Raw genomic sequence first — 59,739 nt, 5'->3', positions numbered from 1 at the left:
TGGATAGATAGATAGATAGATGGATGGATGGATGGATGGATGGATGGATGGATGGATGGATGGATGGGTGGATGGATGGATAAGTAAGTAGGTAACCAGGTAAGTAGATAGATAAATAGATAGATGATTAGATGGGTAGATGGATAGATAGAATAAAACAGTAAAAAAGAAAAGAAATGGTGCCTGCCCTGACCCCTGGAGAGAGGTCTATGCAATGTCTCTTACTTCTCATTATATCCTGTCAAACAGGTCTCAGTGACCCCACAGCCCAGATGAGAACAGACAGCTCCTGCCAGAGACCAAACCTCATAGAGACTAGACCTGCTCCTTAAAATGGAGAGGCAGCTCCTTCCTGACCTCCTTCAAGGAAGGGGTTGCTTTGCCTACAGACACACTCTCCAAGGGGGACACTGGCTCCAGTCACTTTGAGTGTGAGCATCCCTGTGTAGCAGCAGTTCTGGAAATAGGAGATGGGGATGTGAAGGCTGGTCCCAGCCTGAGTACAGGCAGATGGCACTGAGAAGGTGCTGCAAGGGAGGGCATCCAGGGCTGACGGGAGGGAAACGTGTGTGGCGACAAGTCATCCCCGGCAACATGGAGGGTGAGTGGCAGAATGGCTGGGGATCCAGGGGCGGGGCCACATTCTGGTTTGTCCAGGCCTGAGAGATTCCCTGGGGTGCAGGACACTCACTCCTGAAACCGAGGAAAATCCCAGGCCATCTGGTGTGAGTTGGTGGCCCCAAGCCCACATTCAAATCCTGGCTCTGCTCCATGCCTGCCATGGAGACTACCAGTAATCTATGTAGCAAGGGCGCATGCTTACAGTTTTTATTACATACAGTTACTCATGGGGAGGGGAGCATGCCACAACACGTGTGTGGAGATCAGAGGATGACTTTCAAAAGCCATCCTCCTTCTACCATGTAGGTGCCAGGGATTGAACTCAGAATGTCAGGCTTGGCCACAAGTACCTGCTAAGCCAGGCCACGGACCCGTGTCCTATGTTTTTAGAAGGGGTGTGATTATATTTCTTTCATCTGTACAGTGCCTATTCCTTTTACATTAACCATAGTGTGATAAACAGTAATTGAGCAGAACCTTTATTTGTCTGATCATTTACTTTGTTGTATTTGTGGCATCTGTGCCACGTGTTTATGTATGTGGAGGTACACATATATGTGTATACATGTATGTGTAGAAGCCAGAGATCAGCATACGCTCCTTCCTCATTTGCTCTCTGTCTCCATCTGTCTGCCCAGACCCCTATCACAGGTTTGTGCCACCCACCACACCTAGACTTTGGTTTTTATTGCTATACAGGGTCTCACTGTGTAGCTCTAGCTGGCCTGAAATTCACAGCATAGACCAGGTTGGTTTGGCACTCTCAGAGATTCCCCTGCCTCTGCTTCCCAAGTGCTAAGATTAAAGGTGTGCACCACCACACTCAGCCCACCCCCAAAATCCTAATAAGTATATGTGTGATTTATAACAAAATTTCCTCATCCTAAAAATGGAATAAAAATGAAGAAATAAAAAACCCAGGAGTTCTGAGGGTATAGCCCAGGATAGAGTGTCAGCGTAACATGCACAGGGCCTGGGTTCTGTACCAGCGCTAGAAGAGAAAATAAAGAAGGGATGATGTAAGACTTGTGAGGAAAAACAAGGGTGCTATTGGTCTTAGGGGAGGTTTCCTGAGAACAATGATTCCTGTAGGATCTTTACTAGGATTAAGGAGAGGCAGTCCCGGGCTGCAGAGATAGCTCAGAGCACTGACTGCTCTTCTAAAGGTCCTGAGTTCAATTTCCAGCAACCACATGGTCGCTCACAACCATCTGTAATGAGATCTGATGCTCTGTTCTGGTGTGTCTGAAGACAGTAATAGTGTACTCATATACATAAAATAAATAAATAGAAAAAAAAAAAAGGAGGGGCAGTCCCAGAAGAGATGGACCCAGAGCAGTGGTACTCACTGCCTGTGGGGAAGTTTTCTCCAAGAAGCTACTAGAGATGGGGAAGGGGCTTGTGCTGAGTGCCAGAGCTAGAGAGAAATGCAGGACGTGATGCTGAGGCTGGGCTTCCGAGGACCAATGCAGGGCTGGGAGGTGCTGCCCTGGCTGGGGAATTGGCAGTGTGTGATCGATGTAGGCAGCAGGCACAAGGATGGAGAACCAAGTTACGCTCAGATTACCAATTATCTATCTATCTATCTGAAGGCTGAAGGGGACTCAGGAGGCACGTGGAACATCTATCATCTATCTATCTATCTATCTATCTATCTATCTATCTATCTATCTATCTATCTATCTATCTCCTCTCTGTATGTTTGCATGTGTATCTGTCTCTTTTCTCTGTGTGTGTTTTCACTGTGTCTGTCTGTCTATCTGTCTCTCACTATCTGCCTGTCCTCCTTTCTCTCTGTCTCTCTGTCTTTCAACAGGGTCTCGTGAAGCCCAGGATGGCCTGGAACTCTTTCTTGATCCTCCTGTCTCTACCTCCCAAACGCTGTGATTACAGACATTACACTTCCTGGCTTTATGTGGTACCTGGGCTTCATGCCTGCTAGCCAAGAACTCTGCCAGCTGAGCACTCCCCAGCCCAGAGAGGAATGTTTTGTATACTCTCACTTTATATTTGTATACTCTCATATTCCTCATTTTATAGAGGGAGACACAGAAGGTGTCAAGAAAGGTCTGAGAGCCACTTTACCTGCAAACTGGCAAGTTAGGGCCAGGTGTAATTCTAGCTATCTGAAGCAGAGGTAGAGGGATCTCTGAGTTTGAGGACAACCTGGTCTCTTGAGGAACTTGAGACAGAGTTCAGAGCTTGCAAGGGCTACATAGAAAGACCTTGTCTCAAAAACAAACAAAAACAAACCAGCAAGTCATCAGGTTTCACAGATGCTGGAGAAAAGTCAAGATCCTTCCCTCCAGGGAGTGGGTGGGGGTGAGAGTTGGGGGGACAAGGGGGCAAGGGGTGAGGCAAAGAGAAAGTTCGTTCACATCAAAACAGGCAACATTTACTGCACGTAGGCGATAGGTCCCTGTGCCTTCATGGAGCAATGTTAGGAACTCTAGATAGACACACACAGTAAGTCTGCAGGACAGCTAATACACTGTGAGTTAAGACACCCCAGTCTTCTTTTGATGGTGTGTCAGCTGACCCCTTCTCCACTGTGGTCCCAGAGATGTGAATTGTACTCTGATCAGCAAGCAAACCTGTTCTCTGCTCAGAGGACAACACTCGATGTTACCCAGGTGCCGGTGGCAGGTGTTTAAGTAGAGGGGTGACTTATTAATACCATCGACTTAACAGTCATGTCATGCTAAGCAATGAATAGACTAGTTTACACAAGATGCACCTCCAGCCCCTGTACTTGTCTACTCAGCTGTCTCCAAACTCTCGGGGTGACTGATGCCACTGAAATCACAGTTGACTGTTCTGCTCCTAGGAGCGGCTTCCTCTTGGCCTCTCCTGGCATGCCTAGCTCTTGAAGGACATTCTCCCTGGGGATTTTGTCCGTGTGTCTGTCTTCATGGACATAGCCGATGTCTGTCATTGGCTCCAAAGATCTGAGGCTAGATCTCCAGTCGTGGATGCTTCCTCTGCTGCCCGGGCTGGGTTTCCAGGTTATGAATTATCATCAGCTTGGCTCTGGGCTCTCATGATAAGCATAGCTTGGATCTTCAGGCTTCCTGTGCTATTCACTAGCACATCAGGACAACAATCCCTGACTCTAGGAGGTGGGTGAGCAGAGGGGACATAATCCCCATACCTGGAAAGTGAAGGGTGTTGTAACCAATGTCCATGGACCGTCTATGGGGTATCAGTGGCTGGGTAAGGTCCCCTAGGATTCTGGGGGCTGCTGCCTCCTCAAGAACGTCCTGGTCCTCAGTCATGTCCACATTGGTAGCTGTGGGGGTCAGAGACTTTGAGATGGTAGAGGCTTGGCTCAGGTGGAGCAATTGCCATGAGCCCCGGGCAGCAGCACGGAAGCTTCGTGGCCTTCCAGGGTTCCTCCAGCTCAGAAATCCACCTCAGGCAGAGACAGCCTGCAGAAGAGTAAGGCTGAAGCTTGACGGGAAAGGGTGGGAAGATTTTTAAAGTTTTTCATTGCAAAGTTAGTTTTCAACAGAATATATATATATATATATATATATATATATACATTTTAGACACGATAAAGTAAAACCCACACACACATAGCCCACTCCTGCCTGGTCTTGGCGCCCACCAGCATGTGTCCCACCTGCCATTCTGACGGAGGCTGCAGCTAGCTAGGAGATTCTCCTCTGGGAACCTTAATGCTTGCAGGCCTAAGGACTCAGATGGGTGTGCTAGAAAGAGGAGGTAGCAGGTGACACTCAGGCGACCACAGCAGAAACAGATTAGGTCAAATTGCCTCCTCACTCCCCACCCCCCCTCCCACGCACTACAGTCTCTTTCCTCACTAGTTTCCACTGTAGTAGTCCTGTCCAGGCAGACATGGCTCACCTCAGATGCTGCTTCAAATACATTCTAGCTGTGTGACCTTGGGATGCCACTTGACCTCCAAGGGTCTCAGTTTCCAATTTGTTATCAGGAGCATGTTCACGCTGAGGTTTAACTACAACCCAGCCGGCATCATGCTGAGCCCAGAGGTCTCAGTTTCTTCATCTGTACTGTGGACACGCTCAGGCTGAGTGTTAACTGTAAGCGAGGCTGCAGCATGCTGAGGCCAGAGCCCCGCAGGGACGCAGCCGTGGGCATTCGGGGGACCAGAGGCCAGAACGCAGGGTCTCCTTAGAACCTACCCGCCATGTAGTCATCCAGTCACCTCCCTCCGCGTGAGATGAAGCCCTGGGCGTGGCGCACGCACCGGGGCTCCCGGCACGGAACGGGTGCGGGGCTGGGCTTCGGCCGCCCCGGGGGAGCGAATGGGGCGGGGCCGCCGCGCTCGCCTTCTCCTCCTCCCGCCGCGCGGGCTCAGAGCGGCGGCAGCAGTAGCCGCGGCGACAGCTCCGGCTCCCGTTCCCGCTCCGGCGCTCCCGGGCCCTGCGCCCCGACCCCGCCGCCGCGCCTGCCGGGGGCCTCGCGCGCCCCCTCCGCGCTTCACGCTGAAGTTCCTGGCCGTGCTGCTGGCCGCGGGCATGCTGGCGTTCCTCGGTGCCGTCATCTGCATCATCGCCAGCGTGCCCCTGGCGGCCAGCCCCGCGCGCGCGCTGCCCGGCAGCACCGACAACGCCTCGGCCGCCTCGGCCGCCGGTGCCTCGGGTCCGCAGCGCAGCCTGAGCGCCCTGCACGGCGCCGGCGGCTCGGCCGGGCCCTCGGTGTTGCCCGGGGAGCCGGCCGCCAGCGTCTTCCCGCCGCCGCCGGTGCCGCTGCTCAGTCGCTTCCTCTGCACGCCGCTGGCCGCCGCCTGCCCGTCGGGGTCCGAGCAGGGGGACGCGGCGGGCGAGCGCGCGGAGCTGTTGCTGCTGCAGAGCACCGCGGAGCAGCTGCGCCAGACGGCGCTGCAGCAGGAGGCGCGCATCCGCGCAGACCGGGACACCATCCGCGAGCTCACCGGCAAGCTGGGCCGCTGCGAGAGCGGCCTGCCGCGCGGCCTCCAGGACGCAGGGCCCCGCCGCGACACCATGGCCGACGGCGCCTGGGACTCACCCGCGTTGCTCCTGGAGCTGGAGGACGCGGTGCGCACGCTGCGAGACCGCATCGAGCGCATCGAGGTGAGTGGCGTGCCGTCGGGGGACACGGGTGGAGGGGCCCTGCTCTGCCTGCGGCGCGCGGGTCCCGGGTCCCTGGAGCTGCCGTCCGGTCACCCGAAGCATGTCCCTGGCAGGCACCATGGAAGCGTCCTGGTCCGAATCGCGGGTGGGAGCCTGACATAGTGATCTGGGCACTAGAATGGGAGACCGGCGTCCACTTGTAGTGGGAATTGATTGAGACGCAGGTGTGGCGATGTTTGGCACGTATGATGCTCTCCTTAGATGTCCTTCCTCTGAAACCTAGAGCAGCTCCCACCCCATACTCACTGGCGTTAGGTGTACCGCTAGCCATACTCCTCGCAAGCCCAAGAGTGCCTCATTAACACCACCCTGCACGCCTGCATCGCCTCTCATCCCCGGGCCACGCCCAGTTTTATATACCTGAGCTCCAGAGTCCTGGGGAAATCAGCGGATGATTCCTCAATAGGTGTCCACTTAGCTCCCTCTGACTCCTTTTCCAGGTCAGATATAAGGAGGCCGGGGAGCAGGGACTCTACACGGGTTTGTGTGTGATACCAAGGCATTGATTGATTATGCCTATGGTCCTTTTTCTTGCTGTTACAAATTCCCAGTCTGGGGAAGTATAGATGAGACAGATTGGACAGAACAAACAGCCAGGAAAGCCTTGGCCATTCCCAGGCATGGACTGATTTCCAGACACGGGATAGATCCTCGAAGGAGGGGAGAGATAGGGCAGGCACTGTGGGCCCTGCTCTCTCCCCGAGGCTGCAGCCGGGCAAGGCAAAGGCGAGGTGAAATCGTGAACAAACTAACTGGGCAGGAGGGCGTGTATATGGCTCCAAGTTCAATCTGGGGTGCAGGAGGCGATACCTGTGGGAAGGTTGGCCATCAGACCACCAGGAAGTCGGCTGCTCACACCCCTACCTTCAGAGTATCAGACCACAGCTTCCCCATACCATCTCGAGGGCTTCCACTCCCCTTATAGAGATAAGAAAATCCAGAAATTTGAACCTCCTGAGCTGAGTGTCAGAGAGGGAGGCCAGCACCTCCCTTCCCTGCTCAGAGGTGAAGTTCCTAAAGCCAGGAGCAAGAAAATGACCAGATAAAAGCTGCAAGGAAGAACAGCCTCAGTCTCCCCACCTGTACAATGGGCAGACACTCCAGTGGGAAAGATACAAATACATAAACGGGAGCAAATTCTCCCTTTAAGACTGTACTAATGTACTAATGTGAAAAGCATTTGAGTTTTCCATCAACTTTCCCTCACTGCCCTAGCCCTGGCACTACAGATGACACAGGGCACTACCCCTCCCACGTCTGTGACTGGCACAGCTATGCAGACCCTGGTCCTGCTCCCTGGCACCCGGCTCATGGCATGGTGGGCTTCCCTGTGGTGGGCCTGTTGAGGCTGAGGGATCCTGGCAGCTGGGACTTGGCAGTAGGTCGGCTTCCCAGGCTTGGGGAGCCCCGGCTTCTCCACGTTCCCTGTCTCCTGTTTGCTAAGTGAGACAGACGTGGAGCTACCAGGTCTGGTCTCTGAGCCTGGGGTGTTCTTAAAGCCTACCCTGGGGTCCTTCATGGGGGCACACAGAAAGAACATTCATCTTTTTTTTTTTTTTTTTTTTAAAGAAAAACTTACCCAAGTCAACAGGTTTGAGGAGACATTTCTCAATTAATTCCTCTAGTCTCTCCCCCTTTGCACCCCATGATACCAGTCCACTAGCGGGCACTGTAACAGGCCAGGGCAGAAGCATCATCCACCAACCCCCGTCCCCATCCATCCATCACTAGCCTGCTTGTCTTGGATGGGCACAGGTTGCCTCTGGTTCTTCTCTTCTGCATACGGTAGCAAAGCCATTTGTTTCCTCTTCAGTCTGTTGAATGGAGCCTTTAGCTGGAGTCCCGGGAGAGACATTCTCGGCTCAGGGGATGTTCATTTCCAAGTACCACTTTCTACGGGGGCCGGTCCACTTACGTGGCATCCGGCCATGCCCTTGTGTCCCAGAGTTCCATTTTTGTGTTAATGTATGTGTAGGGTAAAAAAAATCAGGATTAGTTTCTTTCCTTGACAAAACCCTGCCCTCCAACGCCCTGCCCCCCATTTCTGGAGCAGAGCCATGGTGAGGAGCATCCCAATGGGAACCCCAGAGGATACTGGGTTCAGGGAAGCAACACTTACTGATGCTCTAACCACGATCGCCGGTATTACGGAGCACTGACTGTGCATCGGGAACTTCACAACATCTCAGTTAATCCCGCCTTCACTCTATGGAGGAGAAACTCTTCTTCTCTTGCCAACAAACTGACCCAGAGAGATTAAAACACTGGCTCTCGGTCACCTAGCATCAGAGCCTCGATTTGACCTGTTAATACCTGGCTCCAGGGCCCTGTCTGGTTCTTCACGTTTACTCTACACTAGGTGGGGTCAGATATTTCCCACCTACAAGACAGTGAGGAATACAAGTGAGGGCCGTGCCCACCTCCATCTTTGGGTACTAAGAGTGAGCACGGTGCTGGCCAGTCTCAGAGGCTGGCCCTGCTGGTGTGGAGGCTCCCCTGGGGCTGCCAGGAGCTGCTGGCCCTTTTGAAGTATGTATTTATTATACATTAGCCCTTTGTCTCTGTCATGTGAACTAGGCCATGCAGATTTCTGTCTTGGGAGAGGACACCTGAAGTCTCAGAGTCTGAGGGATGCGATGCAGGCAGAGCTCTGCCCCCTGCTTCTGGCAGGGCTCCCCATTGTGAAGACTCCCCAGGGAGGGCCAGGGTGAAATTCCATTGGCAGAGTGTTTGCCAAACATGCACAAAACTCCAAGTCCAATCTCTAGCACAGAATAAGTGGGACATTGTGGTACACACCTGTAATCTTAACTTTAAGAAGGTAGAAGCAAGTAGATGGGACTTTCAAAGTCTTCCTCAGCTACATAGCAAGTTCAAGACCAGCCTAGGCTATATGAGAGTTCATCTCAAACCAACCCAAACCAAACCTTACAGCAGACCAGATACTTCCTAGACACCTTACAAACTCTAAATGGACTCAGAGGGCCCGGCTGCATGGGGCTCACTTATTGCTTGGAACATTCTCTTTCCAGATCTCAATTTTCATATCTGTAAAATGGGTATGCTGGGGTGTGAAAGGTCCTTAGCCTGAGTCTCTAAATAGTAGACCTTCATCCTAGCAAGAAGCCTAGCTTTGTAAAGCATGGGCCTGTCACTGTCATGCTGTGACCTCTGAAACCCTCCTGTGTCTGATCCTCAATTACCTGGTCTGTTGAATGAGACAGGACATCCCATTCCCCCCCCCAAAAAAAAAAAACCCTGTGTCCTCTTAAAAAGAGAGGCTCTTCCTGCTGTTTCAGCACAGTTACTTCTTATTTTTCTGGTCTACCACAAAAAAAAAATAAAAAAAAAATCCACCGGCTGTAAGGGTTCATATGTCTCACTTAAAAAGGACACAAATCCCCAGTGGACAGGTCTGGGTAGAGATATGTGGACACCCCTGGAAAAACACTCCCAGGGTAGCAGCTAGAACATTTGCAGGTCCTGAAGGCTCTATTGGGCCTCCCAAATCACTGAGGTCCCCCCAGTTCTGGCCATGGTCACCACTGATTTTGAACTTTGAACAGCGTTGTTCCTGGGCCATAAGTCAGGTGTCTGTTCACCCGCTTGTCCGAGGACAGACTGAGCTCTGTCTGATACTAGTGTGAAGCTCCTGTGTACACTGGTCTCTTTGAGTGGCCATCAGCCTCCTTTCTGCTGGCCCCATCCCCAGCAGTGGGATGCCTGGGTGCCAGCAGGGACATATATTTAGCATCGGTAGATACTGTGACACATTTTCCCAAAGTGGCTATAAGAGTTTCCACACCCACCCGAGAGCAAGTCTCGCCCACCAGGCCTGGTCATTTGCAAGCTTCCTGGAGCTGGTGGGTGTAAAGGGACTCAGGACTCTCATGGTTTAAGTATGTATGGTTTGCTAATTCATGATGTCAAGCACTGTTCCACTCTGGAGGTCTTTGTCTATAGTGGGGTAATGTCCAAACGATTAGGACTAGGCTGCTCGCAAAGGAATGAACTTAACAGGGTGTCCCCGGGATGGTTTGAGTGTCTTATCCCCACTGAACGCCAAGGACAACAGTTGAGCTTGTGTGTCCTCCGTGGCTCCACCCATTAAGAATAGCAACAGAGACACCAAGGGACTTGTCTAAGGCCACACAGCTCAGTGGGGGCTGAGCCAAGACTATTGCCAAGATTTCTGACTAAAATGAACTGGGATGGGGCTAGAGGTCCTATCTTTGCTGAGGACACCAGAGGAGGCTCAGTCTCAGTGGGAGCCTGCCCAAGTGGCTCAGCTGGCTTTCTGATGCGGCCCTTGTTTCATTACCACATTTCCCCTCAGTCAAGATAACAGTAATAGTAATAACTGTTTGAGGGCCACTTGTGACACGCCAGACTTAGGTCCTGCCTTGCATCTCATCCTTGCACCCCCTCTACCCCAAATTTAGGAAGTAATAAAACATGACCCGACTCTCACAGATGACCACCGTGAGGGTCAGAGCGGCCCAGCAGCTTGCTCAAGGCCACAGATCCCGTGAGAAATTCAACACCTCGCAGACCACTCGGCTGGGAGCCAGCCGGTGACTGGTAGGCACGATGTTGCCAGGGTGCACACGGCTGGTGGAGGGATGAGGGCTCAGAAGCCCCGGCAGAGCTTGGAACCCTGTTCTCTTGGAGCATCTTGGCTCGGGTGTCAGGGAAGCTGCCATCTGGGAGAGCAGGCGCTCTCTCGGGAGAGGATGGGCTGGGGCAGGAAGAGTATTCCTGGCAGGAGGAACAGTATGTGTTAAAGCCTCAGGGTGAGAAGGATTAGGGGTGTCGGGGGCATGGGCACCTCCCTCTGAATTAGCCATCTCACCCCTACCTTCTCCCTGCACCACCCCCTCCCTCCGTCTGTCACCTGACACCCAGCAGTGTGGACCCCTGGTCTCCCTATGCCTAGCTTTTCTCTCAGTGTAATAACTTGACAAATGGTTTCTGGGCTGGACATAGAGAAGCATGTATCTTTTCAAAACATTGATTTATTTGTTTATCTATTTTTGAGATGGATCTCATGTAACCCAGGCTGGCCTTGAACTTGATATATAGCCAAGGATAACCTAAAATTTCTGACCCTCCTGACTTCACCTCCTGAGGGGGGTCACAGGATGTGCACCACCCCACACAGTTTGTGAGCTGGAGTCCTCTGCCAACTGAGCTGTATCTCCAGCCCCCTTAGGACATGGTGAGGTAGGGTTGGTGGCAGTGATGGCTGTTAGCACCCCACACTGCTCACAGGCCCCCAGAGGGCCCTGAGATTATATTGCTCTTGTGCCAATAGGGGAACTGAGGTACAGCATCTCTCCATAACGAGCCACTCAGCTGGTGGAGCCAAGGTGCAAGCTGGCAGGACTCACGGGATATGGGCACAGTTGGGGAGGGGAGGCCTACACTACTGTCCTCAGAACCTGGTCTGAGCAGGCAGGGACAGACAGTGCATGGGCCCTGAAGTCAGGCCCTTCCTCACCTCTGACACAAAAGAAGCATCTGCTTGCACGAAGTCATGCAGTCAGCTTTCCAGTTCTAACCGCACCTCAGCAGTGTCACACTTCTGGATCCTCCTATGGGGCCCTCTGTGAGGCTGTCCTACACAGTGGGGCACAGCCTACCTTTCCTGGTGTTCTCGTAGCCACTCAGATCATCCCTTTAGGCAGACAGGACAATACTGCATACCTACTTGGCAGAAGAACACACTGAGACTCAGGCTGTGAGGGCTGGTATGAGGAGTGGGCACAGGACTGCTGTGTGACTTTAAGTAGGCAGTCCACCCTCTCTGAGCCTCAACACTTAGTCCTCAGGAGATAAGAGCAGCTCCTTTCTTGGTGTCCCCTGTTGAGGTTAAGGAGCTTCCCACCCCCACTTCATCCCCATTAGCTCCTAGCCACTGAGCTGGGCCTAAAACCCTGGGCTTTGGCTCTAGGCCCAGATATAATAAACTCTTCCATGGTCTTTCAACAACCCACCTGGAGTCCAGACCTCCCTTCCTGCCCTATCAGGAGCTGAGTGGGGGATAGTGTGACATCATTCCTGCTGTCCCCCTACCGTCTCAGGCTGGGGCCCACTTGGCACAAGGCCCACGGAGCCCACGCCACACAGCCTGCGCCATGGCAGATGGAAGCGGGGTGGGGGCGTCGTGTTTCTCTGATTCACATGGTGGGGTGGGGGAAGACTGCCGCCCAGCCTCTGAACCTCCTCCTCCCTGGCCTACTGGTGCCACCAAACAGGAACTTTGACCAAGGACAGCTTGTACACTCTCCCCACCCCTGGCCACCTGTGTGTCCCCTTGAAGGAAGCAGCTAGACCCTACAGTGTAAATTGTTCTGTCCTGGTCACTCTGGAAAGAGAATGGAGGACACCCAGTCCCCAACTAGAGACAAGACAGGGTCTCTCAGCAGCCTTTCAGCACCCTGAGTCTCAAGGCACCGGCCCTGCCCCTAAGAACAAGTTAGGGACCCTTTCAGCCTCAGTGACCCAGCACTGGCCTTACTGGTCACTTGCTCGGTGACACTGGGCATGCCTCTTAACCTTTCCTATGATAAGGGGATAAGTATGTCCCTTGCATTAATGTGCTCTAGGGCACAGGAGCTGCCATGGTAGCCAATAATGTGACCTCAGGCAGAGGATGTGTAGGGTTCAAACTCAGCTTTGGTATTGTTTCTTGTGAGCAGGGTAGAGGGTGACTGCCTGGTACCACCATTCTGACTATAGGCGGCAGCTCTGCGACACCCCATATGAGGGCTATGGTCAGGGCTGTGGTGCACAGGGAGAGAGGCCCATAGCCTGGCTGGGATGTGTGTCAGCCACAGGGTTTCAGATGCATGGGTTGTGCTAAAAGATACCAGCAGAAGACAAGCCATAGCCACCCTCTGGATCTGTCATGGTAGGGAAGCTCAGTGGGAATCGCAGGGAGTCTACAGTCACGAGGAGCACCGGAAGGTTCAGACAGTTCTGTCCTGCTCACGAACACCAGCCACACACTCATGTCATGAAGCCCCCTAAGAAGCTCTGCACCTTCCGTGTCTCATCTGTTCCCAACTCTGCTCAGTGGCTCCTAGACAAAGTATGAGGTTGCCTCAAAGGATTGGAGGTCTGGGACAAGTTCAAACTTGGCCCTCACCTCTGCTCAGAGAATCTTCCCAGTTTGTTCATTGACCAAACACGAATGAGCACCTGCTGTGTGCCACAAGCGCCCACTGTGCGCCATGAACACCTACTGTGTGCCAGATGTTATCCTAAGCACTGAAGATACTATCGAGCATCTGTCTTGGGGCCTAAGCCAGGGTCTTAGGTATCACTTACTGCCTGGTCCCCTGAGGAGTGTGGGTGGAAACGTTGGGCCTTGCAGAAGTTGGGGGGACCGTGGAGGGCAAAGGAAGCCACATCCAATTTGGCTCCTCAAAGCTCTGCTGACTCTCCTGTGATGTATTCACCAGAGAATGTTCTTCCCAGTCTGAACCTGTGGCCTAGTCTGCCTGCCTCAATTCTGCCCAATTTAAGACAGGACAAAGAAGACTCTGCACACTGTTCTCATCCTGGGCTAGACACGGGGTGTCGGAGCCAGCCTTGGAACACCCTGAATGCCAAAAACGCTGGCAGCCAGCAGGCTCTGTTTATTGGTGTTTGCTACATAATTCTCCCCAGAACGATTCCAAGGTGACAGTGCAGTTGTCTCATGAGGAGACAAGTTCACAACAGCTCACATGGTTTCCTAGCACCATACAGCAGGTTGGTTCCCAAGCTGGTTTGAACCCTTGGCTGTCACTTGAGTCAGGGATTGTTTCTACAGTCCCAAGATAATGGAATACTAGAGTCCCATCCAGATGACCGGATCACAGGTATGTCCTTGGAGGCCCTGCCCTCAACCATGTCCCGGCCCTTATGTCATAGGGCCCAGCCTGAGGGCCCTAGAAGCTCTCAGTTTGGCCCTTGTCCACTATGAGGCTGTCCTTGTGAGGGTCCTCGCCTGTGGTGGCCGGCAGGGTGGTGGCACCGCTGTGTGACATCACCGTCCCTCCTCTCCCTCTGGAGCAGCAGGAGCTCCCAGCCCGTGGGAACCTCTCCTCGGCGCCAGCCCCAGCCGTGCCCACTGCCCTGCACTCCAAGATGGACGAGCTAGAAGGCCAGCTGCTGGCCAAGGTGCTGGCGCTGGAGAAGGAGCGTGCTGCCCTCAGTCATGGCAGCCACCGGCAGCGACAGGAAGTGGAGAAGGAGCTGGATGCCCTGAAGGGTCGTGTGGCGGAGCTGGAGCACGGTAGGTCCTGGGGTGCAGATGGCTGAGTTTCCCGTCTCTGGTCTCTGGCTGGAACTTCCAGAGGCTGTAGAACAGGGAGAGCCAGCTGGGGGATGGCTGTCACTTTCAAAGTCACAGTTGTCATTTCTAGCTCTGCTGGAACTGAAGGCAGGCTGTGTAATGACACTCTGGCTGATTTAATCTTCACTAACCTCAGGGTTTTCACAGGTAAAGACAGTGAGTTTGACAGAGGTCAAGTGACTTATCAAAGGCCACACCACAGGTAAGAGGATGGTCTAGACCTGTCACCAGATCCTTCAGACTCCACACCATGCCTTTAACCATCCACAGTTGCACCTTTGAGTAACCAATCAACCTCTGTCACTTGTTTAAAGTCTCAGGCCTGGCAACTGTCAGGGGTCAGAGATTCGTAATGTCAGTGTAGATGTCAGACTCCTCGGTTCTCAGTCTGTCACAGGTTTGCTCTGCGACCTTGAAAGGTCATTTACTTCTCTCAGGCCTCACTGTCTTCACCTGAGAGATGGAGGGAGGGTTAGGGACTTATGAGCTCTCACTGGTCCTTGTGAGAGAAAGTTAGAGAGACAGGGGAAGCAGGGAGTGGCTCAGGTGCACGGCAGTTCAGAAGAAACCTGGTTGTCTTCCTGGAGGAAGGGGTCTGAGCCAACTCTGAAGAGCAAAAGCAGAAAGTACCTGTAGGAGCCAAGGGGCCACGGTGGATTCAGCTGTGGGGGAGCATTAGGCCTGGGGTGCTGCAGGGAGACACCCAGTTGACTGCTTGGACTGTGGCAGCAGCCCCCATCCCCACTCAGTTCAGCTCCTGTCTTTCTATACCAACATCCCTGAGGCCAGGGGAAACGCATCTTCTCTTAACTGTCTGCAGGAGGGAGGAAGTCATGGATGGAAAATAACCCATGTGCCAAGGCATACCTGAAAAAAACGAGGATGACAGTGCCTGTCTCCTAGGCTTGTGAGGAAGTGGCACGAGGAGCACCACACAGTGCTTCTTAAGTAGGCGAACAGCTGTAGTCATGATTATAGCTAGCATCTGATGAGCCTATGGGCTTACCGACCCTCACAGTGTGGAATGGAGAACGGTTCATTAGCCCGTTCTACCGAAGAAATGGAGGCCCGAAGAAGTTGAATTGATCTCAGAGACTCACAGGTCAGAAAGTAGTGATGGCGAGATTTGAACTCAGGACATCTGAATTCAAGAGCCCCTCGGCCCAATTTAGTCACACCTCTCAGCCCAGAGGCAAAAGTAGACTGGGTGAAATCACGTGGCGCACCCCCCCCACCCCCATCCCGCGGGTGATTTGGAGCCACCAGCCCTCATTGCAGTGTCCTCTGACCCCGCCCTGTCCCTTACAGGGTCCTCAGCCTACAGTCCTCCAGATGCTTTCAAGGTCAGCATCCCCATCCGCAACAACTATATGTATGCCCGCGTGCGCAAGGCGCTGCCGGAACTCTACGCCTTCACTGCCTGCATGTGGCTGCGCTCCAGGTCGGATGGCTCCGGACAGGGCACCCCCTTCTCCTACTCGGTGCCTGGGCAGGCCAATGAGATCGTGCTGCTGGAGGCCGGCCTTGAGCCAATGGAGCTGCTGATCAACGACAAGGTGGGCGGGGTCTAGGACATTTGGCAGGGCTTAGGGCCTCTGGGCGGGAGACAGACGGGCTCAGCTTCCCACAGCCCAGTGCCCTGCACTACCTGGGAGCTGAATGAGTCTGGATTGACACTTTCACTCTCCTGTTCACTATACTCAGCACACATTTAACACCTACTATGTGCCAAGTTCAGTTCTGGGGATATAGACATTTCAGATGCAGGGCTAGCTAAAGAAGGGGGAACGGAAGTTGCCCCGCTAGAGACCAGCCTACAGCCATCTGCACCTGGAGTCCTGCTCATTCTAAACAAAGAGTGGGGGGAGAAAAGGAGGAGGGGAGAGGGAAAGGAAGGTAATTACCACGAAGGGCTGCTGGGGGCTGCTGGTGATCTCCAAAGTTTGCCCTTCTGCCCTCCCCGCCATGGAAGGAATGATGCCCATATCAGACTCCATTCTGAGGGTAATATTTAAGTCCTGGCTATTTAGCGTGCTCACTTAGGTGGTCTCATTCACCAGCCTGTGACTTAGTTTCCTCTTGTCATGGGCTCCGGAACTTCCTTTTTTAGTCCCACAGTCCTGCCCTTAGGTCATTCCCTGCCTGTCCAGGCCACCTGTCCCCATGACTAAGGCAGGCCTACGATCTGCCTGGCATCTGTGAAGTGAGGGAGGAAGAAAGAACATCTCTCCCCAAGCTGCCTGCTGCTTTCAGCCTAGGGGATGTCTGGTGTTATTTTGAGACACCCTGGAAATGCAGGTCACACTCATCTGGGACCAGCCCACAAGCTCTGCAGCAGGCAGCCCCACCGGATGTCCAGGAGGTAGTAGCCCAGGGGGTCAGTGCGGTGCCTTAAGGTTCAAAACATCGCGGGTGACCGGGCTCCGCGTGGAGAGGGCTGTCCTGCTCTGCTCATCGCGGCCGATCAGAGGGCGGCGCTAGGCCCTCGAGATGGAGATTTCAGCACCCTGGACAGGGCACCACTCCGCCGGCCTTGTTCCTGCCAACCACCCTTCTCACCGGCATCTGGGCCCTTGCTCTGGAGCCAGCACCATGTTTTTCCAATTCCATGTCCTTCCAGGGGGCCTTCATACATTCCCCTCCCAGTACCACCACCACCCCCCGACCTCCCCTGCAGCTCCAGGCTTTTTTTTTCTCTCTCTCTGAAGTCTGTATCACTGCTGTGGCAAAACACCAGACAAAAGTAGTTTAAGGATTTGCTGTGGCTCACAGTTTGAGGGAAGACCAAGTGGCAAGAGCAGCTATAGCTGTCGGGGTAGGGGTGTGAGGAGGCTGGTCACACTGTATCCACAGTCAGAAAGCAGAGCGGGATGAACTCAGACTGCCTTCCTATTTATTCTGTGTGGAACCCCAGCCCATCAGCCGCGTCTGGAGTAGGCCTTCCCTCAGTGACATCTCTCTAGAAACTCCCTCACAAGCAGTAGTGCACAGAGACATGTCTCCTGTGTGATTCCACGTCCAGTCAAGCCGACAGTAGACATGAATAGTTAGAGACAATGCTGTCTCTAAAGCCCTGCTGACCCATACAGGCACAGCTTGTTCAGGGCCACTCCCAGATCCACCCTCTGAGTCTGGAATGGGGCCTGGTACCCAGCAGGCATTAGAGAGTGCCTCGTGAAGTCACGATCTCAAAGCAGTTGTGAGGTACAGGAGCCATTTAACAACAAGTAGCTTTCACCTCACAGAACAGCACCAAGCCATCAACAAGGGCTTCTAGGACACCATGAGCAGTTGGAGTATAGGCTCATGATTGATTAGCCATGTCTGCCTTGGATACAGGAAGAGGCGGCAACTGGCTATTCTTTCTCCAACTTTACAGACGAGGCGCTGGAAGAAAAGAAGTCTCCCCAAGGTCAGATAGGGGGCTAGTGGCAGAGTCAAGGCTGGACCCTGGGACCCACCCATCTTTTGAGTCTAAGGCACATTCTGTCTATTCCAGTGAATGAGCCCCACTGTGTGCTGGGGTCTATTTTAGGTGTGCAAGGGAAAATGGATTTGTGGACACTGTCCCTGCCATGTGTGGCCTTGAAGCCCTGAAAATCAAAAAGGTAGTCCCTCTGAGCTGAGGAAAGCAGCTTGGTGGGGTCATGTGAGAAAAGGGAGAGTTGGGGTAAGAAAGACAACAATCAGGATGCAGGTCAGGCCTTGGGTTCATCTGTGGAGGGAAGCTTTGAGGCTGGCCGCCTCATCATCACACTTCTCCAGCCTTGGGCCTCTGACCTGGGGTTTGGGTCCTGTATCCAGGTGGCCCAGCTGCCTCTGAGCCTGCAAGACAGCAACTGGCACCATATCTGCATCGCCTGGACTACAAGAGATGGACTGTGGTCTGCATACCAGGACGGAGAACTGCGGGGTTCTGGCGAGAACCTGGCAGCCTGGCACCCCATCAAGCCACACGGCATCCTTATCCTGGGCCAAGAACAGGTAAGACTCAAGGAGAGTGCTTCCCCAGGTCATTACCCTGCCCACTCCAGTGAGCATCCTGTCTGACTGCCAATTTGCCAATGAGCAGCTGAGGGCTAAAGAAGCAGCCAGTGGAACTGGAACCTGGGATGAGGCCCGAACCTTGGAGCAGAGCTGGAGAGTGAGGCTAGAGCCCTGGGAGGTAGCAGCCTAGGGGGGGCGGGGCTAGAACCTTGGGAACCAGGCTTTGACAGGTTCAGGGCCCGGCTTGACTACTCTTCCCTTCCTCCCTCATTCTCCTTTCTTTGTTGATGTCTTGACCCAGGATACCTTGGGAGGCCGATTTGACGCCACGCAGGCCTTTGTCGGTGACATTGCACAGTTCAACCTGTGGGACCACGCTCTGACACCTGCGCAGGTGCTGGGCATGGCCAACTGCACCGGGCCACTGATGGGCAATGTCCTCCCCTGGGAAGATAAGCTGGTAGAGGCCTTTGGAGGTGCGAAGAAGGCCGCCTTTGATGTGTGCAAGGGGAGGGCTAAGGCATGAGGGGCCACCTCAGTCAGGGCCCCTCCCTTGCCTGTCAATTTGGGGACTTTGAAGGGGCACTTCCCTCCTCAGCTTGTCCACATGCTGGCCTTCCCTTCTACCCCACTCCTAGTCACACCTCCCACTTCTCCTCACGGGCCCCCACTGCTCCAGAATGTCCTGCCCTGGATGGATGTCCCCTCAGCCACCTGGATAGGGACCAGTATCTCACATCAATTGGTGCAGTGTAGGGGTTGAGGCAGTCCTGCCTCCTGGCAGCATATTGGCTTGGTCTCTCCCCTCTCATACACTGTCCTGCCAATCACATTGGATCCCACTAACTCCAAGGACATCCCCTGAGGAGTTGTGGGTAGAGGTGGCCTTTGACCCTTGTATCCCCTATGCTTCAGGCCTACATTGGGCTTTAGAAGGGGTGCCAGAGATGTATGAGATCAGATGCTCCTCTTCTATCTTCCTTAGTTGCCCACAGGGGCTGCAGGGTCATCATGCCCACTGCCCCTGACTCCCTCCCCCCTCACCAGTTTCTCTGTGTGTTGTGGTTTGAATGTTGGTTCGATGTTGGTTCAAGCCCCACCTCAGTTTCCAGAATGTTCCCTTCCCAGCCCCTACCCTAACAGCTAGGGACCAAAACCCCGGAGGCCAAAGGGCTGTAATCGTCCCCTGTACCCACTGTAAACTTTGCCCACCAACATGGTTGTCCACCCTCTCCATGCTGGAGACAGAACTGCTAGGTCACTCTAGCCTGTCCTGAGAGCATCCAACATAGGCACACTTTGACTGAGGAGACACTTCCCAGACAGAGCCTGGTGGCTTAGCCACCATATCACCTCTTTCTGCATGGCCCTAGAAAAGATGGAAGATGCTGAGATGGAAAGCAGAGCACTGAGTGAGTGAGAGGACCCCTTTGTTCCTATGACTTGCTGTGTGGCTTTCGATAAGAACTACCGTCTCTGGGCCTCACTTTCTCCTAGTCTCTACCAAGAGCACAGAAGAATGTCAGAGCTGAGAGAGGCCATCCATTGTAAGGCCATCTTGCTAATGGAAGATGGGAAAGAACACAGAGAGAACAATTAACTTATCCAGGATCAAACAGCACAAAATGGCAGGCCCAGGGCCTCTGAGTCCCCCCCAAAGTGCTCTTCCCTGTGAACCACACTGCCTGTCCTTGAGGACCTTTGAGCCCTGCAGGGAGGCACTTGAAAGGACACATGCTTTCCAACAGGACACCAGAAAATCTTTATGGGACACCCCAACACAGTGACAGCCTGAGGAAGTGAGGGAAAGAGCCCAGACAGACAGAGTTCCAACAGACAGCAGAGGATGTGGGGCCCTGTTGGTCCTCTCCCAAGTATTGGAGCAGTAACAGGTCAGCTGCACCAGTGGGCACTGGTGCCTCTTGTCCCACCCCCACTTTTGTCCCTGTCTGTGCTCTCCATGGCCACTCAGCCCAAGACATGACACAGAAGAGGCTGCAGCCCATGTCAGGGAAGGAATCGTGTCCAAGACTTGCCTCTGGCCTGCAGATCTGTTTCCATTTTGAGAGCAACTATACAGCTCAGCACCTCCATCCCCAACCCCCCGGAGATAGCTGCAGAGGCTTCACCCAGACCTGCTGAGATCCTGGTTGCCCAGTGACAACCAATGACATCAGCCCCAGTGCTGGGTCAAGTGTCTGAGAACACCGGTTGTTGCTGGGTGACAGCTGGATTCAGAACTTAGACCTGGGGGACTGTGAGCCGCACTGGGCTCTTGCTATTGTTCTAGAAGAGGCCTTTGCTATTGATTTAGAGGAGACCTTGGGAAGACAGAGTCTTAGGAAGGATGTAGCAGAAGCTGCCTGGTCATTTGAGCCCACCCTTCCCCATCTGTTCTGCTTTGTCTCAGTGCTGATGAGAAACACCTCAGTCACATTACCATGCCAGGTCACCCTGGTTAAACTTCAACCTCCCCAACCCCAGCCAGGAGGAAAAAATGGAGACACTGGATCGTGGCTTTGAGTATGGATTACTGGGAAAGGGGCTGGCTCTCTATTTCCAAGTCCCCACCCGCTCCCACATTGTGCTATGAACATTCTCTGATCATGTGGAGCCCCACTGTCTTCTGTTGTTTCCAAGCACATCCAATAAGACAGCTGTGGCCCTGAGCTACCCCTGGGCCGAAGATGGAACTAGGCTGGTTAGATAGTCTTAGGCACTGAGAATGCAGAGAGTGCTGTATCCGCACCATCTGGTTTATATCCTCACAGCACACTTACCAAGGCAAGACTGTTCTTAGCCCTGTGATGCAGATGAGGATGAAACTAGGAGGGGTAAAGGAATTTGCCTGGTGTCAATTGGCCAGCTGGGAACAGTGCGGTTTCCATTTGGAGGCAGATTATATGCCTAAAGGATTTTGCCACCTCCTTCAGAGTGCAGAAGAAGCAGAAGTGGGGTGTGGGGCTCGAGACTGGGGAGGGGGGGTCTCTTACCTATGCCCAGTCTCAAACTGAGCTGCAGTCTTCAGGGCAAGAAAGGAGTATTTCCAGCATAGTCGGAAAAGGTGAGGAGGAAGTGGTTCTTCCTCAGCCCCTGTTCTGGGCACGGCCTGTGTCAGGTTCTCTAAGCTCTTTTCTGCCAGATTCCCCACCTGTGAAGCATGGAGTGGCCTCTCCCATGTCCCAAGGGATCATTTTACCACAGTTACACATGAATAGGGACCACTGACTGAATCTGTGTGTGTGTGGGGGGGTGGGGGAGTAAGTAACTCAACCCTTGGCTTGTAGATGAGGAAGCTGAGGCCTGGCCAGAGAGTTCAAATGACCCTTGAAGCTCCCCTGACTTTCCTTCTCTTCTCCAGGACCCAGTGGCCACTCCCTTTCCCCCAAACTGAGTCCTACCTACTAGTCCCAGCACCTTTGACCTGAGAAAACTGGAGAAGGGTCTCCTCCTAGATAAGGGACTAGTGTCCTCCTTACCCCTTGACTCCAGCTGCCTGCCACCCCAAATCCCACATCCAACTGACCCTATTCCCTGCCCCTGCTGGGTGGAGAACAGGCTCCTTCCCAGGCTGAGCAGCCAGCAGCGAGCATGTGAAGTTGTCTCCTTGAACAGTAGGAAACGAGGACCCTCCACTGCCCTCCTTCCTCACCGTGCCCTATTTTGTATATAACTGACATGAGATGGCTTTGTGTGTGTGTGTGTGTGTGTGAGTGTGTGTGTGATCTGTGCCATGGCTTTTGTTACCATTTCTTGTTTTTGTAAATTTGAATGTTCAAATAAACACGTGGTTTACTCGGAGGAGAATCGTCTCTAATGTGGGAAGGAGGGGAGTGCCTGCCTCCAGAACATCATCTTCCCTAGCCTGGCCCAAAACCTCACCCATCCATATATGCCCCCACCTGCCCTGACCAGTTCTATTGAGCTCGGCTCAGACATATGAGTTCCCAGGATTCTCCAGGAAGGCTGCACAGAAACAAGTCCCACGTGGAAAGTGCCCCAGTTCTAACTCGGCTTTGGCCTCATTCCCAACACCCCTTCCCCAACTGTGCCCCAGTTCCAGGATCCGGGTCCCCGGTGTTGCTTAGGACCCAATCTTCCTGAGTCACATGACCAGACCTCCAGAGAGCTGTATCCCTTGAGGGCTTGGGAGGTGGTATAGGAAGAGAAAAACTATGACATCACGCATGGCCTTTCTGCTTCCGGCTTTTCCTTCCCTCCCCAAGTTTTGCCTAGGCTCCCCTCTCTAACCTCTAGATTGGACTCAAACAAGCACTAGGGTCTACACCACCTCAGAGGGTCCTTACCAACACTGTCACTGCTGGACTTGATCTCAAGTGGTGACCTCTGGAATATCAGGGTTGAGGGGCAGGGTTGGGGGTTGTGGCTAGCAGCAGGACAGAGCTTTCCAAACTCCCAAGAGTGACTTTAGCCCTGAAGAAGATGTGCGGACACACAGAAGAGCCACAGCCGAGTCTGCTGGGGCCCCAGAGAATCTGTGCACTCTCAGGTTTGTTTTAAAATACAACCCCAGGGAGCTGCAGACAGATACACCTGGAAAACGGAGCTGCTGGTCAACATGCCTTATTTATCACATCTTGTACCACTTTCCTTACAAACATCCTCTTCTGTTTTTGTCCCAACTGAGCTGGCCATGTCCCACCACCCAGGGAAATTGCCTTCCACCTTCGCCACACCTGCACAGGGGAACAGAACACAGCAGGCGAGCCTGGGGCTCCATAAGCATTGACAGACAAATCCACAGCTAGAAATAACCAAGGAGCAGGCATTCCCTCTGCCTCTGCTCAAGGTCTTGCTCTCCCAAACAGCAATGTCCTATCTTCTCAGGTCTCAGTCTCCAATCCTCTGCCCCGGCCCTACACGCCCGAGGGTGACCTTCCCTCTTATCTCATCTGAGCATTAGAAGGATGGGCCGGTCTTAGTATCTTCTCCAAGCACATCACGATGTGCCAGCCTTGTTCTCAGCTCCCTCCTGCCACTCCAAATGAACTATGTCTGCTTCTCTCAGAGGCTTTGTCCTTCCATTTGACCTTTTCAAGGACTTGCCTTCTGAAGCCCCACCTCCTCCTCGTCACTCTGTCATTCCTGTGGACCTGCAGGTGACCGTGTGTCATGGTCAGCTGGCTCCATTGTTTCTGGGTGGCAAAGCAGAGCAGTGTCATGGTAGAAGGGTGTGAGGGAACAAAGCTGCTCCCTCTTGGTGGCTAGGAAGGGGACAAGGGGGTGGGGAGAGGAAGGTGGGGGAGGTGGGGGGAGGCTGGGCCAATACATCATTCAAAAAAGCTTGTCCCAATGACTAATTCCTTCAAACAGGCCTCTCCTCTTAAGAGTCCACACTTCTCATAAGTGTAGTTAATGGTGGAGTCAGTGCCCTCTGAGCCAATCACCTCGCAACAGTGTCTCCCACCAGAGACCACCTATCAATCACCTTGAGCAGAGACTCTCTCTTGACCATCCCACATGTCTTCTTATTCTTTTTGTTAAAAAAAACTCGCTGGGAAAGTAAATATTCAGGCTGGTAGCTCACTTCCATGTGGGCTGCCTGCCCAGCACGTAAAAAGGCCTGGGTTCCTCTCCTGGAGTAAACCAAGGGTGGTAGCAGGCCTGAAGGCTCTGGAGGAGTTTGGAACTCACCTCAGTTCGATTTCTTCATCTGTGGGACCCAGGTACACAGCAGGTTTTGAATGAGCACTGGTCTTGGCTATCTGTGTCCAGGCAAAAGGGCTAGGTCAGCCAGTTCAGCAAATTCCAGGGCAGGGCCCACTGTCAACCCAGTACGGCACCAGGCTAGAGTTAGGGGAAAAAGGTCCCAGAGAGAAGAGTATTTCAGAGGGGTGAGCCTGACCTTGGGGCTACAGCTTTCCTCCAGGGGCACCTGGACATTTAAAAGAGATGCCTCAGGCAAGCAGCAGGTTTGTATGCACAAGAAAGGAGAGGACAAATAGGTGAGAGCTTCTGGTTAGAAGTGAAGGCTCAGCGACTGGAGAGATGGCTCAGTGGTTAAGAGCACTGATTGCACTTTCAATGGTCCTGAGTTCAATTCCCAGCAACCACATGGTGGCCCACAGCCATCTGTAATAAGATCTGCTGCCTTCTGCTGGTCTGCAGGTGTACAAGCAAAGCAGGCAGGACACTGTAGACGTAATAAATAAATCTTAAAAAAAAAAAAAAAAAAAAAAAAAAAGTGAAGGTTCATAGGAAATAGTCCCACAAAATCTCAGTCTTTTTTTGTTTTTTGGTTTTTTTTGTTTTTTTTTTTTGTTTTTTTTGTTTTTCTGAGACAGGGTTTCTCTGTGTAGCCCTGGTTGTCCTAGAACTCACTCTGTAGACCAGGCTGGCCTCAAACTCAGAAATCCGCCTGCCTCTGCCTCCCAAGTGTTGGAATTAATGGCGTGTGCCACCACCGCCCAGCTAAGTCTGAGTCTTTCATTCGTTAAATTAAAATACCAGCCACTTCAGAAACTCAAACAGGGAAGGCTTGCTCCGCCCCTTCCTTATAGAACCCAGGACCACCAGCCCAGGGATGGCCCCACCCACAGTGGGCTGGGCCCTCTCCCATCAATCACTAATTGGGAACATGCCTCACAGCTGGATCTCAGAGGCTGGATCTCATGGAGGTTTTTCCTCAACGGAAGCTCCTTCCTTTCTGATGATTCTAGCTTATGTCTGGTTGACACAAAACCATCTAGGACCCACAGATTCACACATCTGCACACACATACTCACAGGAACAAATAAAATAAGGGAAGCCACTACCTCCATACTGGTGACTCTGTCCTTTACACTTGCAGGATTTTGTTGTTGGGGGACACTGTTGAAGGACAATAAGGGATTCTTCATTTTTTTAAAGATTTTATTTATTTATTTATTTATTTATTTATTTATTTATTTATTTATTTATTTATTTATGGTGATTGGGGGTGTGGGCAGATGTACAGGATCCCCTGAAGCTGAAGTTGCAGGCAGTTGTGAGTCAGCACGTGGGTGCTGGGAACTGAATTTGGCTCCCCTGGAAGAGCAGCAAGTGCTCTTCATCTCTGAGCCATGCCTCTGGGGCCGTTCTGTTATTTATTTATTTATTTTATATATGTGACTACACTGTAGCTGTCTTCAGCTACACCAGAAGAGGGCGTCAGATCTCATTACAGATGGTTGTGAGCCACCATGTAGTTGCTGGGAATTGAACTCAGGACTTTGGTAAGAGCAGTCAGTGCTCTTAACCACTGAGCCATCTCTCCAGCCCCTTATATTATTTTTTACAACTGGTTGGAAGAGGAAAGGTCACAGGCTCCCCTGAGACCTGGAAGGAACACAGCCCTAGAGATGCCTTAATTTTTTCACCCAGTGAGACTCATTTCTGACCTCCAGAGCCAGCCAATGATCAGTCTGTGCTCTTAAGTCACTGAGCTGGGCATCGTTTGTTATGGAAACGGACAGTAGAAAAGTAATATATAACTCATCTTGTGCATGAACAAAAGCTAGTCTCGAAAATTCCAGAAAATCATACTGAGAATGAAAGTAGATGTTAATAACAAAAAGAGGAATTCATTACTAATGCTTGTGAATCACGTGATACACTTTATTTTATTTTATTGAATCAGGGTTTTACTTTGTAGCCACCTCTGCCTCCTAAGTACTAGAATCAATGGTATCCAGCAACCAGTAGCTTGATACAATACACTTTTAAGTAACACACAGATTTATTTGTGTTGTTGTTGATGAGACAAGGCCTCACTATGTAGCCAAGACTGACCTTGCACACTAGGTTCTTCTTCCTCAGCCTCCCAAATGCAGAGATTCCAGGTGTGGGCCACCACACCCAGTGGGCAACTTGTTTAGTTGAACTAAATGATAATGAAAACAGACAACACTAACACATGTGTCTTCGTTAACATTTCTATTACTGTGCTGAAACAATATATGAGGAAGAAAGGGTTTATTTTGCTTCTGTATCTTGGGTCACAGTCCACTGAGGGAAGGCAAAGCAGGAACTCAAACAGGACAGAAACCTAGAGGCAGGAGCTGATACAGAGGCCATAGAGGGGTGCTGCTTACTGGCTTGCTCCTGATGGCTTGCTCAGCCTGTTTTCTTATAGAACCCAGGACCACCAGCCCAGGGATGGCCCCACCCACAAGGGCTGAACCCTTCCCCATCAATCATCAATTAAGAACATGCCCTCCGTTATGTTTTTATAACGGAGGTTCCCTCTGTCTCAGATGTTGAGATGAATCTATTGTGTCAGATTGATGTGAAACCAACCTGCAGCTGAGGCCCTGGTAAAAGGGAAGCTTGTTTGTTAAACTCGAAGGTTGGGAAGGAGGAAGAACTGATAGTAAAATCTCCATCCCCAGGAGCTGGAAAAGGAAGAGCTCTCGGAAACCAGGAGCAGGGCAGCATAAAGATCAGACAGTAGAAAATACTAACGCAGAAGTGGAGCTGCAGCGGGGCTCAGTGGTTAAAATCACTGCCTGCTCTTGGGGCCTTGGTTTGCTTCCCACCATCTGTAACTCCAGCTCCAGGGGATTTGACTTCTGGAGTTTACAAGCACTGAACACTTGATGTGGTACACTAATATGTATGCAGGCAAAATACCTATACACATAAAAATTAACAAATTAATTGAAATAAATAAATCATTTTTGGAAGAAAAAAATTGTAGGAAGCCGCTGTTAGCGGTGGTATAATCCACCATTCCAAGATGGCACGGACATCGTGTCCTTCCCACTAGTAAACAATTAACTGCGCAGCTGCAAAGGCAGAAAGCCCACCAAAGTCACTGGCCAATCCCGAGGCGTAATATTGGGTGATGAGTGAACAGCCAATCAGAAGTGAACACGTCACTCTAGGGTGTATTTAAGCTGTGCCTCTTCCTGTCTTCAGCCCTTCCGCGTTTTCCACGTTTGCTGATACAGAGTAAAGCCTCGCTGTGGTGATACCCGAATTCTGCCTCTCGTGTTTCTCTTCCACGGGCGAAAAGGGGACACGGGAGGTGCTCAGAACAAAAAATAAAATGGAAAACAAACATATTACTAATAGACTCAATAAATTCAACAGTTGGTCTGAAGCAAGGTCTCGTGGCTAGGCCTGTTGGCACATGGCTGTCATCTTACCACTTGGGAGGCTGAGCAGAAGGAGCAGCAGTTAAGAACGTAGCTTGGGGTATATACAATGAGATTTGACTTTTATAAAAAATGAAATGCAGACTCAAAATGGTTAAATTTCAGTGTGGAGGGTATAAGAAAATAGAACTCCTTGTTTATCAGGGTTAGGGTTAGACTGGTTTAAAGCCAGCTCTGTTCTAGAAGAGGTAACAGGAGGGGGGGACCTGATTCTTTGTTCTCCCTCCTCCACAACTAAGCACACCTGTGTGTGATGTATTCCTCAATCCAGTGGCAGGCCTGAGAGCGGAGACATCTCCCTACCACTGTGCCCTCTGGGTCAAGCATCAAGGGACCTCAGAACACCTGCTCCCTGTTAGGATCTCGGCCTGGAGCTCACAGGGGAGGGAATCTAGCCATGGGAGGGACAGACAGGATGTTTCAGCAACACACACAGAGAGGTAAGAACTCAACGGACTTATGTTTGCCTAGGGTCTTCATCCCAAGAGTTTATAGGCTCATGTGACCAGAGCAAGAGAATAAAGAGCCAGAGGAGAACACGGGGCCCAGGAGCAGTGAGAAGCAGCCTTCACTGAGGGAGAGCCTGAAGGGTTGGGTTTCTCCTGCTTCGTACAGCTAGGGGCCTGAAGCAGGAGGAAGGTGAGCCCTGACCTCCAACCTGGAACAGTCACATGATCTCATGGTGCACTGTGGGCCAACAGGAAGGAGCTAGTGAACAAGGGCCTGATGTTGGTTTGGGAAGGAGCAAGCTGACTGGAATGGAGGACTAGAGAAGGGCAGGGCTACAGATGGAAGCCTGGGACGAAAGTAGTTTCTACAACAGTGGCTCCAGCCTTATTGCTGTGTTGGGAATGCTCTGTGAGGAGGCAGGACTGGGAATTAGCTGCCCAGTCACTGGCTGGAGTAGGCTAGGGTGGAGAAAGTATGAAGATGACAGCTTGGGGTCTGATAGAGGCAACTAAGTGGCGAGTATAGTCATTTATCCAGATGGGGAATATGGGAAGACCAAGCTGGAGACATGCTACAAGGAAAAGCATGTGGGCCACCCTGGTAGAGGCAGCCAGGATTCTGCTGGACATCTGGGCTGCCTGCGAGACAGAGGCCTAGCCTGGGGAATAAAAGATAAGAGCAATCAGGATCTAGCTCAGTGGTCTTCAACCTTCCTAATGTTGAGACACTTCAAGTTCCTCCTGCTGTTGAGATACCCCAAGTATAACATTGTTTTCATTGCTACTTCATAACTGTAATTTTGCTACTGTTACAAATTGTGTTTTCCGATGGACTTAGGTGATCCCTGTAAAAGGGTAGTACAAACTCCAAAGGAGTCACGACCTGCAGGTTGAGAACTGCTGATCTAAAAGGACAAGGATAAAGGGGGCTGTGGGCCTGAGAGCCCCCAGGGACAGTTGTAAAACAGCATTTCTCAACACAGCACACATCAAGAGCACCGCTTCCTGGAAGAAGGGATCATTTCCAGGCTACCCACCTCCTACCTCCAGTTCCAGTAAGTACTAGAACCCCACTGGATGAGAAAGCAAGCAAGCAGAGAGGAGGTATTATTGTTCTTGTCAGTCTGACAATGTATCTGGCAGAAGCAATTTAAGCAAAGGCAATGTAGCTGGGCATTGTGGCAGATCCTTTAATCCCAGAATTCAGGAGGCAGGTGGTTCTTTGAGCTCCAGACCAGCCTGGTCTAAGTTTCAGAACAGTCAGGGATACACAGAAAAGCTCTGTCAAAAAAAAAAAAAAAGTTTCTTTTGCTTCAAAATCCAGAAGTATTTTCCATTATAATAGGGAGGAAAGCATGTTGACCAGGACATGGCTCCTGTGTCTTGGTGGCTCCGGTAGCCAAGAGGAAGGCAGGAAGCAGGGCAGGACAAGGCATGGCTGTAACCTTCAAGGCCTGCTCCCCAGCTGCCTACCAGCTAGGTCTGATGTCCCAAAGGTTCTACAACCTGCCCCAACAGTGTTACCAGCTGGAGAGCAAATGTGCAAACCATAATCCCATGGGTGACATTTCATATCCAAATCCTAACCACTTGCCAGAAAAAGACTTTCACGTTAAGGAGCAAAGCAAGAGCCCAAGATGGGAGCCAAAGATGAATTAGAAATCTGGGGGACATAAGAGAGTGAGGTGCCCTGTGACCTAGTGGCTCGCTCCGCTAATGGGCACAAGGCAGCCTGTAAAAAGCCACATTTTTCCATTCCCTTGCAGGAGATCCTGGAATCTGTGCTGCAAAAAGATCTGTAGGTACTACTTCTGTGATAGAAAACTTTGTGAAGGTTTTTGCAGTTGGTGCTGCCAGCAGGGAAGCTGGATTCCTGTGAAATAAAGACTAAGAAGGTCTATCAATCGCTGCTGTTTCATAGAAGGTCACTGGTAACCATGAGAGAGGGAATTTCAGAAACATCGTGGGAGTGGAAGCCAGATTGCTGTGGGTGGAAGAATGAATGGGAGGCGAGAAAGAGAAGATGGCAAACAAGGACCCCTTTGGGGAGCCGTTTGTGTAAGCGACAGAAGCGACAGCATCATCCCCCTCAAAGGCTGCGCCCTCCGTCTCCTGGAGAAAGTTGGAAAAGAGAACTAGGAATTTGGAGGCTTTAAGACAGACAGTCCAGAACTTTCCAGGGAGGCAAGCTAGGAGCTGGCATGTGCTAAACTGAATTCATGCTGCCAAGTCTCAAACCAAGCCCAGGATGTGTGTTCTTGGTCTGCACAGGCTAGGATTAAGTCAGTGTCCCAGATCACACCGTGTTATCACGCTCCCTGAAGCTTTCCAGCAATGCCTGTGCTCTAGTCTCATTTCACACCAGGGGGCATTTGTGTCTCAAACCTCTGCATCTACTACCCTGCTTCCTTCTCTGCCTTCACCTCTACTTACACCACACTGGCTCTGCACCCAGGCCCCCTGGAGCTGCCTCTGCTCTGCTGTTCCCCAGGCAACTTGCTGTCCCACTTACATTAGCCTTCTGGTCATCTTGGGCTCTGTCCACCTCGGTGGACACTTAAAAGAGCCAGGACTCTGCCAGTCTCTGCTATAGAAGCATGTGGGATAGATGATTCTCTTTCCATTTCTTCTCGTGGCTCTCTACCTGCTGGGCTGTGTTTTCCTCAGAATTTCCAACTAGTGGAGCTTCATTAACGAGTAATGAGCATAGAGTAAATGGTTAAATTATGGGGTAGTCTACTGACCCTCTGATCCATTCTTTCTCTTCACCTTCCCCTCAGTAAGCTGCTCTAACATTCTTTGGTCATTTCTTTCCAAGAATCAGAAGCAGGTTCCAGACAGCTGCATCTGATGATACAGGTGTCTCCCAGCCCCTAGGGAAAGGCGACTCTGGAGGGTTTGTACCGAGGTTATTCCTTGATTCTTTCCTTCGGTCTCTCTAGTTTCATACATTGGTTCAGACGGGATCACTCACGGTTGCTGTTATCAGTTAAGTACTGTGGTGAGAATCAATGAGACAGTCATTGCAAAGCACTAAAACACTACATAAATTCTGGTTGTTATCAGGCTCTTGCGGTCCTTGTATACTAGCAGATCAGCGTCACGACACCAACAAACTGCATTTGTCATTTTCGATGTCGAAAACTCCCAGGGCATTAGAGCTTTACGAAGTTTACTTCAGACAAAGATTACTTCTGTCTGTGGGCTGCTCCTCCGGCAGGCTTAAGACGACTATGAGCGAAGCCCCACCTCCTCGATCTTTAAGCCACGCCCCTCGCGTAAGCTCCGGCCTCCCAGGCCCCTTCGGAATTAATTGGCACTTCTCTACACCAATAATAAGTGAAATTGCTGTCAACGTCCGGTGACGGGACAGGACTTCCGTGATGGTTGCTAAGACACTCTTGCTCGCTCCTTGACAACCCTGGCGGGGGAGCGCTGGCAGCGGCCTCGGGTCCGGCCCCCACGGGAGCAGGTGAGGCCGCAGAGTGCGGCGGGCAGCGCGGCGGGGAGGGATGGCCCTGAGGGAGGGCGGGAGGACGCGCGGGGCGGACAAGGCCTGGCCCAACGCGAGGCCCCACCTAGGTCCCCAGCCCGCGGTTCCCGGCCCAGTACCTCCCCTTGTCCCACATAGGGGACCGTGGAGCTCGGCAGGGACATTGGGTACCACCACCACTCTGCAGGCCGCTCCTCCTCACTTACCTTGGGTCCTGTTTAGCCCCATGCCCTCGCATCCTTCCTGTTCTGACTCCCGCAGCACTTTGTCCCCGCACCATCTTGCTGCTGGCTGGTGGTCTAAATCGCCTGATCCCAGACCACTTGGTTTGGAGATTTGGTGACACTCTGGGATTCTAAGCTGACTCTTATTGTCCGATGAGGTGTACTCGGTCTTCCCATCTATAAAGTCGAAATTGGGTTGAATGGTCTCAAAGGCCTTTTGGACTCTGACGTCCTAGGATAATGTTCTTGGACTCAACTGTAAGCGCCCCTTAGGATGTGTTCTCCTAACCTTTTATATAATGCACAGAACTTGGCAAACCTAAGTTGGATTCCCATTTGTAAGAATTACCTGAGATCTCTCTGGGCACCGGTCAGTGCACCTATAAAACCAATGGTCTGACGCTCATCTCCTTTGCAATTGAAGTAAAAAGTCCAGTGTAGATTTGGTACTTGCTAACTTGCTTTTTTCTGTGTGTATGTGCGTTCCTGTGTGTGCAGTTTCATGTGGAGGCCGGAAGTCAACATTTGGTGTTTTACTCAATCACTTTCCACCTTATTGAGACAGGATCTCTCTCATTGATGCCCGGAGCTCCTCATTGGGCTGCATGGCCAATGAGCTCCAAGGATGGATCCTTCCAGCTACCTCTCCAATGCTGGGGTCACAGGCGTAGCCGCCACACCCAGCTTTTTACATGGGTGCTGGGAAGAAAACTCAGGTCTTCATGCTTGTGTAGCAAGCACTTTATAAACTAATCCATTTCCTCCAATTTCTTCTTTTTATCTGTTACTACCCCAGGGTTTCCCTCCTGGGAGGAGCCCAGTGCTTTCCTGTGCGTCCCACTTAGTTTCCCGTCTGCAGATGAACCTCAGACCTGCTCTCTGGCTCTTCCCCTATACTTTGTAACTAGGGATTCTTGGGGTGGGGAGTGAGGAAACTGGAAGAGGTTGGTACGGGGATGTGAGGGTTGGACTCACAGCTTCCCTTTTCCAACCATCCATGACTCTGCCATCTTTTACTCCTGACTAAATGTCTCCATTTGTATTTTGCCAGCTGCTAGCATCAGGCTGGTCTGCCTCTCCCTGCCCATCTGTTCTACCTGGTTTCTTCCATGCTCTGCTAGGTTCATTCCACTGAGGAAGTTATCAGATTACCTTGATTGTGCCTCCATGGGACATCACACCCTTCCCATTTCTGAGACCATTCTGATCTCTTAGGTCTGTTATCTGGGCTGTTGCTGAAGCTTCCTAGCTGTTGTCCCTGTCAATCCAATTCCCCAGCCTCTGTGCTGCCAGCTACCCTGAAAGCTCCAAGAAGCCAGGCGAGGCTGTGTATGCTTACAACCCAAGTGCTTGGTCAGAGCAGCAGTATCAGGAGTTCGAGGCCACCCTGTGTTACGTGAGAGCAAAAAGAAAATCCATGCTTTTATTTTTATGCCTGGGTTTTAGGGCCCTCTACACTTCCACAACCCAACCCTGGCTTTTTTTCTCCCTTCTGTGTCCCAGTCCTGGGAAGCCTTGAACTTGCTCTTGCGACCACTGCATTGCTCCTCTTGTCTGGAGACTCCTCCCATGCCCACATGACAGGGAGCCTTTCTGCCATGGACCACAACTGCTAGGTCAGTTTTTGTGTATGCTGCCTCTTGCTCACTTAGAGTGGAGTTGTCAAAAGTGTGGTCTTGAAGTCATGTACACTTGGGGTGGGCTCTGGCCCTCCGTGTCTCAGCTGGATGGAAAGGGACTTTGCTTTGCTCAGGCTATATGCTCAACAGTAGTAGCACGGGGATAGTAAATAGTGCTTGTCTGACAGTTTTTGGGGGGTGATGAATTTTTTAGAGCCTGTGTGTAGAATCCCGCACCTGGACTCTAGCTGAAGATCAGTGTTAAGTAAATATATGTCTTTAAAAATTGTGTGTGTGTGTGTGTGTGTGTGTGTGTGTGTGTGTATGCATGGTCCACGTGTAGGAGTGTCTGCGCACGCGCTTGTACATCCATATGGAGGTCAAAGACGGATGCCTGGTATCTTTCTCAGTCACTTGCCACCTTTGGTTTTGTTAGACAGGATCTCTCTTCAAACCTATAACTCACTAATTGACTATACTGGCTGGCCAACAAGCCCCAGGAACCTCCTGTCCCTGTGTCCCCAGCTCTAGGATTACAGGCACATAGCACAGCACCCAAACACCTCTGGGTGTGTGCACTCATATGAGAGAAAGAGGGGGTGCGAGCATGCACATGCTTCCCCAGTGTGCACATAGAGTTCAAAGAACTTTCTGGAGCCGGGTCTCTCCTTTCACATGGGTTCTGGGTTGAAGTCAGGTGTCCGACTTACACAGCAAGCACTTTTACCATAGAGCCATCTTTCCAGCTCTGCACCCAGCTGTTCAAGTGGATGCTGGGAACCCAAACGCAAATCCTCATGGTTGTACAGCAAGCCAAGCTGAGCCATCCCAGCTGCAGCGCCTGCTTAGTATTATTGGATGGCTTTGAATGGCCCTCTCCCCTCCCAGAAGGCAGTCGAAATATACTCTAATTACATTTTGGATATCTTTTGGACTCCTGCCATGTGCCTGCCACTGGAATACTCATTCTGGGACAGTAAATGAGACCGCATCCTGAAGCTGCGGGGGTATTGTCTGGACTCGGGACACATGGTGAGATTGTGATCACTTCTAAGATGTGACTGCTGATTAGCAATTGTCAGCGGTTTCCTAGGAAATAAATCAGTGCTGCACGCAGTTCGAGCCTGTGATAACGTCACCTTTAATTCCTTGCGTTCAAATCTGTTCTGCTGTGTGTGGAAGAAATGGGGCGTGTGCCTGCGTAACCTGTGCCGTAAGCAGCTGCTCTCGTGCAGAGTCCATGGCTGCCCTGCCATGGTTATGACTTTCTGTTACATGTGTCTCCTACAAAAATGTTTGGGAACGAATCCAAATTTGGGTATGTCTGTGGGGGTGTACAGTGTGAGTCACTGTCGTTTAGCACGAAACGTTGAGTCGCCTAGCTAAACGAGTCAACAGATGTCTCTCCTAATCCCACCTCTCATCCGCTTCCCTTCTCTTCTTCCTCCCTCCCTCCCCATAATCAAAGCAGAACCAAGTTTTCCTTGGGCCTCAGTGTGATTGATAAAAAGTAAGGACCTTTTAAAAGCAAACGAGACAGCTTTTGTATGTGTAGAAAGTTAACTTATTTTAAGGACTGAAGTTACCCCCTCCTTTCTGTCAACCTGTCTCTGGTTTACAGCAGATGATGGCGGGCCGGCCTCCCTATGCCTGCCTGCCTGCCTATACCTGCCTGTCTATGGCTGCCTATGGTGGCCTGCCTGTGCCTGCCTGCCTATGGCTGCCTATGGCTGCCTCCCTGTGCCTGTCTGCCTGCCTATGGCTGCCTATGGCGGCCTGCCTGCCTGTCTGCCTGCCTACCTTCCTTCCATCTTTCCTTCTTTTTACTTTAAGAAAAGTTTTCTAAGACAAGGTCTCATGCCAGGTGTTGGTGGCGCATACCTTTAATCCCAGCACTTTGGAGGCAGAGGCAGGTGGATCTCCGTGAGTTTGAGGGCAGCCTAGTCTACAGAACAAGTACCAGAACAGTCATGGATACTCAGAGAAAGCCTGTCTTGGAAAAACCAAGCAGGGAAGGGTTTGGGGAAGGTAAGGTCTTGGTCTATCGTCATGTTTGGTCTGAAACCCACAATATAGGCCAGGCTGGCCTCTGAGTGCTGAGATTACAGGCCTGTGCCACCACACCCAGCTAGATGAGAGAAATCTGATGTTCTTACAGTCAGATTGGAGAGTGGCAGCCTGGCAGCCCTGGCTTTGCTCCTCACTCTGGCCTGACCTGGGTAACCCAGGCCTTTGGGGATCCGATCATCACCTGACCTGACTGTCGGTATCCCTGGACCCTTTTCCTCACCCTGTCAGCTTTGTTCTTGTTTATTTGTAGAGGCAGAAAGTGGACATGTCAGAAAAGGCAGTGATGTGATGACCAAGGTGCTGGGTGTATGTGCCCGGTGGATGTCCCCGCTGTGGGCGTGTGGGAGGCCTGGAGAAACCACAGTTTTACAGAGAGCTACTGTACAGTAGCTGTTGCTCAAGCATAACCTTAGTTACCATGATTTGCTTAAATCATGTATTGCTTTTATGTGCCAGATTTTCCTCATACTGCCAATGGTTAAATTAATGTTCTGCATAAAGAGGTAAACAACATCCCTGAAGTGATCTTTGAATGGCTGGCATGGTTGAAATGGCTTTTCCTTTTCCTTGGTTCTCCCTTAGCTAGTCTTATAATTAATTCTCTTATGCTTGCCTATGATGGACAAGCCATTCAGGCAAGGCATTCAACCTTGTGCAGCCAAATTCTCTCCTGAAAACATTAAAAAGGGGGAGATCCGTGAGCCACAAGGTCCTTGTGATTACACATAAGCACACAGGGAACCTGGAATATTAAACACACAGGTTACTTCTTCAAAGGAAGGAATGCATAACCTAGTATCCTGCCCAGAAGGCTGGAAGCAGACATGGCTAATAGCCTGGGGACTGTTGTCCTATCTGTGTAGCTGAGATCACACTGGCTCTTCCCCAAGACTCTAATCATGAGTTTGCCAATCTACAGAACCATCTTTATGGAAAATGTCATATGTACATTACAAAGAGTCCATGCAGTCATCCCTTAAGCTTTATTGTGTGTGGGGGATTGAGTTAATTACCACCAAGAAAATTTTCACCAACCTGTGCTGTTGTTAAATATGCCTAAGTACACTACTCTAGGTCGGACTCTAGAAGTTTGAACCAACAGCAGCTACTTAGTCATACTGAACCAAACTAGCTTCTTGCCTCCCATTTGTTACTCTGCTGACTGCGGTGGTCACAGAATCCACCCCCTATGGATGGAGGTGGGGGGTAGGCACAAAATGGGGGCTGACCTGGAAGATGCCAATATTGGAGTCATTTCACTAAGCTGAAGTCAAGAGGCTGATCTGGACTCGGATCCTGGCCCCACAAATGTTGGCTGTGCTCTCTCCAGCTAGCTACCAAAGCTCTGTGAGCTCTGGGTGCCTTATTCTCCCCTCCCTTAGGGGCCTGAAAGTCGGAAGCCGGTTCCCTGGGGAGCTCTGGTAGTGTTGAGGTGAAGCAGCAATGTGAAGGTGAAGTGGCATGTAGGCGTGCCACTGCCTCCACTGGTCCAGCCAGGCTTCACTGGTGGCCTCAGGACCCTTTTCCTCCAGTGCTAAAGCAGACACTGACCCACGTAGGAATAGGGCAAGTAACAGTGCGCTGGGCCAAATGCTTAATATCACTGGCTCCTGGGAAGAAAGATGGCAAAGGTCCCCTTCCTGCCACCCCAGCAACAGCTGCTGATCCTTCCTGTGAGGTAGAGCCTGCTCAGTCCCCACATCCAGATGAGCATCTGCAGAATCAGAACAGATGTGATTCAGACCCACCTGCTGAACCTGCCTTTTGAAACACTGTTTCCAAAACTACCAGACACACTCTAACAGCCTTCTATAGTGTTGGTTGTTTAGTTAGTGGGTTATAAGCCTAAAGACCAGAATGTTCCAAACATTAAGTGTTAGCACCTATGCACATGAACACACAACATGCACGCACACACAGTTGGCAGATACTTTTGGCTTTCCTTTCCAGAGACCATGTCCTCTTAAAGATCCTCAAATACTCAGAAACAGAGTAACAAATGGTGATTTAAGGTCAGTGTCACAGAGAACAGGACCTTCCAGACAGGTGCACTGGCTGTGACAAGGCCATGGGCAGCCCTGTGTCACCTGGGTGAGGTTGCATAGACTAAAGGAGTCCTGTGGGGAAGCACGTGCCACCACGGGCCAGATGGCATGCAGTTGAACTTTTGGTCCCCTGACTGGCACACTTACATTATTATAGTGTGGTCTGGTCTGATGCAGCCTCTCTCAGGCATGCGCTCATTCACATGGGAGATTGATAAGGTTATTAAAAACCCAAGCTGTACTATTTCGGTAACATCCGTTCAGCAGGGTGTGCTAATCGTGGCTGAACTGGAGCTGCATCAGAATGATACAGGGTCATAAGAAGCGCTCTTCCCTTTCTGTGTGGAAGCACGTCATCTCTAACAGACTATAAGTCTTCCCCGTTTGGATTGCCAGGAGTATTTGCAGTGATTAGGAAAAGCTGTGTGTGCTCCTGAGTCATGGTCCATAGCATATTTGGTTGAATAATGTTGCCTGAGTCCTGGCTGGAAGAAGGGTAGCCCTAGAGGGCAGAGAAGCCAGCCCTACAGACAGTGGGTGCTTCACACCATTCACAGGAGGCTTGTGTCAGCCTGCCAAAAAGGAGAAAGCCATCTCCAAGAAGAAACCTGGGCCTGGCTGCAGCCCCTTGTTCAGACCTCCAAAGCCAAGGAAGTAGGCAGAACTCCATTCTCTTCTAGAACCAGCATCTAGACCTCAATGCTCCACTGCTTTGTGGCTTATATATCTATTTTGCAGCGGGATCGAACTCAGGGCCTTTCACTTGCTAAGCAAGTGCTTTGCTAGACCCGCAGTCCCTAGACGTAAATGTTCTGACTTGGCATTCTCCATTCCATGCTGGTGCTCCTTAGAACTATCATGGGGACTTTCCTGAAGAGTGGGCTCTGGTGGCACCCCTGAAGTCCTGTGAGCCTCCATAGATTCTCTTTGAGGCTACAGACATGATGGTCTTTAAGGTTTAAGGTAGTGTTCACCATGGGTTCTGTGCCCCCCCCCCCCCCCCCCCCCCGTCCTCTGCCTGGCAGCCTTTCTTAGTTCTGAGGATGAATCAACTTGAGTTGAAACACATAAGTGGAAGGTGCTGAGCAGCTGCTCCCACACTTGAAGTCGTTCCCACTTGGGATTTTTCAGAGGTAAACAAAGTGGAGAGCCTGGCACCCCCTGCCGTGTGAGGGTGGCTCAGGAGCCAGGGAAGTGGCGTTACTAAAGCTGGGAGCACAAGATGGCAGGCAGGCTTTAACGCTGGTGAGCAGAGTGGTCCGCTGGGTTTTGTGGAACAAGAAACCTGACCAAAAAGTGCAGTGAGATTGTGCTTGGTAAACAGCCAGCTCGTATGTAGAGACAAACAAAACCTGCTAAAACCCAAGTTGTACAAATGCCCAGAGTTGGAAGATAAGGGGAGCCATCTGTCCCCTGGGAAGTCAGAAAACACCAGTGTTGTGGAATGGTGGAGTCCATGCCAAGCTTTGAGCCTTGCTCGAGGGTATCCACCAATGGGGGCAGTATCAGAGAGGTGTGAGTTAAGAGTATAGTGCAGCCTGGAGAGAGTTCCCAGGAATCAGTGCTCAACCAGGCCACATCAGTCACCCTAGAACCACAGACACTGAGAAGGAGGTGGAGCATTCAAATCACTTCCAGGTCATCTGAGCCACACTCATGGTCAAGTGTTCATCAAGGACCCATGTGTGCACATGAAGTGAGGGAGCTGATTCAGGGCAAGGCTGTAGCCAGTAGCTCCTCCTGAGCTGAGTGACCTCAGGCCAGAGGTGGCAGCTCTCCTGCCTCCACTCCAGGCTCTAGCTTCTGCAGCCGTCAGCATAGAGCACTGCACAGAAACCAAGTGCTGGGACTAGGCTGAAGGAAAAAGATCATTTGAGTCCAAAAGTTCCAAGCCAGCCTGGACAGCCACTGTCTTAAAATTTGTGTCTATACCTCTTAGTTACCTTGTTGGGCATCTTGGAGTTCACTGGCCTTGCAGTGAAATCTAATTTGAGATCTAGATTTCAGACATGCTGCTGTGGTGGGTGGCCTTGTTTGTCCTCCGTGAGCTGCTGAGAACATCATGGCAGTGGTTTGTATGTATGCATGTCAGTACCCGTGAGAGAGGAAGCCCTTTGATTGCATCCTAGGATGATGAAGCAGCATCCTGGCTTCTTCGGGCCATTAGATGCATGCCAGGTGTGCTGGGGAGGGGCTTGAGTCTAGAAAGAGTCTAGAAATCCTGTCTTGGGGGGAAGGGGAGGAAAGGTCTAGAACTACCCTTGAGTCCCCTGGAGGCCAAAGGAAGGGAACAGCTACTGACTGACACTCAGGTGCCTGTTTCACACGGCTTCTCATTGAGTTCCCTGTCATGGGTGTGGCCCCAGTCACTGATGAATGCCCTTGCTCCAGGCTGTGTTGCTGGTCATTGGCTGAACTGGTACCAGTACCTGGACCTTCCAACTCCTGGACCAGCTAAGACTAGACAGGACCTAACAGCTCTGAGGAGAGTAGGCAGGGACCATTAAGGCACCTGGTGAGCCAACAAGGCCACAACACAGCACTGTTCTATTCTGCAGAGCAGGGTCCTGGAGCCAGGACCCCTCACTTTGTGACAGGTCTCAATTGTCAGTGGTCACCTGTGCATTTGGCTTCCTTTGAACCAGACATGCTGTCATTGGTACTCAGAAACTGTCCTTGCTAATTGGTAGCACGCTCCATCCTGGGCCTGGCCCACAGTGAGTATCTGTCTTGACAATGACAGTGTGTTCTTGCAGCATCTCGGGTTGACTCACCCTCCGTCTGCAGACATGCTGGCCATTTGGGAAAGGAGGCAGAGGCGTTGAGATGGGGAGGTGTCAGATTGTCACTGAGACATTTCTAATTTGTGATGTATGGTTTTGAAGCCAACTCTTCCCTCCTGCTTTTCCTGTTTTCTGCAGCACCCCTTGGGGAAAGACATTTTCTGCTCCCGCCAAGTTGGCAAGGCCTGCTTCCCCAGCCTGTCGGGCATTGTGACTGCCGGGCCCAGCATCTCCTGAAAGCCCTCCTCTCCTCCTGAGGGCACACTGGGAGGATCATGGGAGAGACTGAAGGGAAGAAAGAGGAGGCTGACTATAAACGGCTGCAGACCTTCCCCCTGGTCAGGGTAAGCCTGAGAAGGGAGGGAAGTGACCACCAGGCCCCACTGCCTGCAGGTAGGTGGAGCCTGCAGTGAGGAGAACAGGTCTCTGCTGGCTCCACCCCAAACATTAACAGTCACAGTGATTCATTCTTTCATCCATTCATTCAATCACCAGTTACGTTCAGGCTCCCTGTTGTATGCCAGACGTGGTCTAGGCGCTGTGGAGATAGTAGCCAGCAAGGTAGATAATGGTCTGGACTGCACGATGGCAGGCCATAGGTGCTATAAAGAAAACTGAGCTGGTACAGAGGCCAGTGCCTGGAAGATGTCAGATCAGTGACCCTCATCAAGTTAGGTGGCAGGCCTGACAAGGACCTGAGGAAGCATCTGTCCCTCAAAGAAGCAGCCAGCATAGGGGGCTGTGTGGAACAAGTTTGTCGTTACCAACGCTGCTGACTTGAGGCCCTGAGGAGTGGCAGGTGTGAGGGTCAGAGCTATGGTGGGGTCAGCCTGTGCAGGCCTGGCTGGCAGCCACTTGAGAAACTTGATGAGGAATGTGGCTTCTGTCCTGAGGTCCAAGGAGCAGTGAGGGGACAGATGTAGGGTAACATGTCATTAGAAAATCACTCGCTGTTCTTAGGAGAGTGGATTCAGAAGAAAGTGCTAAGACCACCATTGCCCAGTGACAGGTGCAGTAGCCAAGCCTGTAGTGGAGGTGTGAGGCTGGCCCTGGCTGAGGTGCTCACTAAGAGTGGGACCTGGATGTCAGGGGAAGAAAGTCAAGAAATTGGCCAGAAATTTTAGACAACTGAGTGAAGTTCACCTGGGCAGTGGGGCATGGGAGACCAGAGCCCAAGGAGGGGGTGACACCCCCCCCACCCCCAGCAAGGTACAGCTGTGTGGAGGAAAGAATTGGCTGAATAGGAGAGGATAAAGACAGGCCCAGGCCTCCATATGGGAGGAAAAGGAACCTGGCAAACTGCCTGAGAAAGAAGAGCCAAGGAGCAGAGGGGAGCAGGCCCAGGAATGGCCAGGTCATCCCTTCTGGCTCTGAACCAGAGCCCACTTCCTCTGGCGGGGCTCCCTCCCACACATGTCCCTGGCAGAGGGACACAGGCTCCAGAGCCTGTAGTGCATTGCCATCATGCCTGTTCCGCCCCAGCTGTAGGCCCCAGCCAGGAACAAATCACTTGCCCAAGGCTGGGCCAGGAAAGCCACCTAGTGTCCATGCCTTAAGCTTAAAACTGAGAGGCTGGCCAGGAAGGCCAGGTCACGGCTAAGCCTCTCTCTGTTTGTCACCCTGCCCTGTCTCTAGCACTCGGACATGCCAGAGGAGATGCGAGTGGAGACCATGGAGCTTTGTGTCACAGCCTGTGAGAAATTCTCCAACAACAACGAGGTATTGGCATCAGTGCAGGTGGCCCCTCATGCCTCTGGTGACCCTATGTGTGATAGGGTGGCTCCTGTAGCCAGCTCCACAGTCCTGCTGGGACAAAGCTAGAGCCTTGTTTGGAGGTGGTCCCTATTCTGGAAGGCCAGTGAGAGAAGAGGGCGGTTCTAGCCAGGGTACCAAGGGCCATACCCAGCCCCTGAGGGAGGGAAGCCAGCAGGGTCTCCATACCACCTCTGCCTCAGACTCTTCAAGTGGGCTGTTGGCTAGGGCTTCTTGGGCTCCATCGCAGCTGTGAGCAGAGGCCTGCCAGGCATTCATTCATGAATTCATCCATCCATTCAGAAAGAGTGGAGTCCCAGCTCCACGACAGATATTGCTCTAGGTCCTAGGACTGTGGCCACGGGTCTCAGCACAGCAGTGCCACTCATGAGGCTGTGGTGAGAGAGGGTGGTGGTGTGGCCATATCCTGTCTGCAGGCCTCCTTGCCTGTGTTCTCAAGACAAACCATTTCTCAGCTCTGAAGCCAGAGCCCTAGTGTGCAGGCTGGGGGGGGGGGGTGGTGCCTCTTTCCTGAGCTATTGAGGTGTGAGGACACAATGCTCGGTGTCTCCAAACCTCCTTATGCTGAAGGAAGCTTTTGGAAAGAGCCAGCAGGGGATGTGGAGGGCCATTGTGGACTGGAGTCCTTTTGAGGCCTGCCATCCCTGCTGGGAGCAAGCTGTTCTCAAGGCCTCCTGCACGGAGCCCCCACTCTCTTATTTCCTCTGGGCTCCAGGGCAGCCTTGGGCCTCTTTTCTCTGGCTAATGGCTGAGGGTGCTGGTCTGGAACCCAGAGTGACACAGCCAGCCCTCAGCCCAGCTTTCCTCAAGCCACCATCCCTTCCAGCCTTCACCAGTTCCTTCCTGACTGACAGGTGTCCAGGCGCTGTTCCCCTGCAGGAGGGAACTGTGTAGAAACATCTGTGGTGATCTAGCAGGCAGACTAAGGTCAGGCAGGCAGCAGCCTGTTTGTGCCTAGAGCTCAGGGCCACGCTTCTTGCTGGTGTAGGAGCTGGTATGTGCCTGTCACTGCCCCTGACTGGCATCCTCTCCCTTCCAGAGTGCCGCAAAGATGATCAAGGAGACAATGGACAAGAAGTTCGGCTCCTCCTGGCATGTGGTGATCGGCGAAGGCTTTGGGTTTGAGATCACCCATGAGGTGAAGAACCTCCTGTATCTGTACTTCGGGGGGACCCTGGCCGTGTGTGTGTGGAAGTGCTCCTGACCCCCATTCTTGCAGCTCTCCTACCTGGCCTCTGGGCTGGGGGGCTGGTTCCCCAGGCTCCCCTAGGCAGAGCCTGGTTCTTTCGAGGAGAGTCGAGTCTTTTCTTTTGTCCTTGTGTACCTGTTTCCTGAGCCACACCCAGAGTGTGAACTTGGTGACCTCTACTCCCAGGCACTCCATCCTCTCCCTCAGAGCTGTGCATGAGGGTGGGATGTGGCAGGTGAGGGGGTGAGGCATGGGATTCTTCTCCTTGAAATGGACTGGTCCCACCTTCCATCCCAGCAGCCCCAAAGCCCTTCTTCCCCGAGGAATGCTGGGAAGTATCTACTGCCCTTGTTAGTGGCCATTTGGAGTCAGCCCAAGACAAGGCTCCTCTCATGAGACACAGGGCAAGTCTCTCCTTGTCATTAGAGAAGGAGTTCCCCCTCCCCTTCCCCAGCCTGACCCAGGGCTGAACAGACCACCACATTTTACTGGACCAGCAGATCACAGCCCTGGCTTTGGCATGAGGATCACACAGTCTTCCTGTCCCCTTCTCCCAGCCCGGGCCACATGAACCTTTCAGACCACCTCCACCAGAGCCGCTGCATGGCGGAGGGCTAGGGCCATGGTGTAGAGCGACTTCTCAAAGTGTTGCTGAGCTCCCGGTGAGACACCTGGGCCAGGAGTGATCTCACCGTGAGGCCCCGTTAGCAGGGAAACCTGGCCTGCCAGGGACTTCATCAGGGACCGCATGCGATTTGTACTTCTTACCTTGCTGGCTTTTCTAGATTCTTTTTGAGTGTGGGAAGAAGGGTTTTAGTAGAAGGGTGAATCATATTTTACACAGCGGTCTTATTTATATAAACGTCTTGGTTTTTACAATTAAAATGACCAAAAACTAAACTTAGTCTGTGGTGTATTGAACTTTCCTGGAACAGGGTCTCCATTCTGCCCTCTCTGCCTGCAAGCCCAGTTATCAGATCCTCTAGACAATGATACAACAAAGGCCAGTGCCCCTGGGGAGGGGTGACTGTGCTTGTGTGTGCTTGTGTGTTACCACAGCCATCTGGGCAGATGTGAGCAGCAGGAATTAGCTCTCCTGAACTGGGTGGGAGGCAGCTCCTTGGCCCTATTGGGGTGGCTGCCAGAGAGATGGACAGCCCTGTGCATGGGACTGGAAGGGGCGACCATGTGGGGGTGCTTCAGGAGGCGGTGAGGGGGCACCAGCCTGGAATAGCTGCGGGTGATCAACGCCTGCCTTGCATCTGTTCATCCCTTAATCTGCCGCACGTGGGTGCTGGCAAATGAGGCTGGCTTAGCCAGCACCCAAGGTGCAGTGGTGGCTGGGATTCTGGGCCCAAGGGCTCCATATCTGGTCCCTCTGTTACACTCTAGACCTCAATAGCTTTGTCTGTAGAGTGGGTGTGACCCTTGCCCTCAGAGGTTGCTGGAGCATTTGCACGGTTGACACCCCAGTGATTTGCACTGGGCCACTACCGAGACACTTCCCCTGCCAGCTCACACTGGCTCACTTGGGCAAGATGAGACTAATGTAGTGCCCAACCCACATATAAGTATCACAGGGCCACAGGCTGCAAGCCCATGTCACCATGGTCATTGCTGTCACTGCAGTAGCCCCCTCCTGCTCCCAGGGAGTGTAGTTGTCTGGCCACTGTCGGTCAGGTAGGTCGGTTGGTGAGTCCTCTCCCTCCCTCTTTCCTCCCTCTCCTTTCCCCCTCCCCCTTAACAGTATGTGAAACATAATTATAGTTTAAGGGTGAAGTTAGAAAAGGATATTGTTATAGCTAGAAACTAAGTGTCCCTCTCCCTGTCTCCCCCACATAAAATCATAGTTTACTACTTAATGACACCTCTGATGGTTAGCGTTAGCTGTGGACTTAACTTAGAATCCCCTGGGAAAAGTCTCAGTGAGGGATTGTTTACATGGGTCCGACCTGCGGCACGTCTGTGGGAGGTTATCTTAACTAAGTTAAAGGATGTGGGACACCCCAAGCCACTGTGGACGGCACCATTGCTAGGAAGGGGTCCTGAATGTGTAAGAGTGCCTGCTCTTGACTGACAGGGATGTGACTGGCTGCTTCAAGCTCACGGAGACTTCCCCACAGTGACTATAACCCAGAAGTCAGATCTAAAATAAACCCTTTCTCCCTAAAACTGTTCTGAGGATATTTTATTATGACAGCAAAAAGAAATCTGGACAGCCTTAGTTTTTGTTCAGTACAAGGTGAGCACAGAAACTATCATAACTATTTCTGCACATATAGGGAGTATTTATTATAATTACTTCCATGGCTCAGCTAATGTGCACACATGACTCCCAAAACTATAGTCTGGGGCAACTGAAAAGCCAAGGTTCTAAGTTGCAAAACCTCTTAAAACATGCACAGCAAGCAACAGGGAGATGGCTCAGTAAAGGGCTTGCCACACAGGCACGAGGACCTGAGTTTGATCCCCAGAGCCTGTGGAAAAAGCCAGGTGTGACAGCATGCACCTGTGACCCCTGAGGTGACATGGCTGAGACAGGAGGATCCTTGGATCTCTCTGGCCACCCAGTTTAGTTATATTAACAAGTTTCAGGCCAATGAGGGACCCTGTCCCAAATAATAAGGTGGAGGCAGGCTCAATGGTTGAGCAGGTGGAGTTGCCTGCTGCCAAACCTGATGACCTGAGCCCAATCTGTAGGACCCATGTTCTGGTAAGAGACAATTGCCTTCTCTCTTCTGTTGTCCTTTGACCTCCATACAGACTCTCAGAATAAATAAGCAAAAATGTAATAAGGTGGAGATCCATTGAGGACACACACAGACACACTACAGGGTGCTCCTATAGTTACTGCCCAGCCCTCTGCCTTCACAGTGTAGCCAATAAATGCTTCTTTCTAAAAAGAGAAAAGGCCTCACAGGACGCCATAGTCAAGGTCATGTTCGCTTCTCAGTCAGATACCTCAGTCCGCCCTAGCACAGGAACAATTACTAGATTAAATGGAGCAGAGTTAGACCATTAAAAGATCTGTTTCTCGACACCTGGAGTGGTCATTGCAATTGAGTTTTTGTTTACCTTCCTCCAAACACTGTGTACAGCATCCACGGCTAACCCAATCCTCCAGGGTCCAAGGACTGTATCAGGTTAAATGGATGGGGTTTGGAAGAGGAATAGATTCCATCAGCAATCAGGATCTAAACCTTTATAGTCATAACTGGGTACGGTGACCCAATTGTGCCCACTGCCAGCTTTTCCAGAAGGAGACTACCTCTGCTCACACATGTCTGGACTGCCTGGGTGTGTCATCCAGCTTTCTCAAAGACTCTTCACACAGCAGCTTACATGGTGTGTGTGCACACACCCATTGTTCTTCTGGCTAGGAGACATTTGCCCCACAATGCTGTACAGCTAGGTCACAGGGTCCTTTTAAAGATTTACTTTAATTATGTGCACATATGTGCATCTGCATGTGGATATGTGCATGTGCCAGCACAGGTGCACAGCAAAGTGCAGAAAGGGCATCATCTCCCCTGCAGAACCACAGGTGGTTAGGAGCTGCCTCGTGTGGATGCGACAAAGCAAGCTTGGGTCCTCTGCAAGAGCAGCAAACACTTTTAACTCAGAGCCATCTCTCTTACCCTTTTGAATGGCCAGAACATCAATGCCACGATCTCTGTCCAACGTCCCAGTTTCACCTTTCGACACCAGCAGTCATGGAACTCACAGATTTAGTATTGTCGTCTTTGTCTTTATCACTGCCAGATTTTCTTCAGCTTCTTTCAACCATTCATTGTGTGTGTGTGTGTGTGTGTGTGTGTGTGTGTGTGTGTGTGTGTGTGTGTGCTCCTGCATGTCTGTGGAGAAGAGGGCATGAGTATGTGCACACATGTGTATATGGGAAAGGTTAGAGTTGTGGCACTGTCTGAGTGTGTTGTTCAGAGAACAATGCATGAAAGTCAGTTCTGTCCCTTGATCATGAGAGTCCCAAGGACTCAGGTCAAGCTTAGTGGCAAGTGCCTTTACCCACTGAGCCACCCTGCTAGCCCTGTTATTTGTTTTTGTTTCCTGTAGCCCAGTCTGGCTTTGAAGTCATCCTCCTGCCTCTACCTCCCAAGTGCTGTATGTGTGCCACCACACCCAGCTCTGGCAACCATTTTAACGATGTTTCTATTTTGCCTCCCGAGTGCTGGGATTAAAGGTTTGTGCCATCACCAAATATCCTAGGTCTATTTCTTAAAGGTTTGTTTTGGCCAGCTCACTGAGACTATATGGAGGGGTCTCTTTTCTTGACCCAAGGAGGTCTGCGTTCTGAGGTTCATGCCAACCATAGTCAGCCAGGACTTCCCCCTCAGGGTGGCTGACAGCTGAAGAGAAGGCATGACCACAAAGACTGCAGTCCTTGCTGACCAGGGGGTACAGAGCTGGGAGCTGTATGGGAACACTGAGGATGTCACAGGGCAGGAACAGAGTGTGGGGCTCAGGGAAGCTCACATCACTGCCTAGGGGAGGATGGAGGAAGGTTGGGAGGCTCCCTGTAGCAGTTGCACCCAACTGGGCCTTGGCATTTTCTGGGGGAAGGTTCTTCCTCTCTGAAAGTCCTGCATTTGACAGCCCCTGGCCTTCCTCCCTTGTGACAGGTCGTGTAATCCTCAGCAGACCTTTGAGTCAAGAATTGCCCCCATCTACAAGTAGAGGAACTAAGGCACAGAGAGTGACTAGCTAGCCCAAGATCTAGTCAGGAAGCAGTTCCAGCCAGGACCAGGCCTAGGTGGCCAGGCTGAGGGTCCTCCTGACACCTGCTCATTCTCAGGGCTTGTTTACCTCCATCCTTCTGAGGGGCCTCACATTACAGACATGACCCTGGCTCACCTATTACTAATTCTGCCCTCGGAGAAGGCACATCCAACAGCGCTGTGGCTCTCCACTGCCATCTGTGGTGCAGGGAACACCTTGGTCCCCTCTTCCTGCCGCCCCCCAGCATGAGTCTGAGTCTTCAAGGGTAAGTGGACAGCATTGTCACACACAGTTTGAAGCTGAGTGCCAGTACCCTGGCTGGAGGATCAGTGCCTAGTACCAGCTATCTCAGAGAATGGCATCCTAGTGCCCTGTGGGTACCACAAAGACCTAGAAGCACAGGCTCTCAGGAGAGTGGAGAACACTAAGGGACTGGCCTAAGGGGCAGAGGGCAAGGACTTGGTCACGGGCTCCATGGCAACCAAGGAGAGTGGGCAGCTGGAGGGGTATAGCCTTTGAAGTTCATGGGGCCTACAGAGAGTCTTCTAGTAAATATTTCATGTTGTCTTGGAAGTAGGCAGAGAAACACCAGGAGCTCAACCGACTTCCTGCTTCTCAGAAGCCAACCTTATAGCCAGGCAGGAAGTGTCTCCTCCCATGGTGGCATCCTGGTCCAAACCAGGATTGTCCTACCCCAGCAGGCAAGCCTGATGCACATCAAAGCCCACTTCCTCAAGAGCCTTGGGGACACCAGAGGCCGGTAGTTGCTGTTTGGTGACTTGAACCCTAGATCCTTCCCCCAAGTTTGGAGGGGGATAGTTGGTGTAGGCCACAAACCACCCCCCTGTTCTATTTTTCCTTTGTTCTCCTCATCCTGTATTTAAAGCAACCACCTCCCACTGCCAGCTGCTGTCTTCAATCCTTAGAAAGATGGTGGGGGTGGGGCGAGAGCAAGCCACAGAGGCAGAAGGTTTGTATTATTAATAATAAGACTTCTAGACTCTTGGGTGCACGAATGTGCTGGCCTCTGTGCTGAGCATTCTGTACACTGGGTCTGGTTTTGCTCTTCTGTCAGTTCTAGGACCATGCTGCTTGCTGCCAGCTGGAGCAAGCTCCCTGCATTTCTGTGACTTCATCTGCAGAATAGGGATCATCCTCCTGCCCCAGGAAGACCGTGGGACCCAGGAAGAGGTGACCATGAATGTTTAAGGATGTCCACATTGCCGGGCCTCATGGATTTGGAGTACGTGTAGAAGCAGAGGAACCTTGTGTCCTGTGTGGATCCCTTACCAAGCGTAAGACTGAGTTCACAGCTGTGGTTTGTCAGTTAGCTGGAGGAGGCATGGAGGTCCTTGACTCAGATCAACCCTAGAGGAACCTGCAGTGTTAAACACACAGGTTGTGTTCCTTCTCAGGAAGGGATGCACAACCTTCTATGTCCATCACATGTCTGATGGGTCAACATCTGTGAGGTTGACCAGGATTCCTAGCAACAGAGTCAGCCCAGTAAGCAGGCTGGGATGATCCTGGGCCGGACCAGAGACCATCCCTCTGCCTCTTATGAGTGAACCCAGTGTTCAGAATAGAGCCCCCCTGTGTCTCCCATACACCCTTTCTCCTTCCTCCATCCCACCTTGCTAAAAGCCACACGTGCTGCTGGGTCCTGGTATGCTTGGTGAAGCCCACCTCCTATCACTGAGCAGCCAGAGTCTTAACTATAAACCCAGCTAACCTGAACAGTAAGCTCCATGGCTGAGGGGCCAGGGAGCGTGGAGGAAGGGAGACCTCCAAAGAAGCACTGGCCCCAGGGGCTGTATAATCATTTAATTGGTATGAGAGGTTTGGATGGCCCTGGGGAAGGGAGGAGGGTCCCAGCTTTTCTGTCCCAGATGCTGTGAGTAAGGAATGGGCGGAGCCATGATGGACTCATATGTGATGGGCAGTAGGAAAACCCCGGAGCAGTGGACAGGGAGTCTTAGGGGCAGCAAGGCCACAGCATAGGGATTGAGGACTCAGGTCTCTTCTAGCTTCGAGGGTCTGGACGGGGAGCAAGAGAGCCAGACCAGTAAGAACCTGCCCTGATAGCCAAAAATGGAGCTGGGCTGCAAGCCATGCTGCAGGCACAGAGAACAACGTCCTCTTCACCGAAGCCCTCACTTGTACCATGAGCCTGATGACCTGGGTGGAAGCACCAGACCCGGTTTCCCATTGCTCTTGATAACAGCAGCTCTCCACCCTGGCTTGCAAGACCCAGCATAGCTTGGTCCCCTCACTCTCCCTAGGGCCAACGTTCCGTTCCTGCCACCAAGCCTGGCTCTAGGGATTGGAGCCCCAGAACTGCAGGGTATGAGCCACACTAAGCTGGACACCAGTACCACCCAGTTCCACGTTCACATCATCCAGGTGAGCTGAACCCAGCTGGGCCCGCTGTGACAGAAGAGAAATTCATGATGTCAAGTAAGAGCAGGCCCACCTTAGGAGCCCAGACCTCTGTGGGTAAACTCCTCAGCTCTGTCCCAACCATCCTGCCCTTTCTGTGAGGCTACCCTTTCTGCTGCCAGCGGTGCGGGGCGACCTCTTGTGGTCGTACATGGGCATAACATGGCTATCCATGCCTGCGGGAGACTTCTGGGTAGAGTGGCATGCCAAGCACTGGCTACCTCTTCAGGCTCATCAGACCACAAGAGAAAAAAGTGGTTTCGAGCCAGCCAGAAACAGACTCTTGCTCTTCATCCACAAACATTTATCAAGCAATTTCCTCCACGATCTCCCTGCATAGGCACGGAGGCACAGGCAGCCTAGTAGTTTGGCCCCCAACCTCCCTGGAGGAATAGGTCGACCAGGGCCTAAGCCTCCACTTCAAGCTCAGAGGCCACAGTGCCAGTTCAGCACCTTCTAAGGCATACTCATGAGGATCCAGTGACCTGGCTGGCCTAACACCAGCTACCCCCTTCTACCATGCAGGCATCGTATGCTCTCTTCTTCCTGAGGGTCATTACAAGGGCTGCCAAATCCAATATATCGGCATCTTCCTGCAGGGTCAGTCCCAAGAGGTCATTGAGTGACAAAGTGATGCTTAGGATGCTTCTGATGGTACAAAGGTCCATTGTTGGGCTCATTGGGTTCTTGGCTTGGCTTTGCCTGCAATAGGGCTATCCTGGGCCATCTGGGTAAATGCTGCTTCCACAAACCCCACAGGTCATGTGGGTGTGATTGCCTTAGCCAGGGACATCAGGCAGGACCATCTCCTCCGCTCCTAATTCCCAGTCCCCCTAAAAAGCAAGAGTGACACCTTAGGCTCTTCTCCATCTTGTGGCTGGGGTGTCACCACCAGAGTGGCCCCTAAATCTCTACTCCTCCTAGAAAGTAACCATACTGGTTAGTTTTTGGGGTATTTTTGTTTGTTTTGAAACCAGATTTCTCTGTGTAGGCCTGACTGTCCTGGAACTCCCCCTGTAGACCAGGCTGGCCTTGAACTCTCAGAGATCCACCTGCCTCTGCCTCCTGAGTGCTGGGATCAAAGGTGTGCACCACCACACACCCCCAGTAAGTCCTTGTTTCAGACAGATTTGTCCAGGGAGCCCCAACATGAGCAACAGCTGGAGGAGAGCACCTCAAGTGGGGAGACCTTGCTTAGCTCTCAGGGAATGTGTTCTCTGGGCCCCCCAGAGCTGAGCAAGAAGCCAGTGGTGCTCAGAGCTGCCTGGACATCTCAGCAGCCTAGCTGGTATCTAGGCGCACCCTGCTGTTATTCATGGGGAAGTGATGACAGGATAGGCTGCAGGCTGCTGCTTCCTCATATCTGAATAACTTAGGCCAAGGTCTCATGAACAGCCTAAGAGCCCTCCCCCATTACCCAAGTAGCCAAGGAGAGCCTGTTCCCCTGGCTCTCTTACCTTTTCTCCAGGAACCTCACTGGATCTTTCATTTCCTGCCTTCCTACTTTCCAACCCAGACACCTGGACTAGCACCGTATGATGATGCCTTTAAGAGAGGCAGCAATGACAGCTTCCTGCTCCTCGGGATGAGGAGAGGCCAGGACCGGTTGAGGATGGTATGTGTATGTGTCCGTGTGTGCGCGCACACACACTCACACTTGCTCACTCACTCCCTGGTACCTCTAGCATCTGAGTGTTCCTGTGCAGGTCTGGAAGTAAGCACACTGATCCCCATTGGTTCTCTATGTGAGGAGAGAGTCTGAAAGAGCAGGGAGGGCCTCAGAGATGAGCTCTGTGGCAGGCTGGATGTCTGCAGCTCACACAGTGAAGGTCCTGGTACGTTAGAGACAGAGGGTGATTTCAGACCTGCAGGGACCCCAGTAACATGCATCCCAAAGCCATCTAAGATGTGCTGCATAGATTTGCCAGCCCGTTCACTTTATTTTAATTTTTTTTTTTTTTTAAATAAGGCAGGTTGTGATGGTACAAACTTTTAATCTCAGCATTTGGGAGGCAGAGGCAGGTGTTTGTGAGTTTGAGGATAGCCTGATCTACATAGCAGATTCCAGGCAAGCCAGAGCTACATAGAGACTCTGCCTCAGGAAAAGAAACACACACACACACACAGATTCCCCACATTTAACCTTCACACTAACTACAAAGTCATCCTCTAAGACCGGGGGGCTTGACAAGGGCCCATGTGGTTAACACACCAATTTATGGGATTCTCCTTATTTTGACCCCATATTCATGACGCCTGCATAGCAGGGATAGAAAACCATTGCAGGTCCCTGTTGGTCCTCTTGGGGGGAGGGTAGAGGTCTGAGGCAGAGGTCAGGTGACTTCCATTAACACAGCCTTATGGTCATTGTTGGGTTTTTTTTTTTTTTTTTTTTTTTTTTTTTTGGTTGGGGGTGAGTGTTCAAGACAGGGTATCTCTGTATAGCCCTGGCTGTCCTGGAACTCACTCTGTAGATCAGGCTGGCCTCAAACTCAGAAATCCGCCTGCCTCTGCCTCCTTAAAGGCGTGCACCACCACTGCTGGGCACCCCATGGTCATTGTTAACTTAGTCTGTGCTAGATGTTTAGAACGAATATACCTCCCAAGGACTAGAAGACTTTAGCAAGCTAACTGCAGGAATTGTCCAGCCCCTTCCTGGCTCTTGGCCCACATGCCCAGCCAGTGTCTTCACTCAGCTGGCGTCCTCAGCCCCTGTCAGGCAGTGTGCTGTCGGCCAGGCATGGGCCTGCTTCACAAACAGGAGCCTCCTTCTGCTTCCAACAACTGCCAACGCTGACTTTCTTGTCAGTGGAGACACCAGGGTGGAGAGCTCCCTCGGCTCTCAAGACAAGTATTTAAAAAGAAATTAGGAGCTGGCCTTTAATCCTAACAGAGACAGGCAGATCTCTGTGAGTTCAAGGCCAGCCTGGTCTACAGAGTTCCGGGACAGCCCAGCCTACACAAAGAAATTAAGTCAAAAAAAAAAAAAAAAAAAAAAAAAAGAAAGAAAGAAAGAGAGGAAACAGGAACTAGATGTATGTATTTTGTGTGTGTGAGTGTTTTGCCTACATGTGTGTATGTGCCCATGTGCATGCCTCTTACACAGCTCAGAGGATGGCCTGGGATCCCCTTGAACTGGAGTTACTGAGGACTGAGAGATGATGAGGGAAAGAGCATCTTTATAGCTCACGAGTCTCACATTGGACTAGCACGTTCCGAGCAAGCCCGGGCCCTTTCCGGAACACTAACCGGGTGCGCTCAGCCACCCTGCTATGTCCTTGGAGACCCCCACCCCCACCGCCACCTCTGTCTTACACTGTCTTCCTCTCCCTCCTAGAGAGGCCGGGTACTATGATCCTCGCCCCAAAAGACTTCACGACGGGGGTGGGGGGTGGGGGGTGGGGGGTGGGGTGGGGGGAAGAGACATTCCTGAAACCTCCAGGATCCTTCTCACTTCTACCTTCTAAACTTACAACTTCTAAATGGCGCTGTCCAAGTCTGCGAAAGTTTGCAGGTCTGGCTTTGCTTCAGTGGAGACCTGGCAATCACTGGCCAGAGCACAGCTGCAGAGGGCTGCAGGCCTGCTGAAGTCGAGGGAGGCCCAGGGCTTGCCAAGCAGGCACAAGGGGAGGAAGTGGTCTCAGTTTTAGAAAAAGGAAACTTTGAGCACTCAAGCTCCACAACCTACGGCGGCTTTCGGGGCTCAATCTAAACGGATGCTACAGATGATACCTTATAGTGAGAACACGGCACAGGCCCGAGGCACAATGTAGACCCAGGCATAGCTTCCAGGCATCTTCTCTAGGGCAGCCACCCAGCTCCTCAGCTGTGACAAGCCAGCTGCTGATTTGGCAGGGCAGTCAGTGGACTCAGAGCCCTGGGTTTGTATTGAGGGCTGGTCATGTGTGCACCCTCTGCCTCACTTACCGAAGTCCCCAACTGATAGGAGGCAGTTTGAACAGGCGGGGTTGGGCACAGAAAACTGGTCTTCTTATAACGTGATGGGAATCTTACCCAGATCCAGCTGCCTGGAAGCTAGCTAGAGCCAGACTTACCAGACGACAGAAAGAAGGGGAGACTATGAGAGTAAGTGGGGCACAGGTGACCTTAGGAGGGGCGTGCGTGTGCGTGTGTGTGTGTGTGTGTGTGTATAGGGTGTGTGTGCACGTGTGTGTGTGTGCGTGTGCGTGCATGTGCGTGTGTGTGTAGGGTGTGTGTGTGTGCGTGCATGTGCATGTGTGTGTAGGGTATGTGTGTGTGTAGGGTGGGCTTGATGAAGACTATACTCAATGAAGATCACTTTAGAGCATGAAGGTTGAAGGAGACAGAAAGGGGGGGGTCTCTAGGGAGCTGCAGAAATGTGGCAGAGCATTGGCGAAAAGGACATCATACTGATGATCCCCTGGGTTAAAGAGATGGCTGGGTGCTTAAGAGTGCTCACTGTGTAGCCGTGAGGACCTGTGTCTGGATCCCAGCAGCCTCATATGAGCTGGACACAGTTGGAGTGTGGGCTGGTAACCCCACACAGTAGGGGAAGATCCCTGGGGCTTGCTGGCTGCCAGCCTGGCTGAAAGACACGAGCTCCCGTGTCAGGGAGAGATCCTATCTCCAAAGAACAAGCTAGAGAACAGTCAGAAAACAACCCTGGGTGCCCTCCTTCGATCTCACCATGGATGAGGGATGCAGAAGGAAGCCCATTGTCTAAGGAGCATGCCTCGAAAGCAGGGCAGATCCCGCTGGATGAATAATCACAGCCACCACGGCCCCAGAACAAAGCTGTTGAGAAGACAGCAGGGACGAGGAGTGAGGCAGAGTGGGAAGGGGACAGAAAAGGGAAGAGACTCTGGAGTGTTGTGGACAGACAGGAGTCGGGTGATAAGACAAATGTCTGCGTGGCTGGATCTTGGCAATCAGTGGGGAAAGAGGGGTAAGTCAGATGGACGAATGCGAAATAACACCCCCCCCACTACCCCCCCTCCGCCACCCCCCCTTCACTTCTCCAGGTGGCAGCTCCGGGCCACTGAGCCACAAAGCCTGGAGTCTCTGGCCACCTGGAGGTCTCGTGTGGTAACTGCAAGCTGTGCTATCTACAGTGTGCCCTAGGCATGCTGGCCGAGAGGAGGGACTGACAGCGCTGAGTGGAACATAGGGCCACACTGGTTTTTGCAGCCCTGTCCCACTGTATCCTGTGCCACAAAGACAACCAACCAGCTCCCCCCACACACCTGGAGGACTGGGGTTGGCCAGAAACACAGTCCTGGGAAACAGGGACCGTGTGAGGATGTGATGAACACAGACTTCCTGGGGTCTCAGATTGGGATGCCCTCATCATAGAGAGGAGACTTCCAGCCCTGTGTGCTTTCCTGGGGAGCACTCCATGGGCTTACTATAAAATGCTCCTCCCATGTTGGAAGCTGGGGCGGGGGAGGGGGCTCTCGATGTTCATCCTTGCTCAGAGAAGCAGGCTGGGCAAGCATAAGAACACTGCCATGTCAACGCCTTGGTAGATCTTTCTCCCCAGGCTTGAAGGACCTTCACACTGCCACTCTGTCCATAGCCACCTGTTAGGAAGAGGATGGGAAAGGGGTGCTATCCCCATTTTGCAGGTAGGAAAACTAAGGCCAAATAGCTTAAGTCTGGAGGGTGAGGATGGAAGTTTGCGGGGGCAGGGGATTGCTATATGCTGGGGTCTCCCAGGCCACCAAAGGGAAAAGGTGGAGGTCTAGGCAGCAGGGCCAGGATGGGATTGAGGGTGATTCTGCAAGCTATCTTAGTGGGCTTGCTCCTTCCACAGCTGCCTATAGCCGAGCTGTCCCCTCTTGTCCCTCTTCCCTTCCCTCCTCTCACACTTGGGACATGTTTCCCAGCAGTTCCTTTGACCCTTCGAGTGTGGGTAGGCCATCATCATCACCATCACCACCATCACCACCATCACCACCATCACCATCATCACCACCATCATCATCATCATCATCATCAGGAAGAAGCAGATGTGATCAAGTTTGGAATATGTTTGCCTTTCTATTAAAATAGTTGCAAATCATACTTTTAGTATTTTTTGAAGATCTTGTGTGCCTGTGTGCATGTGTGTCTGTGTGTGTGTGTGTGTGTGTGTGTGTGTGTGTGTGTGTGTACCATGAGCACACTGGCAGACATTCCTTCATGTCTTCCTCTATCACTTTGCACTTTCGTTTTTGTTTTTTTGTTTGTTTGTTTTTTGTTTTTTGTTTTTTGTTTTTTTTTTTTTAAAGATGGGGTCTCACTACATAGCCCTGGCTGGCTTGGAACTCACTATGTAGATCGGGCTGGCCTCAAACTCACAGAGATCCTTCTTCTACCTTTGCTGCTAAGTGCTGAGATTAAAGGTATACACCACTAAGTCCTGCCCTGCCTTGTTTTTTGAGTCTGTCGTTGAACTTGGAGCTCACAGACTCAGCTCGGCTGGCTGGGCAGCAAATCCTAAGGAGCCTCGTCTCTCTGCCTCCCTAGTGCTAGACTCTAAGCAGGTTTATCTGGGCACCGGGGATCTGAACTCAGGTCCTCATGCTTGCAAAGCAAGTGCTTTACTGGCTGGCCCATCTTCCTAGTCCTGGAGGGAGAGCTTTAAAAAATGTTGCTATTGCCGGGCAGTGGTGGCGCATGCCTTTAATCCCAGCACTTGGGAGGCAGAGGCAGGCGGACTTCTGAGTTCGAGGCCAGCCTGGTCTACAGAGTGAGTTCCAGGACAGCCAGGGCTACACAGAGAAACCCTGTCTCGAAAAACCAAAAAAAAAAAAAAAAAAAAAATGTTGCTACTGAAGTCATACTAGTGGCCTGGTTATGAAGCTCTTTGTGGTCTGTGACCCCAGCTGGGACTTATGTCTTGTTGTGATATGCTGAAACTGGTCAGTAGTTCGTCCCTACAGCTCAGTAGCCTGCCCTGCCTGACATGGCCAGAGCAGGGCTGTCGTCAGTGCTGCTGCTGGCTAGACAGGCACTCACTAAAAACCAACACAAGCCCAGCCTTCTAGAGGACCGCACACTATACTAAGCTCATTCACCCATCATTTACACACCCATTGTTCAGATGAGGACATTGAGGCTGACAAAAGGTAAATAACGTGCCCACATTGTTCTTCGGGAGGGTCTGAGTCTCCGGCCGGCTTTCTGAACCACTGGTCCAGTAATGTCACTGTGGCAGCTGCTGCAGCTGCTGTTTATGTCAGAGGGGCGAACTCCCATAGACATGGAAAAAAATGTCTGACCTATACAGCCACCGTCGAAGATGCTAAGCCTGCTCTGCCTGCCTTCTGGATGCTCAACCCATATCTGGGCTATTCTTCTGGGGCCCATCCCAGAACGGAGAGCAAGGATGCAGGGATGAAGGGGTGTGTAGAATATGGGAGCAGGCATGGAAGCCGCTGCCCTGCTCAGGAACTCGAGTTGGGAAGTGTCAGGGAAGGTACCTAGGAACCTGTTCTGAGTGATTGGCAGGATCTCATTAGCAAAGAAGAGGGGAAAGGGCAAGCCAGGTCCCAGCCCAGCCCAAGCACAGGCTTGGCCTCAGGAGAGGCCACAGGCAAGGCTCTGGGGGTGAAACTGAGGCCCACGGGGCTCTACATCTAAGGCTCCCTGAAGGCTTAGAGGGAGCGAGGTAAGTGAAGTTCTAGAAGCTGCGTTTAGTTAGCATTTATTAGAAGCTTGGCACTGTAATAGGCGTGGGTCAGAGATGACGGAGACACAGTCATTCCAAAAAGTCTAGGTCAACTGCTGTGTGTCTGGGAGCGTCCACCTCAGTCAGAGACCTTCATCCCTCACCTACTACAACGTGTAGCCCATGTCTTTCTCCTTGGAGCAGAGTCCTTCCATAAAACAGCTTTACTGGGTTGGCACCTGCTAACAAACCCTTAGAATGGTTGGATTAAAGAGCCTGTAGGTGCCCGGAGTCCCATGGCAGGGCTGGGTGGGGTGCAGCAACACCCCACATCAGATCCCAAGGAGGCGGAGAAACAGCCTCCAGGACCTGGGGGCACCAGGTTTCTCAGGAGTCCTCACCCTGTTAGCTGCCAAACGTGTTCCCATAGCCAGGAAGCATGACATGAAAGTCCCCACCCTGCCAGGCTGGCGTGTGATGGTTAAATGACAGACGCCAACACCTGACTGTCGGCTGATGCTGACCTTGGTAGGGAGCAGTAGAGGTGGCCTTGGTTGCACAGAGGGGAAGGGACCTCCCACAGAAGCACTTGTCCCTTGCTATGGAGCAGGCAGAGCCACATAGCTCATCCCACCACCATGTGGGGCATAGCAAGGGAAGCCCCCAAGCTTGGCTGTAGGTCAAGGACAAACTGAGGGCTGAGTGCTCTCCCCACAACGCTTGTTCCTTTCCTCGCCTGACCTCACGGGGGAGGCAACAGAGTCCAGAAGGGCTCATTAACTTCTTCAAGGCCAGAATCACATGGTGTGGCAAGCAAAATGATTGCTGTTATTCATGTTTTATAAAAAGAGAGAATAGTTCAGAGAGGTTGGTTAAGTGACTTGCCCTGTCACAGAGTGAGCAAGCAGGACACTTGGCCCAGGTCCACCGGCCTCCGCTGCAATGGCCCTTCCTCTACTTACCTGGACAAGAAGAAAGCCAGTAGCTAGGAACCCATCCCATGGTCCTGTGTGTTGGGAAGGGTGGTTTAATCTCTGGCTCACCCCACTGAGCTCTGACTCTTGGGATGTCTACTGCAGGCAACTTCGTCAAGCCGACTTGATGCAAACCTAAACATACCTGGGAAGAGGGAACCTCAGCTGAGGGATGGCCTTCATCAGACTGGCCTGTAGGCAAGTCTCTGGGGACATTTTCTTGATTGGTAATTGATGTGGGAGGGCCCACTGTAGGTGGTGCTGCCCCTAGCCAGGCAGTCCTGGGTAGTATAAGAACACAAACCCATAGGGAACAGCACAGCAGTTAGCAGCGTCTCTTCATGGTTCCTGCCTGACTTTCCTCAGTGGTGGATTACAGTAAGGACATATGAGCCAAAGAAGTCCTTTCCTCCTGCCTTTATCACAGCAGCAGGGGACCAAACTAGGACATCAAGTTCATGTCGATTTCTTATAAATCAAGAAAAGCATTACACATGATAATAAAGTATCATATTTATACCCACATGGGTAGAAACTTAACTTTATTATTGTTCTAGAGCCCTCGTGCCTGCTGTCCATGCATGTGCTCCGCCATGGACATAAGATGGGGAAGGCACTACCCAAGGCAAAGAAAAAAAAAAGGAGGACCATAAAGTCAGAATGTGTTCCCATTCTTGTGGCCAGGGTCATCCCCCTCTGTGATGTTATTCTACTTGGGGCAAACCAGTGTCTCTGCCCCCCCCCCCAACACTGGAATGATGAGAGAAAAAGCAAAGTGAGGAACCCAGTGGGTGACAGGGAGACGGCTGCCTTATGAATGACAGATCTCCCCAGAAGGGACAGAGAAGTGGCAAGGGACAGAAATGATGGGGACACAAGTCTGTAAGCTGTCTCAAAGATCAGATAGGGGTTGTCATGACCATGGAGACAGTGGGGAGCCCAGCACCATCCTAAGAGCCTGGAATTACCAAAGCCAAGAATTTTCTACGTCCCTCCATTGATTTCCAGTAGTTGCTATGACAAATGGCTACAAACTTGGTGACTTAGAGCAACAGAACTGTATTTTCCCCACACAGTTCT

The 59,739-nt window shown here is 51.8% G+C and overlaps 2 protein-coding genes and 1 long non-coding RNA gene across 3 annotated transcripts; all 3 read left to right on the top strand.

The window, feature by feature from the left end:
* The first annotated feature begins 4,898 nt into the window (after positions 1-4,898).
* Nptxr (neuronal pentraxin receptor) lies at positions 4,899-21,894 on the top strand. Its single transcript, XM_034516956.2, has 5 exons — positions 4,899-5,702; positions 13,827-14,046; positions 15,415-15,662; positions 17,911-18,090; positions 18,395-21,894. The coding sequence occupies exons 1-5, from the start codon at positions 4,914-4,916 to the stop codon at positions 18,617-18,619; spliced, it is 1,662 nt and encodes a 553-aa protein (XP_034372847.2). The 5' UTR covers positions 4,899-4,913; the 3' UTR covers positions 18,620-21,894.
* A 9,146-nt stretch (positions 21,895-31,040) lies between these two features.
* Positions 31,041-43,779, top strand: Dnal4 (dynein axonemal light chain 4). The gene is made up of 4 exons (XM_034517595.2): positions 31,041-31,155; positions 40,056-40,261; positions 41,553-41,636; positions 42,730-43,779. The coding sequence occupies exons 2-4, from the start codon at positions 40,193-40,195 to the stop codon at positions 42,892-42,894; spliced, it is 318 nt and encodes a 105-aa protein (XP_034373486.1). The 5' UTR covers positions 31,041-31,155; positions 40,056-40,192; the 3' UTR covers positions 42,895-43,779.
* Positions 43,780-46,055: 2,276 nt separating this feature from the next.
* LOC143434120 (uncharacterized) lies at positions 46,056-56,095 on the top strand. The gene is made up of 2 exons (XR_013103376.1): positions 46,056-50,016; positions 55,560-56,095. It is a non-coding gene; the product is annotated as an uncharacterized LOC143434120 (long non-coding RNA).
* The last annotated feature ends 3,644 nt before the right edge of the window (positions 56,096-59,739 follow it).

The sequence above is a fragment of the Arvicanthis niloticus genome, chromosome 13 (genome assembly GCF_011762505.2).
Source record: "Arvicanthis niloticus isolate mArvNil1 chromosome 13, mArvNil1.pat.X, whole genome shotgun sequence".
NCBI lineage: Eukaryota > Metazoa > Chordata > Mammalia > Rodentia > Muridae > Arvicanthis > Arvicanthis niloticus.
Note: the sequence above shows the minus strand (reverse complement) of the source record. Positions and strands in the feature narration are given on the sequence as shown.

Excerpts from the sequence above, each read along its gene's own strand:
- Dnal4 (XM_034517595.2), top strand. The coding sequence starts at position 40,193 with ATGGGAGAGACTGAAGGGAAGAAAGAGGAGGCTGACTATAAACGGCTG. Across the intron at positions 40,262-41,552 it reads AGACCTTCCCCCTGGTCAGG|CACTCGGACATGCCAGAGGA; the intron begins GTAAGCCTGAGA and ends CCCTGTCTCTAG. Across the intron at positions 41,637-42,729 it reads AATTCTCCAACAACAACGAG|AGTGCCGCAAAGATGATCAA; the intron begins GTATTGGCATCA and ends TCTCCCTTCCAG.
- Nptxr (XM_034516956.2), top strand. The coding sequence starts at position 4,914 with ATGGGGCGGGGCCGCCGCGCTCGCCTTCTCCTCCTCCCGCCGCGCGGG. Across the intron at positions 14,047-15,414 it reads TGTGGCGGAGCTGGAGCACG|GGTCCTCAGCCTACAGTCCT; the intron begins GTAGGTCCTGGG and ends TGTCCCTTACAG. Across the intron at positions 18,091-18,394 it reads TTATCCTGGGCCAAGAACAG|GATACCTTGGGAGGCCGATT; the intron begins GTAAGACTCAAG and ends GTCTTGACCCAG.